This window comes from Juglans microcarpa x Juglans regia, chromosome 6D, assembly GCF_004785595.1.
Source record: "Juglans microcarpa x Juglans regia isolate MS1-56 chromosome 6D, Jm3101_v1.0, whole genome shotgun sequence".
In the NCBI taxonomy this organism is placed as follows: domain Eukaryota; kingdom Viridiplantae; phylum Streptophyta; class Magnoliopsida; order Fagales; family Juglandaceae; genus Juglans; species Juglans microcarpa x Juglans regia.
This window is the reverse complement of record NC_054604.1, coordinates 31,127,940-31,181,527: the sequence shown is the minus strand read 5'-3', so window position 1 is coordinate 31,181,527 and position 53,588 is coordinate 31,127,940. Positions and strand designations below refer to the sequence as shown.

At 34.5% G+C, this 53,588-nt stretch overlaps 6 protein-coding genes and 1 long non-coding RNA gene across 11 annotated transcripts; 4 read left to right on the top strand and 3 right to left on the bottom strand.

Moving 5' to 3' along the window:
- Positions 1-214: 214 nt before the first annotated feature.
- LOC121235996 lies at positions 215-2,792 on the top strand. 2 transcript variants are annotated; one of them, XM_041132476.1, is made up of 6 exons: positions 215-537; positions 1,057-1,123; positions 1,677-1,725; positions 2,213-2,257; positions 2,559-2,633; positions 2,762-2,792. In XM_041132476.1, exons 1-5 carry the CDS (start codon positions 271-273, stop codon positions 2,623-2,625), a joined length of 495 nt encoding a protein of 164 aa, XP_040988410.1. In that variant the 5' UTR covers positions 215-270; the 3' UTR covers positions 2,626-2,633; positions 2,762-2,792. The 2 variants fall into 2 exon arrangements, with proteins under 2 accessions (XP_040988410.1, XP_040988409.1); XM_041132475.1 differs by having other exon boundaries at positions 216-537; positions 2,559-2,792.
- A 9,789-nt stretch (positions 2,793-12,581) lies between these two features.
- Positions 12,582-17,328, top strand: LOC121235923 (transcription factor EGL1-like). The gene is made up of 8 exons (XM_041132364.1): positions 12,582-13,736; positions 14,390-14,644; positions 14,756-14,852; positions 15,005-15,019; positions 15,273-15,329; positions 15,443-16,304; positions 16,382-16,806; positions 17,114-17,328. Exons 1-8 carry the CDS (start codon positions 13,630-13,632, stop codon positions 17,183-17,185), a joined length of 1,890 nt encoding a protein of 629 aa, XP_040988298.1. The 5' UTR covers positions 12,582-13,629; the 3' UTR covers positions 17,186-17,328.
- A 4,421-nt stretch (positions 17,329-21,749) lies between these two features.
- On the bottom strand, positions 21,750-26,319 carry LOC121235292 (GMP synthase [glutamine-hydrolyzing]-like). The gene is made up of 6 exons (XM_041131625.1): positions 25,613-26,319; positions 24,500-24,750; positions 23,940-24,315; positions 23,701-23,832; positions 23,442-23,617; positions 21,750-22,351 (listed from the first exon to the last, which is right to left on the bottom strand). The coding sequence occupies exons 1-6, from the start codon at positions 26,168-26,170 to the stop codon at positions 22,228-22,230; spliced, it is 1,617 nt and encodes a 538-aa protein (XP_040987559.1). The 5' UTR covers positions 26,171-26,319; the 3' UTR covers positions 21,750-22,227.
- A 736-nt stretch (positions 26,320-27,055) lies between these two features.
- On the bottom strand, positions 27,056-30,589 carry LOC121234329. 2 transcript variants are annotated; one of them, XM_041130234.1, is made up of 7 exons: positions 29,908-30,589; positions 29,156-29,242; positions 28,816-29,019; positions 28,482-28,637; positions 27,907-27,957; positions 27,625-27,771; positions 27,056-27,535 (listed from the first exon to the last, which is right to left on the bottom strand). In XM_041130234.1, exons 1-7 carry the CDS (start codon positions 30,094-30,096, stop codon positions 27,158-27,160), a joined length of 1,212 nt encoding a protein of 403 aa, XP_040986168.1. In that variant the 5' UTR covers positions 30,097-30,589; the 3' UTR covers positions 27,056-27,157. The 2 variants fall into 2 exon arrangements, with proteins under 2 accessions (XP_040986168.1, XP_040986169.1); XM_041130235.1 differs by having other exon boundaries at positions 28,584-28,637.
- A 1,445-nt stretch (positions 30,590-32,034) lies between these two features.
- Positions 32,035-37,151, bottom strand: LOC121234326. The gene is made up of 6 exons (XM_041130229.1): positions 36,882-37,151; positions 35,751-35,814; positions 33,785-35,189; positions 33,541-33,662; positions 33,255-33,444; positions 32,035-33,161 (listed from the first exon to the last, which is right to left on the bottom strand). The coding sequence occupies exons 3-6, from the start codon at positions 35,127-35,129 to the stop codon at positions 32,569-32,571; spliced, it is 2,250 nt and encodes a 749-aa protein (XP_040986163.1). The 5' UTR covers positions 35,130-35,189; positions 35,751-35,814; positions 36,882-37,151; the 3' UTR covers positions 32,035-32,568.
- Positions 37,152-44,057: 6,906 nt separating this feature from the next.
- LOC121234333 lies at positions 44,058-45,107 on the top strand. Its single transcript, XR_005934369.1, has 2 exons — positions 44,058-44,398; positions 44,958-45,107. It is a non-coding gene; the product is annotated as an uncharacterized LOC121234333 (long non-coding RNA).
- Positions 45,108-48,844: 3,737 nt separating this feature from the next.
- Positions 48,845-52,542, top strand: LOC121234327. 3 transcript variants are annotated; one of them, XM_041130232.1, is made up of 2 exons: positions 48,845-49,166; positions 49,919-52,542. In XM_041130232.1, the coding sequence occupies exon 2, from the start codon at positions 50,096-50,098 to the stop codon at positions 51,899-51,901; it is 1,806 nt and encodes a 601-aa protein (XP_040986166.1). In that variant the 5' UTR covers positions 48,845-49,166; positions 49,919-50,095; the 3' UTR covers positions 51,902-52,542. The 3 variants fall into 3 exon arrangements, with proteins under 3 accessions (XP_040986166.1, XP_040986165.1, XP_040986164.1); XM_041130231.1 differs by having other exon boundaries at positions 49,868-52,542; XM_041130230.1 differs by having other exon boundaries at positions 49,864-52,542.
- The last annotated feature ends 1,046 nt before the right edge of the window (positions 52,543-53,588 follow it).

The following is a 53,588-nucleotide window of genomic DNA, read 5'->3' as shown; positions in this document are numbered from 1 at the left end:
AATTTTTAAAATATAATAAAACATTTTAAATCAAACCATTTTATTATGATATAAAAATTTTAAAATATTTTTAATATCCTAACGAGTCTTTAAATTTTCATTTTTCCCGGCTAAAATATGATTTACTCTTCTAATATGATTAGGCCTAAAAAGAACGGGCCGATTACTTTTACAAGCCCAATAACAAAATGAGAAAGGGCCTTCGTTCTTGAACCAGTTGCAGCGAATAGTAAACGTAGGGAGCGAAGCACCCGATCAAAACCGCGGGAAATGGAGGACCGCCCTGAAGGACGACAAGCTCAGACAGACGGTTATTCGGCCAACTCAGAAACCCTAATCTCAGAACCACCTATCGATCAATCATCCACATCTCCTCAAACCGCATCCGATCTTGCTGAGGATGACCGCGCCGAACCAGTACCTGCCCTCAACCAGACTGAGATCTTCAGAGCCCTCGAGGTCGTCGAGAGAGACTCTGTGGCCATGGCCGAGAGCTTCACTTCCCTCTTCGCTTCTCTTCGTTTAGCTCTCTCTGAGGTTAAAACTTTTACTCTGAATTTTTTTTGCCTTTAATTTCTGTTTGGTTGCTGAGAAAATGTGGAAAATTCATGAAGCCGTCTTGCTTTCTAAATAATTGGAGAAGTTCCTTTTATTAATTACGATTCTATCTGGTTTCGGAGAAAATCGAGGAAAAGAAATATTGATTGGGTTTTCATTTTGCCTTTGTTTCAAAATGATTATATGAGAATTTTAGCTGTGTGGGATCGAGTTCTGTTAATTTGATTTTGATTTTTTTTTTATTCCCATCCGATGCCCATGACGAGCCTTATAGATATATTAGCCTCAGCTGAATAAAAGCCCCTGTTTTCTGGTGTCCAAGAAATTATGATAAAATTCATTAGTGCGGGTGCCTTATATACTCTTTAATTTAAAGTTTCTCAGCAACCCAATGGAACATAGTCGATTTTCAATCTTTCTTAGTTCATATGTTGCATATACCAAAATGGCCCTTATTCTATGATCACTTTATCTGATGGAACAATGTGAACGTTGTAGGTTACTAGTGGCTCTGTTGATCACGTGCATTGCTTCAGTGATGCTGCAGGCCGTCTTCAAGAATCTGGTAAAAGTTAATTGAATGCATATAAAGCTAAATCATGATTGCCTTTCTGATGACTAATTTGTCCAACCGTTTGATCTGTTGTGTAATACTGTAATCAAATATTCAAGTCAAAAAAATGTGAAAAGAGTCAAAAGGCCCACTCCTTCCAGCAGATGGCTATCAATGAGACTTTTCTCTTTTTACTTCCCATACCATTTCTGGGTGGATGATCCACAAATTGCTGCAAATATTAGATGTGACTAGCACCACATGTATGGTCATGCATAAAGCCCTTGACCAACTATCTTTTCTATCAACTCTGACCATCAACTAAAATGTCATGGCACCTAGTAGGTCAGGAAGGATTTTTTAATATCTATGGTTGCACTTACACGAGACTCTTGAGTTGACTTTAAATTTTCTTGTACGTTCTTTATATGAGACACAATAGTCTTTAGAATCTTTGTAGATTGCCTGAGATGGCGTACTGAAATATCAAATCACCAAGTGTTTGGCTGTTTCACGGTCTTTCTGATATATGCTGCATCCTTCCTTCTATCCTTTTACCATGCAGTTCTTGATGCTGCAACAAAGGGTAATTGGTACATTAATTCATGTCTCAGGTATTTGACCTTCTCCATCTCTTGATTTAAAAGATATCACAGCTTAAATATAGCCATTTTGAAAGGCTCATGCTTATGAAGGAAATATATCTTTTAGTGTTTATGCCCATTCTTGAAGTTGATGTGAGGCTCTCTTAGGTTATTCTTTCAATTATCTGTCTTGTGATAAATCGTGTCTTAGTCAATGTTGCAATGACCTGGGAAAGTTCCTGATAGGAGCAGTGGAACTAAATTACACGTATTACTTCATAATTGCAGCTTTATTTTGGAAAAGATAATGAAACAACTGTTTTTTCCTACTTATTATTCCCAATTACTGTTATATACAAAAATTCATTTTAAAGAGAACTTGTTAATATTGTTAAGCTCAGCGACCTTCAGCGTATCCCCAGTACCAACTTGTAAGAGGAACAAAATTTTTAGATCAGTGTTTTTGCTTTTGCATGCTAAACATGGGAATTCTAAATTGATTTGGATATGCTTACAGATTAAATGAGGAGATGAAGGGCATCGACAGTCTAGCTACACAGCTGTATCCTTTACATTTGTTTCGTTGCTGTGTATACATGTTGCATAGATTAGGATCCCACGCTACACCTTGAACTTGCTCATTGAAGGACCCAACAACTCACCCTGCCTTTTTCTTGTAGAGGGGAGGTAATCAAATGGTGGTTTATGTAAACAGCACAGCAGCCCTTTCTGTCAGACACCATGTTTAGAATTAACCACATTTAAGAGATTTTGCCCTGCTATATAATTCCTTAATTTATCTTCTTGTTACTATTATTGTTATTCAACTTTGTATTCTTTTTGAAACCTTAACGCCTGTGAAGAAAAATCGTGAGGATAAACGTAGATGCTTTAGACACAGCTGTGAACAAGCTTCTCCGTCTTCCATGAAGTTTGAGGTGCTTAGCTCAATAGTTATACATTAACTTCATTGTCTTTTCCTTTCATTCCTTTTGTATTTATGTAATGTACGGGTACTTTTGCTTGGAATTTGAGAATATTATAACATTGAATCGTGATACTGCAGTGAATATGAAAACTCTCATGAACGTTTTTGACTTTGGGATATATATATTGACAAGTCGCCCCGGTCTGCACGGACCAACCAGGAGGTGTTTTACCTTTCGGCTGATTGTTGTAGAATCCAAAGCATATGTGGACTGCTGTTTACTTGGGTCAATCTTTGAATGGACTTTCCTGTTTTCCATTGCCCAAACGACTGATCTCTTTTTAATTTGCAATCCTTTTTGGAGTGCCTTTAACAAACAAGTAATACAGGACCTGTCCTGAAGGGTGCACTTTACTGTGCATTTTAGAGGACCCAAATTTTCTAAGAAATTTTTTTATTTACAAAATTGTTTATTGATACACCAAACACATTACTGATACGGAATCTTCACCATCTAGCATTAAAAAGTAATGGGTCTTACAGTAAGTGATGTTTTTACGCATTAATTCATAGGCAGCAAAACTCTCTAAATTTGTACTGACTGAAATTTCCCCAACAAGTTTTTGGGTGGAGTTTGGATGATGATGATGATGATGATGATGATCAACACTAGTCTCATCAGGGAGGAAGAAAAATTACATGATATGCTTGACTTTGAGGCTGAGGTGAGAGAGTTCATGCTTGAGTTAAATCGCATACACCCTCATCGCCCATTTCATTACAGTAAGCACATTTCCTTTTGACTCCAAACTCTTTTATGTGGGCCTCTATGTTTCAAAGACGACAAAGTGATGGCTTGTGTCATTAATAATGCTTGGTTTGACTATCTTGAAGAATGTTGGCTCCTAGCTAGCCACTCTTGTGTCGGTCGAGGACCACTAACTTCGACACAGGAGGGAGGGAAAATATAAAATCACCATGCATGGTTGAATAATTACCAATTTAATTTGCATCTTTAAGTTATTTTTTTCGTTTTCTTTTGAAGAATAATTCAATTAGATTTGGACCTGTGGATACTTGATTTTCTTGCGTTTCCCCTCAAGTCCTTTTCAGATGGTCATTCACGCCGATATTATTTTCAATTTAGATGGCTTTCTTTGAATCTCTTAACCCCATTTTTTTCTCTCAACTCGATGTATTGATTATTATAAACCAAAAAGTTTTGAAAAATAAGAAAGGAAACAACTTTAGTCGGACCAATTGGCCTCGTTGGAATCAACACCGTTCAGCCCCATGAATAAAGGATTGGCCGGTAGATCCCAATTTTTTTTTTAACATTAAAAAAAGAAGAAGAAAAAGAAGAAGCGCATATATGACGCTTATACAACTCATTACTATATCTAGATTATATATAGAAAAATGTTATATATCAGTTATTATTCACTTTCATACCTCACACTTAAAATTTTTTTAAAGAGTGTGAGAGTGTTTTTATAGGGTGTGAGAGTGTTTTTAATAAAGTGTGTGGTGTAGGGTGGTAAATAGTAGTTAATGAAAATAATTTTTCATATATATAGGGCACTGCTACATCCACATAGAGTGAGTATCGGGAAAAGCTATCGATAGTGTGAAATTTTTTCTAAACAATTTTTAAACTCTTTTAAAAATACAAACTCATTAAATATTTTTTTTTAACCATTAAGTAAAAAAAAATGCAATCGGTACATTTTTTCGATAGAGCTTATGGCTCTATTTTAAAATAAATATGTGACGCTTATATAGTCTATGACTATACCTAATATATCATATATATATATATATATATATATAAATATATATAATGTAAAGAAAAAGTTGGTTGGATAATATTTCCAAAAACCCAAATTGCATGGCTGATAATTTTCATGTACCCAATGCACCACTTAATTACATTTGTCGTGACTCAAATAAAGTGCGTGCCTACTCATGAGCCAATAATTCAGACCATTCACACTCTAATCTAGGCTACTCTCTGCATTCATCCAGTATAATTAAAGCCATTCAACCAACAAAATAAAAAAATAAAAAAAAATCTTACATTCAGTACCATGTTCGATCCTTTTACAATAAATATGTTCTCTGCTGTTTCTGCAACAAGAAATTTAGCGATAATTTATTTGATGATCATGTTCTTTGATCTCATTCACGGTTCAATATCATCACAGATATATAACTTGAGAAATCAACATGAGTTCGTGAAAATTGCTGAGATCGATCAAAGAGAGGTGGGGAAGATTAAACAAAACACAAACAAATCCAAGCACAGTGGCATGCATCATCGATCATTGCTGTATAGCTTTTATGCTTGTCAAGATATTTTTGCTACTTTTACTAAATCAGATCCATTGAGTGGGGAGATTTAACAAGAGGAGGCCACTTGGGATCGAGTCTCTTCTTTCATTTTCTATCTGCTGTCATGTAACAGCCCACAAACACTTTAATATATCGGCCGGGGAAAAAAAATAAAATAATAAAAGGTGATGAGGCAAAGGGATGGCTGTTTGAGGTTTGTAATTTTCTTGTTCTTGTAATTGATCATGGAGCTCTAATTAACTTAAAACTCAATTTTTAAGAACAAGCTGCATCCTTTCATGTGATAGGATGATGATCTGCCCATTAAACTCAGTACTCCTCTAGTGTTCATGAGTGTCACCAAAGCTTGCTCTCATCAGACTCAGTTACTACATTCACTGTACAACAGTCAAAAATCAGTATGTTATTGAACCAGAAAGCAAGCAATCAGTCCATCTGCGAGTAGGGGGCAAACGCAGCGACCTCATTAAAGATCATCTGCAACACAATCAATACGTTCTACAGAGTACAGACTGCAAAACTTAACTGCAGCTAGTTTTACCCTCTGCTTGGGTACTGGCTAGATTATTAGACTTATTATTATTTATTATTAAATTTTATTTAACTTTTAATATTATTTAATATTTTATTATTATTTTTTTACTATTATTTACAGAATATATGAGATTACCTCTCTACTCAAACCTGACCTTACCATCTACCTAATTAATATTGGCGACCGCCATGATTTTAAGACCCACAAGCTGTTTGGATGATCATGATATCTAATTAACAATTTTAATATAGTCATGATCACGATCATTATTAATTGGCAATATTTTGTGCACAGGGATTAATTTTAGTTTTTGTATCTGCTTGTTTAAGTAATATTTTATTATTATTTTATTATTACTATTTACAGAATATATGAGATTACCTCTCTACTCAAACTTGACCTTACTATCTACCTAATTAATATTGGCGACCGGCATGATTTTAAGACCCACAAGCTGTTTGGATGATCATGATATCTAATTAACAATTTTAATATAGTCATGATCACGATCATTATTAATTGGCAATATTTTGTGCACAGGGATTAATTGTAGTTTTTGTATCTGCTTGTTTAAGTAATATTTTATTATTATTTTTTTATTACTATTTACAGAATATATGAGATTACCTCTCTATTCAAACCTAACCTTACTATCTACCTAATTAATATTGGCGACCGGCGTGATTTTAAGACCCACAAGTTGTTTGGATGATCATGATATCTAATTAACAATTTTAATACAGTCATGGTCACGATCTTGATTAATTGGCAATATTTTGTGCACAGGGATTAATTGTAGTTTTTGTATCTGTTTGTTTAAGCAATATTGGACCACATAAATGATCTTTTTGGTAATAAGAATTAAATATTTTTAAAAAAGTGGACCATATATATCTTAAAATATATACCTAGCACGATCACTCTTCTGATAATGGTACTAGCTAGCAGTCATGATCATGGTGATGAGATTAATTTCTTTCGGAAAACACCTTAAAAAAGTTAAGATTTTGGCATAATCATGGGTGTGAATCAATCTTGCAACGTACAGACTCCGATCATTTCCCCCAAAAAGTTTCCACTGCCTCTTGTTTAATTTGATGGGACTTCGCTTGCTTTCCTATCAGAGTTGATTGAATTGGTCACGCAGATCACGAGTTATGTCATGCCAAGCTGATCCTCCTAATTAAAAGTAATTATATAATCGTGAATTTATATAATTACTGTGTAAGAATATAATTTATTATTAAAAAATTAATTTTTTTTTTTTAATGTAAGTTGCAGATTTTATTTTTTATTTTTCAAATAATTATGTAGTAGATAGAGTTTGTATAATTTACAATTGTAATATTACAAATAATTGTAAAGTATATAATTATTGTATAATCGTTTTAAAAAATAATAAAATTTATTATTAAAAAATTAAATTTTTTATATAAATTTTATATTTAATTTATTTTTTTTAAATAATTACGTTACAATTACATAATTTACGATTATAAATATTTATCGATAGATTGAAGTCATAATAAAATTAAAAGATAATGCTATTTCTGTAGTAAATATTTTCCACTCAGTTTACGTAGTCATGATCGTACGCGCTTTGGATGCTGCAGTACTATTTTTATATCTATATATTTAATTAATTGCCCTCGTTTTCAAAGCGAAATAATATATAATTTTATAGTTAAAACTTCAAAGCACTTTGCACATAGAATAACTAATTAAAAAAAAACTAATTCAAAGCTAACCGACACAACTATATTATTTATATATATATATATATATGTTTACTATTTTAATTTGTTTTTGGATTCCGAAGCTAGATCGGAAAATTAATCGAGGAAATACGTAGGAATTTATATGCGCTTATACAAATTGAGACCGCGTTCATGAGTTTTTATAAATTAATTAGCTTATTTAATATTAAATGAGCCTCAATTTTTGTTTAAATTATTTTAGTAATTAAATAAATAAATAGATCTCATCATGATGTAATCTAATATATAAATCATGCAGTCAAACTCAAAACTTTCATGAATTAAGTACAGTTTGATTCATATTTCATTCATTTACATTCCCTACACATGAGCAATGCATGACATGAATGTGTATATAGGAGGCAATTAAACCTGTTCAACTGCATGCCTATTTAGAGACTAGATAACGCTAGTTACATGATCGAGTAGTTGTCATGTCGATCGTACTCGATCGACCGGGCCTTTGCAATAAATATTGCATTTACATGAAAATTAAAGATCGAGCATGCAGCAGGCTGCATCTATAACGCCAAAACAAGAAACTGATCATGAAAACTACATGATCATCTCAATCACTCACTCCGTTGTAATTGTGATATTTCCATATATATATATATCAATATTGAATGATAGCTAGCTAGCTAGGGGTTCGGTCCCAATTATTAAAGCATGATCGATATATGAAACTTCTACGTACCTGCTGATCTAAACCAAATCGAGGTTGACGTATGGCCTAGTGCATGAAAAAATCAACCCCATCACATGTGACCCTGACCCCTCTCTCTCTCTCTCTCTCTCTCTCTCTGCTAGTTTATAGTACTAGCTAGTACGTGCATTCGCTGCCATGCATGCCATGATATATACTAATTAGTAATTAGCGAACGTACGCGGTACATTCACATGATGATGATCATTTATATCCAAACAAAAACAAATTGTACTATATATATAATATGTTTGTGATTAGCCCTAGCTAGATCAGGGGATACTCCCAATTAGATCATAGGGACCATTTTGTGGACAAGCCAATGAATTCGACGGCTGATCAGTTGTCTCAAGTGGCCTGTAGGAACTCCAAGCTCGATCAATCGGCCAATAAATTATTATTATGGGCTAGCTCTTGATCAGCTCGTTGCATTATGCCTTTGATGAAATATTCCGGCATTTTACTCTTTTATATGTGTGTGTGTATATATATATATATATATATGCTCGTGATGTATTTGTCATAAATGCTATCGACCCAATTAGGACCTCAAGTACACTGAAAGGTCTAGTGCACAATAATTCTTTAAAGAAAATTAGAATACTCCATGAAATGGTTGGCCAGTTTTGGGGCCATTCTTCCAAGATGTAGGCGGCAATTAATGTAGTCAGGTTGATTGGGCACGTCGTAGAGTTACACGCCAAAAAATGACAGAGAGCTAGCTATATAGGGTTCCGGGCATGCATGTACTTGCTCACAAATCCTGTTGATCTTCTGGCCTTCGGGCTCTAGTTTTCAGGTATAACAACAAAAGCCATTAATTCATGCGCTTAATTACTATTTTTTTTTTCTGTCTATAAAAATATTTCTTAGTTGTTATTATCAAAATGGAGGTGAAAGAGACAATAAAATAAGAAATCATATCTGATCGATCGATCGTGTCCTGGCAACTTAGAGATTATTGTCATGTTGTACGTGATTTGGATTTTCTTCCCAAAGTCTTAAGATGGATTCAGAATTAATTTGGGTTATTATTTTTCCTTCTCTTGGAGGGGAAGTTTCTGAAACACAACACACACACACAGAGACAGTAACACCGGCCGGGTGATCTGCAGATCGAGGTACTCTCGAAGCTGGAAATGGGATTAAATAATTATAATCCGAATTACCAGATATGCTTGTAAGATCTTTAGGAATTCAGATACCAATTAATTAGATCAGATCAAGCTTATTATATATATTATATATACATGAATTTATCACGAGGGAACCGTGTCAAGAGTATATCATTCAACCTGTCACTATACATATATATAAAATCTTGTGTGTGTGTATATATATATATATTTATATATAGCTCATGCATTTGTAGAACGTTACCACCCGCCATATATATATATGTATGTATATATATAAGTATAACGTACAGGGTACGTAAGGCATCATGCAGAAGTCAAGTCCGCGTGTCCAAGTGTTGGATGATTTCGATCGCGAGTTGCATGCAATAATATTAATTATTGCCGAAGATCAAACTTCGATCACCCTTAATTAATATTGTCTTAAAAGTATATATAATTAATTAATTAATGGCACACTGACTTGAAGATCGATCATAATTCAAAAAATAAGGACTGGCCTCCTTCAATTTAATTGTTTTAACTAGCTTTTAATTATTTTGTACAATATTAATTACTAAATGTTTTGATAAAGATGGGAAAAACAATCTTACAGATCAGACGGCCGGTACGTAATCGTAAAAGTTGTTTATAATCCAGTCTAATTGATCGCGAGCTGATCGAATATATAGATGATCAGAGCGTACGTGTTAGAGTTTATCTGGATTAATAATATATACATAATATAATATATATAGACAAAAATCATAAAACTATATATATTACAATTTTTATACAACTAATCTTCAAAAAAAGTATTATTATCTTTTTTTTAATCATTTAGTTTATTTTTGTTTGATTGTGCTGGGGTAATTTAAATTCAAAGAATTATAATATTTTATTAAATAATTGCGTAAAAATTATAAAATAATTGTGCTTGTATATATCATTTCCCTGATCTATATATAAAATAATTCGAACTTGAGTACTTGTCTAATTAATATATTAAATAAGTTAGAGTTTGGATAAACCAAATTATAAATGAGTTGATCAGTTGATCAAACTTTAACTCAAAATTGCTAATTTCATCATGTGGTCAGTTATTTTCTATGAAAACGATCATTTTCTATGATTAAAATGAGTTTATTCTCATCACAAATATTCATTCTCATTATAAATAACTTGTCATAAATGTTAATTAATATATATATATATATATATATATATATGTAGGACACACATATGCTTTTTATAAGCACTAATTAACACTATACGGCCATGACGTCACTATATATACAAATATACACATGATAAATACAATTATAAGATAACTAAATATATATCAAGATAAGAAATCAAACGTTACGTACACACGTACAAGACCAAAAAAAAAAAGAAGCCTGATATTGGATCGACATGTCTAGATCTAGATTAATTTTTCTCCAAATTAAACTGATAATTGGATGATCAGACATTAATTATAGTACTTTGAAGTTAATGTAGGGTATTATTCCATTCCAAATATATAATTAATATTGCACAAGACCACCACAAAGATCACCACCATTATTTATGTAATTATTCAAGCTGTTACAGTCCCAGCTAGAGATTAAAGAAAATGTTGTCGCCTGAGAAAACGTCTTTCTCAAATGTGAAAAAAATAAAGAAAGAAAAAGAAAATGCATGTAAATTAGTTGATCATGACATAGACACCTTTCGTCCGGCTTCATTGTTTTATGATGAGTACTGCTACAGGTCTCGAATTGGGGATCCAAAAAGTGTCCCGAATAATGTAATTTTTTTTCTTTTTTTTTTTTATATATTTTTTTAATCATATATTTTGGGATTATATATATATTCATTAATTCCAATTCTGTTTTTTTTTTTTTTTTTTTTGCCTCTTAAATTTGACTGGAGATTGAATTAATGTGATGTAGTAATATTTCATGCAATCTTAGTCCACTAACACCTGTAATTAAACAGACAATAAAATGGAGGAATATGCATCATGTATTGATCATTTGAACTTGTTTGATGCTTTTAATAAAGAGAGAGGCAAATGGAGGTGATTAGGTTATGTTTGGTTGTTAAAGTAATTTCAACCCATTTCAAATTAATCAATTATTGATGAAACTCATTATTTTTTTAATTTTTCATAAAAAATTAAATCCATCTCAATTTATTTCATACATTCAAACACATATATCAACTTATTTTACATTTAAATATATCTCAATAAAACTCACAAAATACTACTATTTATATATCAATTTATATTATTTGAGATAATCTCATCATTCAAAAATAGTCCATGCCAACAGAGACGAGAGAGAGGGAAAAAAATTTGTATTACATGAGATCAAGTGATTAGAGGTATCTTGTATTTTCTTAGCAACTAATTTTTTTTATTTTTAATCTTAGGTATCGTTTGGACAGTGAGTTTGATGGGAGATAAAAATTAAAAATTTAATAAAATATTATTAGAATATTTTTTAATATTATTATTATTTTAAAATTTGATAAAATTAAATTATTTATTATATTTGATATAAAAATTTTAAAAATTTATTATAAAGAGATGAGATGATAGAATTGATTTTGCTTTGATACTGACGAGTGACGACGACTGAGTGGGCACGCATGATGGGGGTAGACTCCGACCGCTTTAATTAATGTGGGGGCTTCCCAATTAATGCTCAGAAGCGGCTTAGCCGCTTAAGTGCTCATGTGCTATGTGCTGTGGGAGAGAGGTGCGTGTGCGTGTATGCATTGGCAGCAGCTCATGTTTTGTTGGATTAATTCTACTTCACTTTGATTGAGCTATGCTAATGGCTATGCTAGTATCTCATGGCTTCGGAGCTTTTTTTTTTTTTTTTTGGGGCCAGTTTTGGGCGGATTCAGAGGCCCATCATATCTAATCATTTTCTATTATTAAAAATAGGTTGATTTTCTTATCAAATTATCATCGTCGTTGCTGCATGATAATCCAATATTCATATTGTGGCAATGAAGTAGTAGTACTAGCAGTACCGCAACAATGCGTGAAGGAATGATGGTGAGTACTGCATGCATGCACCTAGCAAAAAAGATGGGTTCTTGAACAGTACTAGACAGTCTAGTATCCTTTCAATCGGGTGCGTTTGTGCGTGGTAATATTTTGGCGATCAATTTGCACAGATCTAAACCCCAAGCAAGCAGTTGATCTCTGGGAAAAATCAAACAAAATTATGCCAAGAAAAGAAGCCATTTGAAGTGTTAGAGAGAATATTCTGGATCTAACTACTCGAGGAAGGGCGCGCGGAGAAGAAAGAACAAGAGTAAACGAGAGGGGAGAGGACTGCTCGATCGGTTTTGACTGATATATATTCAGCCATATACGCATACGACGACCTAGCTAGCTTATATATATATATATACACTTTTCTTGGTTTCCATCTTTTTTTTTTTATTTTTTTCTTGCCAAATTTCACAATTAAAGCATATACGACGATCTTTAAATATTCATGTATCTCCCTACTGTCTTACCAGTTTACCACCACCACCACTCTCTCTCTCTCTCTCACTCTCATCTTAATTTCTACGCTACCTATATATTTTCCCTTGTGTATCTCGAGAATCCATGCAAGTATGTGAGAGAAAAGATTAATCCACATGTTTTGTGCAAGTATCATGCTTTTCTTTTACTAATATATATATCTGAACTCTCTTCACTTAAAAAAGCCACTTTACTGTTAAAAAGAATAAAAGGCTGGGTTTTCTGAGCTTGGACTTGGACGACTTGGTGGACGCATTTGCTGTTCATCTTCCGTGTTATGCGGTCAGAGAAACCTAGATCTTCAATTGCTTCTTAACTTGGTTTTATGTGTGTTTGTTTAATAGTAGAAAGTTACTGATGATGAGCTGGTTCTTGCCCCCGCTGCCCTTTCCCGGCACCATTAGAGGCACGGCATCGTCTTCGTTTTGGTTATCTGCGATAACAGCTTCTAGCTTTTATAGCAAATGCAAGTACCCCATCTATTAAATACAGCTGTTCTGTCTTGCGTTTGTTTCTCCTTTTCATGACAGTGAGTGTTCAGATTCTGTACCAAAGAGGAAAGTGATTACTACTGGCCAATGATGGCCATTCTAAATCAGTTCTTCCCTTCTAGTGATGATAAGTATCAACTGCTTTTCCCCTTCCATCTTCCTTCTACTAGTTTCTAGCTCCAAGTTGTCCCGCAAACGGCAATCTTGAGGTTTGGTTATGTGGATTTTTTAGCCTTTTTCTAGCCAGAACATGATGATTTTTAGCTATGGTTTGTTACTGTAAAAACCAGGAAAAACTCCCGAGAGAAACCTATCTGGGTTTTTTTGGGATATCAAGAATCAAGAATTTGAGGTAAACACGTGCTTTTGTTTGTATCTATGGAATATTCCACACGAAAAGGAACTAGATTTGGTTCTGGTGTTGGTGGATGAAGAATCCGGAACCCATTTTTATCTGATCAGATTGAGTAGTGCGGTGCTTTAATTTTTAGCTTCAGAGTTATAAGTTGGCTCCAATGGAGGAGAGGGTGCCGAAAAACTTGACGAAACAACTTGCTCTTGCTGTGAGAAGCATTCAGTGGAGCTACGCAATCTTCTGGTCTCTTTCAGCTAGACAACCAGGGTACTATGCATCTCCTTCTTTTCTTTTCTTTTCTTCTTTTATAGATACTTTTCTGCTTTATTTTCTGGGAAAGAAGATATCCAAAATGTTCTTTCGAATACAATCTTCCTGAATTTCTGCCATTGGGTCTGATGTAATTGGAAATTCGATATGGAATGGAAACTGACTAGATTTTAGGTGCGTGTTGGGCCTAAAAGCATGAAGTTTGTCTTTGCAGAGAATTCTGTTAATGTTCACTTATTTCCTTATGGTAGCTTTGGAGTTCAAAACAATTTTCTTAAATTCTTTGAAATCTTACGTGATGTGTATACCGCTGCTGAAACTGAGACGAACCGGTAATCTGCCTGTGTAGCTGCATAAGGGATTGCGATTGAGGTTCATCCCTTGCGTCACACTTTAGAAAAAAGCAGATTATTATCTCTTCACGTAACATCGTTTAGGCAACATCCCTGTCAAGACAAAGACAATTCACATATGTCAATTGCACAAGCATTTCAATATCTTTGATACTCTGCTATAGCATATTAGTCCTCGGTTGATTGCATTTTGCCTAATTTGGAAGGGGTTTCTTGACAAAAGTTACTAAAAAAATTTCAGGAAATGCCGACCCTCTTTATGAATCTAATACATTCTTCCTGCTCTTAATATCATAGGGTCTTGGAGTGGCGTGATGGATACTACAATGGAGATATTAAGACAAGGAAAACAATTCAAGCTATAGAACTCAATGCAGACCAACTGGGTTTGCAGAGGAGTGAACAATTGAGAGAACTATACGAGTCCCTCTCAGCTGGTGAGGCCAACCCCCAATCTAGAAGGCCTTCTGTAGCATTATCCCCCGAAGATCTCAGTGATACGGAGTGGTATTACTTGGTTTGCATGTCATTCGTGTTCAACATTGGACAGGGGTAATCTCTTTCCCCTTAGTTTTTTGTTTTTAATATGCTATTTATGATCTGAAGCATGCATCTAGTCACAAGTCTTTACTGTCATCAACTCTTGTTTCAAATTGTTCCTAGGCTACCTGGAAGAACGTTAACAAATGGCCAACCAATCTGGATGTGCAACGCCCACTTTGTAGATAGTAAGGCTTTCAGTCGCTCCCTGCTGGCGAGGGTAGGTTGCTGTTTCCTTTATTTCTAAATAAAATGTCATGCATGTCGACTAAACTATGGAATGCTCAAAAATTTGCAAGAAAACTGAAAACATTTTCTTTTTTCTGTTTGGTTTTGGTTTCATGATGGACTTGAAACAACCGTCTCTATCAGAGTGCATCTATTCAGGTACTTGCGTGCTCTTTTTGCCCTTAGTTATCTGCCTCTAAATTGACTTTGTTACTCTCAACCCTATGATTAATAACTTCCTATTAAAGAGGGAGAGCCATAAGAACTGATCTTTTCCAATTCAAAGATGAAAATTTTGACTGATGCTTGTGATGGACATGAAAACCTTGAAAATCTGATACGACTAAACCTTTAGTATAAAGATTCTAACTGCAGAGCTATATTACATAATATCTCCCCATTCAACTTTCAGACTCTGGTATGCTTTCCGTTTCTTGGAGGTGTAATCGAGCTAGGTGTGACTGAGCGGGTAACTTCTTGTCTCAGATTCCCACTTCGATAGAAAAAGCATTTTGAAATTTCTTTTTGCTCTGATACATGGGAATTAAGTCTTTGTTTCTGTTCCTAATTTGATTTTTGAAGGTATTAGAAGACCCTAGTCTCATTCAGCACATTAAAACTTCTTTCTTGGAGATTCCATATACTGCAATTATTTCCAAGAAATACACGGGAGCAGTACACACAAGAAATGGCAATAGTCCTGCTTGTGCTGTGTTTGATCAGGATATTCCAGAAAACAAACTAATTTCTCATGTAGGATGTGAAGAGTTCGGTATTGTTTCTCCCAATGACAGTTCAAATGGATTTGAGCCAAATCAACCAGAAGAGGGTTCATTTATGGTTGAAGGGATAAATGGGGGAGCTTCTCAAGTACAAAGCTGGCAGTTCATGGATGATGAGTTCAGTAATTGTGTCCTCCATTCCATGAATTCTAGTGATTGTATATCTCAAACTTTTGTGGAACCTGAAAAGGCGGTCTTCACTCCTAAGGGTGAACTGATGAAAGAAGATTTTTTGCAAGAATTTCAAGAATACAATCACACAAAAATGAACTCATTGGATCTTCAAAGCGATGATCTGCACTATCAGAGTGTTCTTTCATCTCTTTTAGAGAGTTCTCACCGGATGATTTTGGGACCATGTTTTCAAAAGTATCATCACGAGTCCAGTTTTGTCAGTTGGAATATAGGAGGTTTAGCAAATTTTCAGAATCCAGGAGGCCGAACCCCTCAAAATCTTCTGAAGAAGGTTTTGTTGGCAGTTCCTCATATGCATGTTGGTGGCTCACCCGAGTCTCCAGAAGATAATGGCAATAAAGATGGAGTTTGGAGACCAGGGGCTGATGATATAGGTGTGAACCATGCAGTAGCTGAGAGGAGGCGAAGGGAAAAACTAAATGAAAGATTTTTTATTCTAAGATCGATGGTTCCTTCGATTAACAAGGTAATTCAAACTCCATTCCCTGGTAATCGGCAATTGACTACAACTACTAATTGAAATATTCTTTCTTCTTGTTCATGCAGGACGAAGTTTCTATACTTGATGATGCCATAGAATATCTGAAGGAGCTTGAGAGAAGGGTTGAAGAGTTGACAGATGTGGAAGCAAGAACAAAGAGGAAATATCAAGATACTGTAGAGAGAACATCTGATAACTATGGCAACGACATAATTAATAATACCAAGAAGCCACTGATAAACAAGAGGAAGGTTTGTGATATTGATGAAACAGAGCCAGAGATAAATTATAATGTATCAAAAGAAAATTCAACTGATAATGTGACTGTCAGCATGATCAATAAAGAGGTACTAATAGAGATGAGATGTCCTTGGAAGGAAGGGGTGCTGCTAGAGATCATGGATGTAGTAAGCAATCTCCAATTAGATTGTCACTCGGTTCAATCATCTACCATTGAAGGGATTCTTTCACTCACATTTAAATCAAAGGTACGAACTCAAAATCACATAGAGAATGTGGCTTTCCCCTTTTGTTTTTGTTTCTTCCTTTCTTTTTGTCTTGAAAAGAGTACATTCTTCACCTTTTTCATCTACTATTGTATTGTCAAGAGTCCAGGTCCTGCTCAAACCGAAAGCATGAACTTTGGATATAATGTGACCATTTCTAATGAACCTATTTCCTAGTATCATACCAAACTTTTCAATTTTCAATACAACTTTTATTTCCTAGAATCTTTCGATGTTTTAATAATGTAACAAATGACTTTTAACCACATTAAATCATTGTTTTCTGCAGTTCAAGGGATCGGTTGTTGCATCAGCAGATATCATCAAACAAGCACTTCAGAGATTCACTAGGAAGTGTTGAAGCTTGTTTTCTCCTTAGAACTTGCGGCTGTTTTAGAATCCCCTGTTCAATTGCCGAATGATATGTACTGTGGAAAGGTTCTGTTACAAACACAATTTCTAGGGATATTCCTGCAAGTAGAGAATAAAGATTTAGTTCTGATATATAGTTTCTTCACTACCGGTTGTATTATACCTTAAAAAGATTGACACAATCTCATATTATGGAAGAGTAACATTTTCCCAAACAAGTACGTTTTTATTAAAAGTGAAATTTACTGAAACAAAAGCTGAAGGGAAATAGAAATTTCCTTCCAAATTCACTCCAGGAGTAAGCAGTGCCCAAGTATATACCATACTCCATATGTAAAGTGACTTATATGTTCAAATGTTTAAGACAAAAGCTAAAGATACTGTCCCCCACCAAAAGAGCTAATGAACAACATGGGTCTGCATTTTGTTGTGCAGACCCATGGCTGCTGTCCAAGACATTGAAAACACAATTGATGATATTGTATAGGACTAGGAGGCGCAAAAAGGGGGACAGGGAAAGGAAAAGAAAAGAAAAACAACTGTATTATAAAAGGTGATGGGTTGTTTTATTGAAGCCCTCGGCATAGAAACTAATATTTTACAGACTTGTATAGAGAGTCTGCATGTGCTTAAAATGACAAAATGATAAACCCCAGACAAAGCAGAATATTTAACTACAAGTTGTGATTTAAATGATTTTATAACTACACGTGCTTTAATCCCCAAACGAGTATATAGAAGACAAGATTAGGTTATTGTAAAAAGGATGAAGTTTCAGAACCAAATAAATAATATAGAACGCTGACACAATGCTTACATAGCGTTGCCATGAGAAAAATTCTTCTCATCGGTCACTATTCACTGCCTCACACCCTACACTCTATAAAAAATACCTTCATAGTCTAAAAAAAAGCTTTAAGTAAGGAGTGTGTAAATTAATAGTAATTGATACATAGAATTACTCGTCCCTCGATTATGTGTTGTGAGCCCATCAGTTTTTTTTCTATAGAGATGTAATTGTTCAGAGGATAAAATATTAAAAAAAACAAAATTATTTGAAGACTAATGTTTGAGAATTGAGAACTGTAACATGTAATTAATCTATAAATATAGAAGATTTTGATATGAATTGTAAAAATGAAGAAGTTAGTTGTGGTTTATTTTCAAAACCTTAATTATTTAATAAAACATGTTGATGCATGCGCATTTTCATTAGATCACTCTTTTCATCTCAAAAGCAGGACCAATCATTGATCTGATAACACCAAGCAAAGCCACAAAGGTGAATTATTATTATTCGGTGGCAAAAGATCATTGTCTGGAAAAAAAAAATTAAAAATTAAAAAAGGGTCTCCTACGGCTACCCTAACAATGAGTCAAAGACCTTAAAAAGAAGAGAAAAATAAGGTGAGAGCATCGATGAGTCCCTCTTTTGCTTGTTCGTCAAAAAAGAAAGTGGATTTTCAAAGTAGAAGAGGATTTGGCCTTGCTAAGCAATAATGTCCAAACACGCATGTAGGAGATTTAAGTTGTTTTGTTTTTTCAAACTTTAATTGATTTTCTTTCACATGCTTAGTCCTCATAAATCCCTTTGTAAATCATGGGAGTTGTCTCCATCACCTGAAATTCTATACAATTTATTAATAGAATTATTTTATTTTTAAGTTGATGTGTAGGACACATCATACACGTCACTTAACTTGTAAGATTAAGATTTTAAAATTTAAATTCTAAATTAAATTATATCATATTAGAGCATTAGTAATAACCTACGCATAATCAAAATTTAGTCAAGATTTTGCTAGCTTGCTTAAAATGCATCTGCATCAAGCTAGCCATATCTATAGTAATTTTAACTTTTACATTCTTGAATAGCTAAATATAGCCAACCCAAATCTCTAGCCAAATCATTTTTTCACATTAAAATATTTTTCTTCGGAGAAGCCATCTTATTTCTCGCACTCAGTCATCTTAGCTCTCCTTGTTGAAGATGAACTCAGACTAATGAATCCCTATGTAATATTTTGTGGTAGAAAAATATTGGGATTATGGAGGGGACGAAAAGAACAATGTTGGGTTTATAAGTTTGCAAAAAAAAAAAAAAAATTAAAGACCGTTAAAAAATCATATAAGTTGAAACAATATGAATGTTAGAAAATTAATGTGTATTTTGTTAATAACAAATAAATATTTCAATTACCATTAGAATTAAAATAAATGAAAAGACTAAAATCGACATTTTAATAGAATAATAATAGATTTAGAGAGTTTGTTATTCGGTGTTGTTGAAAAGTAACTAGCTAAATTAGAAAAAATGAATTTTCTAGTCAAGTTTTAACTAAAGAATGACTAGGTCACTACTAATGCTCTTGATATTTTACTGGGTATGCTCTACATACCGACTTGTGAATATAATTTTTCTTATTAACAACATTCATTATAACGTTTATTATGAATCATTTTGAATTTTGATTGTCCAACCAGATGTCTTGCTCCATGTAAGGATAAAGGAGACATGCATCTGAACCGGCATTCTGTCCAATGATAAACAAGAAGATCCTCGAGTTGCTCCCTTTCGTGCCATTATATTGAGTTTTCTTTCAACAAAATCATGTAAGCCGCAAAAGCTTCTAAAGTGAGTGTGGAAAGGGTAGGAAAAGATAATTGCCAAAGCTTCCCATTTTCAAAGCCATAATTATAGCAATGAAACAGAGACAAGAAAACAAGGGGAAAAAGAGATCCACTACATAACATTACCCACTCATCGAGAACAGTAGATGATGTCAGAACACACTGAACATAGTTGAATAATTTCGTCACTAAGAACCATATTTTGCATCAGCATAATCAGATATGAACATTCCTGCAATTCAACTGTTCTATATAATTGCTAAATCGATAGGAGCTAGCTTTACTTTACATATCAGTGCCAGTCAGTATCGCACTCAAGATTTTTATTTTATGACATTATACATGGCATTCCGCAGGTTTGTTTTTAGAGTGAGTGGTCGCAATGAGTGGTATTCTGCACACAACTCCATGCATGTTGGCACTATGTTTCATTCCATATAAATGGAATTGGATTTTCAGCCCCTCAATGTTCCTTACTATTGACCCATGTTTCTCTGCTCAAATGTACTTTCCTAGCCTTCTCTAGAATTTTCTTTTTTTATTTTTATGTCATGTAATCTCTCCAAGGCAGAGTACTTCAGACCCACTACTGCTGCAGGGTAAATCTCGATCCCGTGCATTGCACCCTCGAAAATTTTCCTACACAGAATTAGTTAAATCGCCAACTTTTCATTAAGAGATATGGTCTAAAATGATTGTTTGCACTTATGAGATTTTGAACCTTGAAGGGAGTGATTCTCCAAGACCAAAGCTTTCGTCACTTGGACCAACCTCGTGAGGTTGTTATGTAGAATTCAAATAAAACTGGAAACAATACAGTCGTAAATTCCCAAGCTGCCCCTTCCACTTTCTTATAATTGAGCCAAGTCGATTATTGAATACTAGAATTATTTTTGTTCAATTTTTATTTGAATACAAACCAAGTGTAAGCTTATTACCTACTTATATTTAATGTTCACGGTCGAGTTATTTATTTTTCAAATGAGTTAAAGTTTATTCATGAACTGTTATTGAATGAAAAAAATACTTTCATTATCAAAATCTTATCCATTTTCATAGATTATTATTGATAAATAATTACTTGATTATGTTAAGATTATATAATTGAAATTAGTTAGATCCATAACGTATTTCAATCCAATAATGAGTCTCATATCAAAAAATGAATGTTGCTTCTAGCAATTGGAGCTTGTGGAGAGATCAACTAGAACTGTTCATCCAGACCGAATTTTTTCACACACACATACCAAAACAATTACGCGACAGGCCGAACTATTCTATGGAGATACTCGTGCTCTTTTTCTACTTTGGGAAAAAAAGATCCAAACATGCATACTATCTCTGTCTAGAAGCAGTATTTTCACAATTGTGATTGATTAATTACATGTAAATTGAGTTCCTTTCATGACAAAAATGTTAAGGCTGCAAGGGGCGTGAAACAAACAAAAGAGAGAGACAGAGACAGAGAGGGAAAAAAATGGTTCCAAAACCCGTATTCACCTGGGTTCCGGCCCCGATCCGAATTTGAAACCCGGGTTCCAGTCCAGGTACCCAGGTTCTTGGGCAGGAACTAACACAAACAGTCATAAGATCAGCTACGTACCAAAGAAAGATTATAACTTTACTTCCAAACTTTGGAACCGATTTTGAGCTAATACAATATCCATATAGTTTATATATACATATGTTAAGTTAGAAGTAATATTATTACAATTGCCAAGATCTTTTGGATTAATCGACAACACCTTAATTTCTCACTAAAAGAACTAAGGATTGAATCCCCCTCCCCATGTATCAAAAAAAAAAGAAGTAATATTATTAAAAAGCTATATGAATTTATGCAAAACAAAAGAAAGGCAATTTTATATGAATTTGACACAAATAAATGAAACTAGTCTTAAAATCGGTTAAAAAGCCCAAGCTCTGGCAAACATATTTCATAATGTTATTATAAAGTTATAAAAAAATATATAGTAACCAACAAACAAAAACACACCCACATTGTGTTGGAAACCAAAAATGAGCATTTTATGTGCAAATTAAGCATAACAGTTGCATACCTTTCAAGGCAAACTAGATTTTCAGAAATCATTACAGCTGAAATGTAGAACAATAAGCTATCATTATGAAGTTTCCACAAAGAATGTTCATGGCGTTGTCCATTAAGAATCATTTACCTTATAGAGAACCAGGTAACATTCCTGCAAGCAGACTTCAATAATAAATCCATCGCACTGTAAATTTTGATCGACTCATATTCCTACTGGCCAACCTTTTTAAATGTGATGCAGTAAAGCGGCAACGGCAAGAACTGATCATACAAGTAAACAACCTAGATCCGTATACAACCACAGATTTTCTAACTCACTCCTCATCGTACTATAAGCTTTGGATATGGCATCATTCCCACTCAATTGTTGATGGAGGCTTTGATGTAATATCTTGAACAACTCGATTTACGCCGCGAACACTGTTGCAGATCTTCCGTACAACATCAACAAGGAACTTGTGCTCAAAATAGTACCTGATATTTCACAATTCGTAAGGGGAGAAAATGCATGACATATGAGAGTTTTTTGATAGGTAAGACATGAGAGTATCTAAAATTGCATTGATGATAATTGAGAGTAATCCTACATTAGTTTTTGAAAGATTGCAGCACGACAGTCAATACTCAATTCAACAGTGGAGAAGCCTCACTTAGAAAGTGAGGACATGTACAAGCTAACAAAAATATACTCATAAAAAAAACACTAAATAATTGTCCATCACGATGCTTCTTGGTGGTATACATATTCACAAGGATGGAGAGCAGAAGGATAACATTTTTGCAGAGAGAAAATGATATGCTAAATAAGAGGAGGTGACAAACTAATGCCCTCTTCATCACTCAAAAACATCTCCCACCATCTTGTTCACACTCCGTAAAGCTTGTGTTTGGGTGCTTGCTAGCAGGTTTTCACATCTTTTTTGGTCTTCACCTTATCCTAGGTAAGCTTCAGCTAAAAAAAGTCACGCTGCTATTACCTGTCTAGTGGCATGAGGGGAAAACATATGAATGCTAGACCTCAGTTCAGTACGTGTGCACGCCCGACAAGAATGTGTCTAGGATATACGGCTTAAGCACACATATGTCTAACTGCATAAACAGTCAAAGCTGCTCAATCTTGAGCTGTCTCAAACCCCAGCTCAAGTTTTTTGAATTCACAAAGCATTCCCAGTCTATGGTTCAAAAGAGTCACCAGAAGCTTTTTTTTTTTTTATAAGTGAAAAGAGTCACCAGAAGCTGAGGAGAAGTTATGAAGGAAATTCCGTATAAAACATATCCACGTAAAAAATAATGATAAAGAAACCTCTGTTATTGACAGAAATAAGGACACTTGTGTGCTATAAGCTCTTCCATAATAATATAATATACCTCTCGTGTACTTTCCATATGCATGCACAACCAACTGGTAGCAGGTTTGAGTAATATATTATTTATTTCACCAATGGCTGACATGACCATATTTTCCAGAACTTGCATGCCCAAATTACCCAGAAAAGGTCAATATAAGGTAAATAAAGTCATATGGCAGCAATGTATATAAAGAACAAATTGAAGAAAGTCTCACCAATCTGCAGTCATTCCATCTTGACTTGTAACAGCTCTCAGAGCAACAACATGAGAATGTGTTCTTTGATCACCTTGAACTCCAACCGACCTTACTGGTAAAAACACAGCAAAAGCTTGCCATATTGAATCATAAAGCCCAGCATCCTTGATGGACTGAATGAAAATCTCATCAACCTGAAAGAACATTCATAAGGGAGAAACATTAAAAGGTAAAACAAGAAAACCAACGAGTCCATCCAGGGATAAACACCACATACCTGCCGGAGGATATCTAAGGCGTTGCCTTCAGTTACATCACCTAATACTCGTACTGCAAGGCCAGGCCCAGGGAATGGATGGCGCTTCAGAAATTGCTCCGGAACATTCAAAATCTTTCCTAGTTGACGGACCTGCATATATGACAAAGCAACAACCAAAATAACATCACTGCATAATAACATTACTGCATGATACAAATCACACAGATAAGTAAATATAAGAAGGTTGAAATGGACACCTCATCCTTAAATAGAAGTTTGAGCGGTTCAATGAGTTTCAGTTTCATGTCCTTAGGAAGCCCTCCAACATTATGATGGCTCTTGATTGTATGGGAGTGGGTTCTTCCAGATCCAGGTGGCGGGCAAGATTCAATCACATCCGGATAGAGAGTCCCCTGGACCAAGTATGCCGGTTTCTTTCCTAGTTTGCCCTCCAACTCTTGGGCAAAGGCATCAAATATGGAAATAAATTCCTTCCCAATAATTTTCCTTTTAATTTCAGGATCTACCACACCTTTTAACTTGCTAAGAAACTGATCCTTTGCATCAACACAAGTAACAGGTAAATGGAGATCCCTTTTAAAGGTTTCCATCACACGTTCTCTCTCCTTGTACCTGTAGGAAACAGAAACCATTGAAAAAAATCCTGAGGAAGACACCAAGAGAATATTAAGGAAGCTTACAACATAAATAAATGTTACCCAAACATTATCCTGCCCTTCATTATTATATAAATGTTCAGCAAAACAAGTATGGAACTGAGTATTGTTTCCTCAGAAGAAGCTGCTGGCACTCTCACCTCAATAAACCATTGTCAACAAAAACACAATGAAGCCTATCTCCTATTGCCTTGTGCACAAGAGTAGCAGCAACTGTGGAATCCACACCACCAGATAAGGCACAGATCACATGATCTTCGATCCCTACCGTGCTTTTGATCACATTTATTTCTTCATCCATTAAATTTTCCATCTTCCATCCAGCGGCAACTCCACAAACCTCAAACAGAAAGTACTGCAATGTTTCCATTCCTTCAGGCGAATGTGTCACCTATACACAAACATGCGCAACGCTGCTCATCAGAAACAACTTTGATTTATGAGGGGAATGAGACAAACTCAACTTTCAATACATGCATTAACTGTGTTCCTTGTCTTTTTTTTTTTTTGTTTTTATCAGGTTTTACTTGACTGATGGCAGGCGGTAAAGATGGGGAAAAAATTTCATTGCTCACACTCATCTAGCTCCACATTAAACCATTTGCAAACCCAAGAAACTTATCAGTCCCATCTATTTTCCGTTTGGATTTGGAAAGTGTTTAATCTCATCTCATTTCATCATTACAATTTTCTTAAATTTTTACACAAAATATAATAAACAATTCAACTTTTTCAAATCTCAATTCAACATTTCAAATCCCAAAATAATAATAATAATATTAAAAAATAATATTCTAACAATATTTTTTTCAACTTTCATCTTTAATCTAAAACCATCTTATCTCATCTCTAAATCCAAACCAGCTATAAAACGTTCATATGATCTGAAACTCCACAAAGAAGAAAGATTTAGGTCCGTTACATAAACAGTTTTATCTCATCTCATTAGTATAATTTTTTTAAATTCTCACACAAAATATAATAAATAATTCAACTTTTTTAAATCACAAAACAATAATAATATTATAAAATAATATTCTAATAATATTTTATTCAACTTTTAATTTTCATCTAAAATTATCTTTCATTTCATCGCACTGTCCAAACGGGGCTAAACATGACCTACGTACTAAACAAAACACGCCAAAAGCAATTTCCAAAATAACTTCTTTTTACGCCAAAATATAACCAGAACCCACGCCCAAACCAAATTTCACTTCGATTACAAACGTGTTAAAGCAAAACACAATTACCTCCGGGTGATACTGGAGACCGTAAAACCTCTTAGCCCGGTTTTCGATGGCGGCCACCGCACCCTGCTGGCTACGCGCCACAACCTCGAACCCATCGGGTAGGGTAGCAACCTCATCGCCGTGGCTCATCCACACGGCCTGCCTATCCCCTACCATTTTCGACCCGAAGAGCCCCTGGGCGGCATTCCTCTCCACGTGGATCTCCATCCTCCCGTATTCCTGCTTCTCGCCGACCCTGACCTCGCCGCCGAGCCTCTGGACGATTAGCTGGAGGCCGTAGCAGATACCCAAAACGACGACGCCGTTGGACTGGGCCCACTCAGGGAACCCGGGTTGGAAGGAAGGAGAGTCGGGTGTGTGGACGGAGTGGGGCCCGCCAGAGAGTATGACAACCCGCGGGTTGAGTTCTGTGATGGCGGAGAGCGGAGAGGTCCCGGAGATGCAGAGTGAGAAGACAGAGAGGGAGCGAATTCGGCGGGTGATGAGGTGGGTGTACTGCGACCCGAAGTCCAGAATCAGGACCAGGTCCGATTTCACGGCCTTGGGGTCTACGGCCATGTTTCCTTGGTTTCGGAGTTGGCTGTGGTAGCTATGGCTGCTAGGGTTTAACACAACACAAACAAGCAAAGGTAGAATTTTTAAGGATTTTCCTAGTGGTAGGGTTTAGGGGGAGAGTGGCGGGAAGCGGGCCTGAAAAAATAAAAATAAAAATGTGGACCTTGTAAAAGCTACAGATAATAGTAAATACCATTTTTCTATTGGTCTCGACAATATTAATGAATTTGTTTTTTTTTTTAAAGAATATTAATGAATTTATATATTTCATATATAATAATATATATTTACACATATGATATTCTTAATAGCCAAAAATTCATATTCCTTTGGAAATTCCTTCTTTATCATTAATATATATTTACATGTATGATATCATTACATTCGCATCCAATTATTTTCAATTTTTCAAAAAGATATTTTGATAAAATAACTTATATATTTTGCAATATAAAAAAAATGTCATTTTATAAAAATATTTTTAATTTAAAACATAATTATATTAAAAATTATAAAAATAATTATACTACTATGCGAGAGCCTACCACATTAGAATTGAAAAATTATACTCATAATTTCTACATCACATACTACACATAATTTTTTATTTTTTTCTCTTATCAAATATGTGATATATAGATGATGTGTAGAAAAATTCAATTAATTTAACAGGTATAAAACAAAAAATAAAATAATAATAAATATGATGTGTGAGATGATGAGTGACAAAACTAATAAATACTTTTATGACTACATCATGGGCGCGGGAAACAGTTGGTAAAACTGAAGGAAGAAGACGGACAAGACGCAACTGTGTCCCACAATAACCGGTATGTTTTTACAGACCATATTCTTCAGAAATTTGGACAGGAGCATTCTCATGTGCAATTTATACAATGACATGTCCTCATATTTTATTAGCAGATTCATTCAGTACATTGTCATTGCCAAGCAGGAACAGGAAGGAAGAAACCTGCTGGTCTTCTTCACCTAACATGTGCAATTCCCATGCCCCCCAAAATAAACATGATGTCCCCACTCATTATCCTTGCGCACATTATGGATGGCATTGTAACAACATGGTTTGTCTGCATAAATTTTAGTATCACTGTCAAATGGATCGACGAACCCATTTATCTCTTTATTGATGACAACTTTGATCTGATTGATATATGCAGACTTCCCATAACCTTCTTCTGGGAAATGGCCGCTCCCCATTTCCGGGCTGCCTTCTTTCATGGGGCTGTAAACCTGACCTCCCCATGAAATGAAATCGGCACCCTCGGCCAAATTTGTGAAAATCGCCTTTGGCCAATAACCTACATACTTGTCTTGGAACATGAACCACCAATTCCCTGTAGTTTGATCCTACCATGAAAGTAGCAATTTCAGAAAAGATTCTGAAGTGTGTCGAGTTTTCTACACTGAAAATGGGAAAACAAAGGAAGGCAATTCACCTGGTATAAACTGATTAACATGTCATATTGAGGACCCTCGTATGTAGAAGTTGGTAGAAGTGAGAGGCCAAGGGTTATTTCGGAGCTAACTTGTACAAATCCGGGGCAAAGAATATTGAAGCAGCCACTCTTTTGGTAACCATCTGCCTGCGAGGTTTTATGGTAACATTTCAATGGAGAGAACAAAAATGGTAAGAGGACACTTGCTCAAGAAGTCTTGTATGACATGGATTGACATGGAAAGAAGCAAAGCAAGTAGGGAATATGAAGTTTAAAACTTACAGTCCAGAAAGTATATAGCCTGCTGTTGTTTGCATATAGAAATTGATTGACCTGCAAAGGTTTACGTAAATGCAAGAAAAGAGAAATAAGCATTAAGATATTAACCAGATGGTACAAATTCAAGGCAATTTAAATATCACAAAATTTAGTCAGCATGAGCTAAAGAAGTAAATCTACATTGCCATGGCCTTTCAAGGGTTGCAACAGTAGCAACCAAGTAGTCGCAGACCATATTTAATTTAAAAATTATATAAATAACTTTTAAAACATTTATTATTTTTAAATGTTTTAACTATGTATAAAATGTCTTAGATTCATTGTAGACCATATACTGCAAATATCAAGAAAAAATTAGAGGAACCCATCTTTGTGAACCCATTTTTTCATTGTACCATCAAATAATGAAGTTAGTCATATAATATATGACTAACCACACACATGCTATCGTGGGTTTGTATTTTTTTTCCCTCAGCAGGTGTGTGGTGTAGGGCTGCTAAGTAGAATTTTTCTATAATAAAATTTTCAGACTGAACAGTTACTGAAAAAATTGGTTTTGGTTTGCAGCTGTTACTTACTCCCCACCCAGCCTGTATACTGTTGGTTTCCTCTGCATGACCATTTACAATACACATTCTAGCCAAGCTAAATTGATCAGCCGTCACGGGAGGGTTCCATACATTTATGCGTGCTTTTCCTCCATAATTTGGGCTTTGGAATGTAAGGGCTGCAGACTAAATGCAGAAGAATGAAAGGATTAGAGAAATGAAAAATTACTAATACCTCTTAAATCAATGATTCACAAAAAAAAAAAAAACAACCTATATAAATCTTTGATGACCCCTTAGTTTCGTATGCACAAGTTTGCAATCAAGAGGGCTAGGATGTATTTTTAGTGCCAGATTTACTTACATGATGGCCACTTATGTCAATTGTGGAGGTGTACCAATGTTTGTAATTCATTCCCAAGGATTTTAAATAGTTTTCCATCAGCAGATCTTCCTTTGTACTCCTTCTGATGGGCACCGATCCATGTGGGCATGATATGTCGTTGGGCACATCATTTGAATGTGTATCAGCTCTTGAAGCTTCATCTGGAATGGTTTCAGGTTTCATCTGGCATACAATCATACAGCAATAGAGATTAACCTGATGTAATCCAAGATGTTTCTCAGAAACTAAGCGGATAAAGCAGACGTAATCCGAGATGTTTCAAGATGGAGAAAGACTAAAGAGAAGAAACATTGCTCACCTGAATTGTATGGTTTTTTAGCAAAGGATGATCAAATGCAAGTTGTTTATAGATATCAACACAATCTACAATATCTCCATATTCAGTCTGTTGATCAACCAAATAAATACATGTTAATTTTGAATTATTTGCATGCAGGTACCTCAAGGTGGTCAGATGGAAAACCTAGAACTCTACTTCCAAAACTTAGTGAAACAACCACAGCATTAATCTACCATTTCACGTAGGCTATGGCTGCATCAGAGTCCTAGTAACAAATTTAGTATTTATATTTTATGAGAAGTTATTAGTAAATTTTTGGCAGACTCCTACAGCTAAATAAATTAGTATGTGTTTTATGAGAAAGTAATTAGTAAATTTTTGGCAGAGTCCTACACCTACAGAAAAGCTCAATAATTTTAAAATCAATCAGAAAGTTCTCTGTATTCACCTCAGAAAATATTTAATATTGACAAGCAAGAGATCAAGGATGAATACGTCAAATTCATTTGAACACAAAAGAGAATTTGCATAAACATGTCGTTTTAGTAAAAAGAAAGCATTCAGGGTGACAAAACAAAGCCCTCGACAAATTTTAAATTTTTTAAATGTTTAAAAACATTACCCCTGTAAAACCAAAAAAAAAAAAAAAAACATTACCCCTGTTAGTAATGACAAATTAATAACAGAAAACATTTCTGCAAGTACAAAATAAATGTGACTTCCCCAATTCAAAAATAAAGATGGTCTAAACTAAAGAATCCTAAACATACCTGGAAACTCATTATTGCAGGTTTATTTAATAGTTTGAGCTGTCTATCCAGCTCCAAATCTTCTTCCTTTGACAATGCTCCCCATCCTTGGACTGCATCTGAGTCTAAAAGGAGAGCAAATATTGCCAGCAGTAAAACTGTTGTGTTCTTCAAATATTTAGCAGCCATTGTCCTGAATCCTGCATCCATTTTTCCTTCAATAACTATGAACAAAAAAAGAATGTGAGTTCTTTTAAGACAATGTAACTAGCTAAGAAAGATAACTTTTGACGATTTTTATTAGAGAGCCCCCAGTCTTGACAAATAGAGTCCAACTGATTATTAGCTGTCTTTGGCTGGCATTTGGCTCTTTGAAAGCAAATAAATTTCCATTCAAGCTCAATTCAGATAACCTGTTATTGTTTTTTGTTTGATAGACAATAAATGTGTCTCTTATATGGAAGGATTTTTATTTGACAAAACTCAATTTTAAGTAAGCACTTTCCTACAGGAGTTGTATTCAGCTTTGCACCAAAGGGCATAAATGATTTGACTGTTAGATTGGGCATGACAGATCATCCCTCTATACTAAATGCAGTTGGTGTCATAAACGAAATAGAGACCTCCATTCCAGAAGGGCCTAATAAGCATGTGTCCCCGAAAATTAAGTTAATAATGAATAATGTGCACAATAACTTTATTGTGTTGTCTTTTTTAAGAAGCAGAGGAAGTTTATAGAAAAGAAAATGGCACATACCTGTATATGGAAACTATACAAGAGAAAATCTGAAAATTCAATTCCTGATTTCCATTTCTATAGTTGGGAGATTCCCACCCTTTTTTCATAACTTTTTATGATATTTTCCATTTCAGAGTAGCAGGAATGAAACAAACCAGCAACATATGATGCGGGAGGATCAACCCTCTTCAATGGGATTGCTACGAGCTAGAGTATCAGATGCTTTTTCAGACAGATTTTCCAAGCAATCGACCCAACCATTGAAAGTAATATTCTCAGCTCCTAGAGCCTGAAATATCCCAAAAAAGGACCAAAATAAAATAGAAAATAAATAAACATAAAATAACTGGACTGGACACATCCAACTGAATAGAGAGGTTTTCACCAATTCCAGCTCCCCTTCCGTATTTCTCTGACATATCTCGGTTTCTAGGAAACTCTCTGAGCAGAACTTCCACAGGGGGTATCCTCGAGAATTCAAGTTGAGACTAGGAAAAAAAACTCGTAAAACCAAGCAAAAGCAGCAATACCTTCAGGCTTCATCCCCATGTGGAGTCTATCTGGTTGTAGAACATATCCCTATCACGGTCATGAATTACACAATTAGTACATTAAGATGCAACTAATAATGGTGAGTGTATATTCATATGAAAATGCTATATACTACATCCTTTGATCAACTCTTGTTTTGTCAAGAAAAAAAAAAACAACGGCTAAATGGCCAATGCCACAACAACATAATGGGATGGAAGGGGGATATGGGTGTAGTATATAGCATAACTCTTCAAGGGTACAATTTTATTTGGAACAAAAAAAAAAAAAAAAAATTTGAAATAAGAGTTTTATGAAGTGATAAAAAATCATGTTTGGAAAGCAATGTCATACATATCCATCTGGTTCATTACTAAGGATTAACCATGGGGCATAAGCTCAAATATAAAGATAATGGACTTAATATTGCGAAGACCCAAATCAGTATAAAGCAGAAGCATCTACCATCAATACTAATAAAAAGAGAAGCATCTGACACCAATCCTTGCATACTTACTGATGTACAGCTACACAGCAGCTCTGACAAGAAGCACCTGCAAGTAACCTAGTGCTAGTGCTTGCTAGGATATAATTTATATAAAGCAAAAGCCCTATAATTTTCTATATTACAACTAATGCTTTCATAGATGAAAAGAAAAATGCTAGGCAGATCAAGTGTCTGTACAATAACTTCAAAAATGAAATGTGAAAGAATTACTAAGAATTGGAAGGAGATTGCCAAACTGAAGTGTTTAGATTCCAAATTCAAAATTCTGTAGCCACGTATAAGCAGCTTCATCCAACAAACTAAATTAAAACCTTGAGAAAAGACTTTTCTTGCTCCCTACACACATACAAACTATGATGATCAAAAAAGATTTTTTTATAAGTAAAAGTAAAACTTTATTAATAGAAATAGGCATAGCCCAAGTACACATGAAATATACACAGAAAATGCCTAAGTACCACTAAGAACTAGTGAGGGATTCAAGCAAAAAGTCTCCCCAGTATTAGGAAAAATGGAAATAATTTTCGCACTAGTATATTCGTTAAAATATTACATCCAGTAAGGACTTTTTTAGAATGATAAATGGCAAAGATCAAGGAAACCCTACAGAACCCTATTATTGATAGCTTTTGGAGGCTGAGAGTAAATTCTACAATGTGCAGGAAGCTTGAACCATGAAACAGATTCAAAGTTGCTTCCACCGACCTCCTCTAAGTCAGAAAAAGGCTTCATTCTTATCCCTCTGAAACAATTTCCAAATAAGAAACACCACGTAATGATTACTGTGCATCAAGCAATGACTCCAAAGAGGCCGTTGAATTTTGGAAATCAAGTGAAAATCCAGCTGTGCTAACCCATCCAAGCTACCTAATTCTTCTGGTGCAATACACGAATCTATAATGCTTCAAATGTACAATTCAAGGATAATTTCCATCAGCAATTCTTCCAAGGCACCTTCTACCATTTCAATAGCAATATCTTCAGTTTCTTCTCCAATATGCAGCCATGTTCTAGATCTTGCCAAGTCCTGCTCAGCAAGCTGCTGTGGTGTTCGCGGTGGTGGCTGTGGAAGAAGGTACCAATCAACACATTTTCTCACCTCCTGAATCACAGTTTTATCCACGGTAAGTGGTTGAATTATTGGTTTGATACACAGCATCCAAGGAGAGGATCCAGAATTAGATTGACAAGCCTCTGGTAGGACTTCATTTATACAGTCAAAGAGGAGCATAAAATCACCACAGAATTGGTTATTTGACATCTTCAATTCATTAAATAAGGATTGATTGAGAAGTTGCTCCGATGAATGGCACTTTATTGACAGCTCATCCCAATTCAAGCCAGAAGCTTGTAATACTGCACTTATATACTCAGAGTAGGACACATCACCATTCATAGTAGTTGTTACATTGATTTTGGGGCCTAAAGGGTGCCTTTCTTCAGCACAAGGATAGTGGCCTTCAAACTTAACTTGTAGTGCTTCAACTGGTAACTCAGCTGCAGAAGGTCAACTTGATTATCTCAGATGCAGAATTAAGCACATAAGGACTACAAGTAATTTTAGCAATAGTTCCCGATATGAAAGCATACCGGGTTGGTATATGTTGCTTGACGGGCTAACGAGATTTTCTGTAAACACCTTCTCAAGAACAGATAGCTGACTCGGCTGCATCACTTGATCTTTCTGGTTTTCAGAATCTTCCACTCTCTGATAGCTTGAAGAGTTTGACACAGAAACTTCTGATAAAAAGTTTAATTGTTGATTCTTTGATGATGAATGCTGAAGGAGACCACAGCCCATTAAGCACGTTGATGGAAACTAATAAGAGTAAACAAAAAAGCAACAGACAATAGGCAATTAATGAGAGCAACTTACCAGTCTTGATGACTCCAAATGTCCAATTTTCTCACATGCGTAGAGTGTGCCAGTGCCATGATTAGGGCCAGCCTGGTATGTGCTATGTGATTCAGAGGGCACATCCAAAGCCTTGGTTTCACCTGGTCATATAAGATCGTTAGTTTTTAAACTCTTCATAGAACCTGCAGAAGTTCAATGATGATCTGTTCAAATCAGAGAGAACACACGACCAAATTCAATGTAAGAAGTTGGTAGTTCGTACACATTGGGCTCATATCATATTCTTTGACTTTGATATCAGCAAAATGATTCTCTGAGATATTTGGCTTTGTTTCAGGAACTTGCAATGGATCATTGGGTTTCATAGCATCATTGGGTTTTAAGCAACTGTGTTTCCTTTCTTTCTGAAACTCGCACTTGTTCTCATAGATCATTTGATGATTGCCATATGGGGAAAATCTCTTTTGCCCCAAAGAAAAGCCAATTTCCCAGTCCCTTCCAGGATTGAGTGTAGGCAAGAGGGCATGTTTTTGTGTCTTGTCTGTTTTCCTGACATCAAGAGAAGATTTCTCCATTCCACAAACGTCGACATCACTAGGCGACTTTATTCCAGCAACCTTAGTATTTAGTCTGTTGCCACCATCTTCTGAACCCTTGCAGTCGCACACAGATTTTTCTAATTTTTTCTTGATTGGCATCCAGTGCCGCTCTTTTCTGCTAACCCCCAACACGGCTTTCAACTTCCTTTTTATACGACCAAAGGAAAAAAGTGCGGGTCTAGCACTTTGTCCCCTAATTCTCAAGCTAAAAGGATATTGCAAGGAGAAGTAGGATTCGATTCTTTCAGAAGATTTTTGGATGCTTGTTGGACCAGGAGTTAAGACTACTATCCTGTCTGAGGGTATTGGATCCCCTTTTCTTTTAGGAAGGTATCTATCACAACATTTCAACCTTTCAGGACTGGCGGACTCTTCATGTTGTCTCATGTTACATATCTGATATTCAGACAATTCGGCCCCAGGAAAAAATTGAGTCTGCGATCCTTTTACCTGAGAATTCCGTAAGCCGTGTATATGTTTTACTAACAGTGAATTTGGGTCTTGAAGAAGTTCTATAAATAATTCTTTATTAGAATTTAAAATCTTCAGTGCATCCGATAATTGTTTAGACTCGTGGCCTGCCTCATCTCTGCTGAGATATTTTCTGTCAGCGAACTTATGATTTCTAGTTTCCTCTGCTTCATTAGTCTGCGCTGGCTGAAGATTAATGTCCTTCGTCCTGTCATAGTCTACGCAGCTGATACTTTTACAACCATAAGATCTTCTTTTTTTAGGATGTACCTCTTTGCATAATTCCTTTGTTGATTCTGATGGTATGAGCTTGTTTAAAGAGATATCCACAATTCTTTTATGAGAAGGCGGATAACGTTCTGTATTCACTACATCTTCCCAAACCGGAACAGGTATATCGCACAACCCTTGACAAGCTTTGTTTTCCGTTCCATGGTTTCTGAGTAAACTATTAACAGGTTTTGGTTGTGAGTGTCTCATTTTATCAGTGACAATTTTGTTATTTGTCTGTTTCTCGGACAGCTTCTCTTCTTCCATAAGCCTCTTTAAACTTGCCTCATCTGAATTAACTATTTGAGTTCTGTTGTCTATGCTATCCTGGACAAAATAAATGTTTCTAATCAGCAGCTCTCTATGTACTCTTCTACAAAATAGTAAGAAAACATCAATTTCAAAGATATTGACGACCAGACCAAATTGCACGAAAAAGGAAATATCTAAACTAGTGAGTCAATTATAGCTGAAGCCTAATTTCAAATTCGCCAAAATGTTCTTTTGTAAATGCATACTACTAATTAAGTTTGCTCTGCCCTATCACATTACTGTCTTGAAAATTTTGAACAAATGATCAAAAGAAAAAAAAAATGGTCAACAAACATTATAAATCACAAAATATCATACTAGCGTATAAGGTATTCATTATCAATAAAAATGAAAAATTTTTAGGTGGGTACTCCCAAAGTATGGATGATGTGGTATTCACATCCTATCACAAGATGTCATGTCATTAAATTTACTTCCATAAGCAGTATTTTTTTTAATGATATGGCATCTTCTAAGAGGATAGGATTACAAGGTGTCTGAATTTCAAGACTACCTAATAATTACTTATAAAAATATGGCACAGTCTACTAGAAATAGTAGGTTGGTGGAACTTACACCATTGCCTTGGCACTTATCCTTAAGTTTGGTGTGCAAATTAAGCTTCAAAAATTTACATCGCCTGAAGAATTAAAAGAACAAAAAAAATTATTGACTTGTCAAATATGGTTTTTGTTCAATGGGAAAACGTAATATTGAGCAATAAAAGTACTTAGGAGATGCAAACAATTGTCAAGGTGTATTCCTTCCATTACATTTCAGCATTCATAAAATGACTAATTAAAAATAGGATTAGTGCATCAGTAACTATTCCATCCATTTCTCAGTGTTGGAAAAATATAAATAACGTTCTCACGTATTTTGATTATCTATAAAAAAAAAAAAAAGTTTATTGACCTTGGCCTAAGAGGTATAAATCCTTCGAACACATACAGCCGGAATATTTTTCACATACAACTGGCACGGGGCTCTTTGGCGATCTTCTTGTCAAATGAGCAAATGGCATGCTTAGCTATATTACACTATAATTGTTGCCCAATTACACTACCAAACCAACACGACAGTATCAAATACCACGAGAATAAGAAGCAATAAAGAGAAACTGCATAATCAATTGCTGAAAAACATACAAATTGTGGCTAAGACAGTTCCTAAAATATAGAACACGAAGATGCGCAGGAGAGTGCACACACTAGCACCCGTGTATCATTGTAAATATAATTCTTCAACGAGGAAATACAAAGGAAACTTGTGATGTAATATTGTTGAAGGAAAAAAAACGATAAAAAAAGAATAGGTTGCCGTCAGCACAGGGCAAGATACTTCTGTTTAGCCGTCGAACGAGAAAGAATGGATAAGATCATCAAAATATCAAATTCGAAGCCACTTCGATACCTAACAATAAATAACAAAGAAACAACAAAAAAACATAGGAATTGAAAAACATAAACAACAGAAAAAAGAGAAGTAAAATCATCCTTCTGGGGAATGTGTTTGTCTTTTTTATTCACACACAGCGTGATTAAGGTACTAAAAAAAGTCGCCGAGTGACAGAGCTAAAATAGATTTAGCTTCCTAATCTTTCTATGAAGTCTCCCATTCCGTGAAAACAAAGTTCATTTGTTTCGACCCAAAAATTCTACCCGAAGATACCAAAAAATGTAACGTCACAGATGCGGATATTTTTACCTGAAATAGCCTAGAACCACCGAAGAAGAAGAAAAAGAAGGTGACCCTTTAGCAATAAGAACCTCGAGAGGACGGAGTACGAGTGCCCTCAGGGTTTCGGTCTATATACATTACCAGTATCGGATTTGCGGCAGTGAAGAGGCAAAGAAGTAAGGTGAACATGGAGAGAGGGAGAGAGAGCAAAATGGGATATAAAGGGAAGGTAAGAGAAGGCCAGAGAGAGAGAGTGAGAGAGAGGTAGGAAAATGGGAAGTGGAGGGAGTTAAATGTGACAATGACTGGTGACTAGCCAAGACAAGACTGCTAGCTTGATGAGAGAGCTTTCGAACGAAGCAACGACCCGTTGCTTTTCCCATTTTCCCTCCCTTTCACTCTCTCTCTCTCTCTCTCTCTCTCTCTCTTCCTGCCTCACCTTCCTCCATCGACACTTTTTGTCTCTCTGTGCGTTCGTAGTGCAGTTCAAAAACTTGAAAGCGGTGTCGTTTATCAGAACGCGACATGCGTCCATTTTTTCGGTTTAGATTTTTGCTCAAGACCATCATCATTACACTTCTAATAAGACACTGGATAAAGAGTGTGAAGAGGGGAATTCTGGGATTTTACCGAAACGTTGTCGTCACAGGTAATCTAAAACAGGGTCAAATGTCAATGTCCTATGCTGTACACTTTTGTTTGGATCATAAGATTTGAAAGGAACATTTGTCCTTGCTCTTGATTTTGGACCTCCATTCAAATTTTTTTAAATTTCTCTCCGTGCCAGCCTGGCACTATTTAATTTCATCGAGCCCGTCAGTCCGATCTAATTTTTTTTTAAATGAAATTTTTAATTTATAAATCAATGTAGATAATATATGTAATAAAATATTTATATAATTTAATTTAATTTTTAAAAAATATTAAATTTTGATATACACTGACTTAAAAATATAATAATTCTTTTAAAAATGCACAATGCTTGATACACGGTTATGTAAGTACTACTCACTCCTTTAAAAAAAGTAGGGTCTACCAATAATTTATAACCTGAAACAAACTCCCATGTTAGATCTTATTACAAAATTAATTTTTTATATAAGTCTTATATTTACTATTTTTTTAAAAAAATGTACAGTATTTATGCATTATATTTGTGTAAATATTATTTCATTTTAAAAAAATAACAAAGATTTAATGTGTTATGATAATTACACGGTTTTTTAAAGTAATTAATAAATAAAAATTCCCGGCTGGTCATATAATCTGATTGTCAAAACATTTAAAGCCTTGTTTGTTTTCGAAAAACATCTCATCTCATCTCACCTCATCATTACAACTTTCTCAAATCTCCACAAAAAATAAAATAAAAAATTCAACTTTTTCAAATCCCAAAACAAAAATAATATTAAAAAATATATTCTAACATTATTTTATTCAACTTTTTAACTTTAATCTCATCTCATCTCATCTCATCTCTGAAAACAAACGGGCCCTAAGCCTCATTTGAATAGTCAAATAAGATTAGATGAATAAATATGTAAATAATAGTAAAATAATTTGAGTTAAAATTTTTATTAAGTTTTAAGAAATGAGAGATAAAAAGTTAAATTAAAATATTATTATAATATAATTTTTGTTTTGAGATTTGAAAAAATTGAATTATTTTTTTATTTTATGTGAAAGTTTAGAAAAATTATCATTATTAAATGAAAATGTACGAGAAATAAATTAAAAACTGTTTGCATCTTAATAATGTTTAAATATTGAGATAGGATGAAATAAAACCAATTAACTATCCAAACAGGACTTTACTTTTGTTATAAATTTTAGAAAAGAAAATGCTAGACTGGCCTCGTTTGTTTTTAAAGATGAGTTCATATAAATTGATATTAAAGTTAAAAAGTTGAATAAAATATTGTTAGAATATATTTTTTAATATTATTTTTATTTTAAAATTTAAAAAATTTGAATTGTTTATTTTATTTTGTGTAAAAATTTAAAAAAAAATTATAATAATTAAATGAGAGATTTTCAAAAGTTTTAAAATTTAAAATTTTAGTCTTAGAAGCAAACCAGGCTACGTACGCATTCTAAAAACAGTCTAATGATCTTGAAAGGACACTTGAGTATGGCGCAAAATGGTTGAGTCTGGTTCAGTACGACGTATCTTAGGCCTCGTTTACTTTCAGAAAACATCTTATCTCATTTCATCTCATCTCATATAATCATTACAATTTTTTCAACTTTTAATACTAAATAAAATAAACAATTCAACTTTTTCAAATTTCAAAACAAAAATAATATTAAAAAATATATTATAATAATATTTTATTCAACTTTTTAACTTTAATCTCAACTCATCTCATCTCATCTCCGAAAACAAACAAGCCCTTAGGGCAGGTTTGGGGGATGGGATGAGACACAAAATTCTCATCTCATCTCATTTCATCATTACACCTTTTTCAAATCCTCATACAAAATATAATAAACAATTCAACTTTTTCAAATCTCAATTCACCTTTTTCAAATTCCAATACAATAATAATATTAAAACACAATATTTTAAACTCTCAAACAAAATACAAAATTCTCATCTCACCCCCCAAACTTGCCCTTAGACTCTAAAAGAGTATTTTGAATTATGAATAATGCTAGAACCACAATTAAGGGCTTTTGTTAGGCTCTAGTAGGTATATTTTTGTGTTTTTTAAGTTATTTTTTATATAGATTTTTTTAACAATTTTAAATATTTTTTTAGAAAAATTCACAATATCATAAAAAAATATTTTTATTTTACTTTGTTATTAAGGAAGTATTTTTTAATGATTTTTTTTAATTTTCTGATTAAAAAAATGTTTTTTAATGATAATCTAAATTTATTTATTTTTTAAATATTTAAAAGTGTTAAAAAATCTATGTAAAAAAATAACTTTAAAAAAAATACATGCTAGAGCCAACAAGAGTCCCAAGCGGCGGCTTTAGCATTGTCATTTGAATCATTTGTGAATAACAATAAAAGTTTGTGAATAATAGAGAAATCGTTTAAGGTGAGATTTAGATAGTGAAATGAGATGAGATGATATTAGATAAAAGTTAAAAGTTAATAAAATATTGTTATAATTTTTTTTAATATTATTATTATTATTTTAGGATTTGAAAAAGTTGAATTGTTTATTATATTTTATATGGAAATCTGTAAAAATTGTAATGATGAAATGAAACGAAATAGATTGAGATGGTTTTGGTATCCAAACTGAGCCTAAGAATGTATGAGAACAATTGTGTTCCCAAACAGAACTTAGTGCTCACAAAATAGGCATTTACATTTTCTTTTTGCTAGAATAAAAAGGGAAAAGTCGTGCATCGTAGTATCTAAATTTGATCCAGTATCACTAGACTCTATTCGGATGTTAAAAATATCTCAAATTATCTATGAATAACAGTGAAATAATTTATAAATAGTAGAAAAAATAATAATAAATAATTCCTAAACAATAGTAAATTATTTGTAAGTAGTAAACTATTTGTAAATAATAATAAAATAGTTTGATAACAGTTGTGTTCTCGAACGCACCTTAAAGTATAAGCAGAAAATAGAGCTCAAATTTGGAGAGAGAGAGAGAGAGAGAGAGAGCAATGGCATTCACGAGGGCCCAAATACGAGTTTCTTTCAAAAGTCATGGTCACTACTCTTGAGTATGTTTGGGAACAAAACTATTATAGATATTCTCATATTATATCACTATTATTTACAAACAGTTAACTATTCACAAATTATTCACTGCTGTTTCAGACATATTCTGTACGTATCAAAATGACTCCTCAGACAACTTGGAGGTGGATCAAGAGACTTGCAAATATACAAATAAAAAAGAGAGCTCGGTGGTCAGGGGACCCTCTGATGCTTAAGTTAATTTTGATTTTTAGGCCATATTTTTCTTGCCCGTAAATTTCATGAGTTTGATCATACTTTGAGTGGACTTTTATACTAGGTAATTTGGAATGTTGTTGCTTTCATCCCAAGGGGTTGTCCTATTGTGCCTCGTGCACATGAATCAATTTGGCGGCGTGATATCCTAAGGAAAATAATTAATGCGGCGTTGAGCTTTGACTCGCGTCTTGATGCCCTCTTAGTCAGGTCAGATGAGTCCCTCTCTCTTTGCGGAAAGAGTCATGGTTGTTCTTTCAGCACACACTCCCATGGTTACTGCTTCACGACCATCATTTCGGTTGTCTCTCATCTTGCTGCGGCAGCGCCCACCTTTCCTTCATTGGGGTAGGAGTTATGGTTGCCTCTCTCACATGCTTCCTAGCAGTTGTTTTCTAGGGATTTGAGGAGTTTACACCTTCTTAGCCTGTCCTGGCGGGCCCATCTTCATTTTTCCAAATGAATAATGGTTATACCTTCTCCCACATGTTTCTTAGTAGCCACGTGTTGGTGATGATTCAAGGCGGCTGACAGGTCGGCGTATGTCACCCCTGGCAACCTTTGTCAGCATCTCATTATTCTTGAGTCAGACCAAACATGCCTCTCACCTGGTGGGACAAGACCACCAAAGGTCATTATCTTCACTTTGCCAGACCGATGAGCCTCATTTAGATCGTGGAATCTTAGACTTTTGGTCTAGACCTTTTTACCCTTTTAATTATTCCACTAATTCTCATTGAACTGGTTTTGCTCGTGTCAATACCTGCTCGTTCTTGGCTTCCTCTTCTTGCAAGAGTGACTTGGGGGGACAGAGGATGGCGACCTTTCCTTCAACCGTGAGCTCTATCGCATGAATGCCCATCTTAATGGGTTTCAGCTCTTGCATGTAGCATTCATTAGCCATCACCTGTTAACCTCTGACCTCTCCTATGCCCCGTGATCGTTGGGAATTTCATCTTTAAATGATAGGTCGACGTCACAACTCTTAATCTATTTAATACAGGGCGCCTCAAGATGACGTTGTAGGATGAGAGGGACTTCACTACTTAAAAATCTACCATGATTGAAGAAATGTGGGGGTGTTCTCCCGCCAATATTGGTAGGGTGATGACCCCCATAGGCTGGACGACGTCTCCTGTTAAACCCTTAAGAATCGATACAGATTAATTCATCATCGAAATTGAAACTTTCGATTTTTTCAGTTCAATTTTGGTCCGATCCAATTTTCCAGTTTACAGTTTACACATGTGTCACCATATAAGTTTAATATTATAGTTTTTTAAATACTAAACTTATAATTTATTATTTATTATTAACAATTACTAATTCTTTAATGTAATTAGTATCTAACTTATTAGTGAGATAAATAAACTTAAATAATAAGACTAAAATGTCCGTATAAAAAAAATACGTACATGTAACATTACTTGAGAATAAAAGAAAAATGATAAATACACTCACTTTTTACAATACATTACACAATTATGTTTTAAAATAAATAATATTTTATAAAATTTTATAAAAAGTAACATTATTTTATAAAAATACTCACATTTTAAAATATGTATTATAAAATATGTTGCGTGTATCATTAAAAAAAAAAAAAAAAAAAAAGTTGCCTCTGTCGATGCTATTTATTCTGTCGGGGAAGGTAGCAATTAATAAATCTAAAAACAATAGGGTTTAAAAGTCGGACATGGATCCTCTTTTAAATTAAATGGGACAAGAATGCAAACGAAGTCCCATTTTATTTAAGCATCAATATTAATGGTAATTGAATTTCATTTCTTTTTATCCAGCAATCATTTGGTGATTTTTTTTTTCTTTTGGAAAATATAAATTATTCAAAAACAATTAAGGTGCATGTCGCAAAGGAAAGTTTCTTATTTTTAAGAAGTGACAGACGTGGCATTATTTATAAATTATTAGAGTAATTCTTAATTTTTAAAATAATAAATTTAATGATTGATTATAGTGCGCATCGGTAAATTTGTTACTGTTGATAAAAAAAAAATCTACGGTATTGATGTTCGCTTGAGGCTTAAAAACAAAAGCTAAATTATTTTTTAGAATAATGATAGATATAGTATTGAGATTTTAAGATGATGCATAAATATCTCACTCTTTTTTTTTTAAAAAAAACTAATATTTATTATTAACAAATAAAATTTTCATATAATTATTAAATTTATCTATTTTTTTAAATACATAAAATATGTACAACTTAAAATTACAAATATCATTTAAAATAGTAAAAAAGGAAAATAATTCATAAAAAAAGTTATTATCTCAGTCACTATTTATCACCTCACATCCTACTTTTTATAAAAAAAATTATAGATTTAAAATGTGAAAATAAATAATAACTGATATATAATATTATTCTTCTTAAAATTTTTAAGTTAAGATTGCCCTAAAAGCTCAAAAACATATTTTGTTGAAAAAAAAAAAAAAAAAAAAAAAAAAAAAGAAGCTCAGAAGCATATATTTTGTTGAAATATTTTTGAGATGATTGGAGCCGGAAGTAATTTTTGTAGTCGAAGGTCTTATTTTAGTGATTGACAGTTGGGCGTAACTGCTTCCATCGTCTGCAAAAGTCGGAGTTTAGACACGCATAGACCCGCCAATCACAGTCTTTCCCTCCAATTCTGAACACACACACACACCCCCCCCCCCCCCCTCCGGGCGGCGCTCTCTCCCTCCCTCTCTCTCTGTGACGGCCTTCAATTTCCTCTTTATCCCACACTCGCCGTGTCCTCCGCCATCCCACTTCTTTTCCATCAAACCGCGTATTTCCTCCTTCAAATTCAACCCTCTTTCTCTCCATTTCTCACTCTCCGACCGCCCGCCGCGATCGGAACCTCAGACGATGACCCACCGGAAGTCGCCGAGGAATCCACGCACGGAGTATCCAAGTCCCAGCAAATCTACCGCCAGGAATCTCGAAGAGGGTGACTTTAGGGTGTAAGGCATTGGTGATTGTGGAGGACACCGCGCGATTCTTCCAGCATTGGCCTCTTCTTTCTATAGGTATCCATCGAAGAGACAACCACTGCCTATTTGATAAAAGGCATGCATGAAGCCATGGGACGTTGAGCACGGTTGCTTAAACTCCTGGAAGCATAATTTATTTGCCTGGATGTTTGATCTTCATTAGTGGACACTTTGGATGATACGCTGGCTGGCGTAGGATGACAATGCATGATTACCTGAATTTTGGTGAGAATGATCACTACCCACCTCTTCCAAATGGTCATAGGCTTTTCCTGCATGATATTAGACGAGTGGCTGTACGTTGTGCTGTTGCCATGGGCGAGGAGGGTGATATGGTGGTTACAAGTTCCTGAATCTCCATTTTTTTTCTTTTATAATTTATGCATAAATATCACAAAGTGGGAAGGAAAAAAGTCTCTTCAATCTAAAGGCACATTCGACATAGTCCAAGAAATGAGTAAGCGCTTTCAGGTGATTTGCTTGATCAAACTTTAAGAACTTATTCACAGATCCTCTTCAATTTCTTAAGACACCGTGAGAACATGTAGTGGTTTTGGTCACATTATGCATGCTATTTGTTGAAGCCAATGACTGGCGCTCCTTGCTTGAAAAGAGCACGGTAAGAATACAGTAACGAATCATTGGTGTGTGAAGCTAATGAATTTTATTGAATGATTTGATCGTTTAGATCTCTGGGATATGTAAGTTTGAAAAGGTTGAATAGTTGAATAGAGTATGGGGAATGGAAAGGAAAAAGTGAGAAATAGGAAAAACAGAGCGAAAGGGGCACTGCAGACTGCAATGGAAGAATCCAAGTTCATCCAAAATTCCAAATAATCTTGTACCGCACGAATTTAAGAGAAACCCTACGCGGCCGATTGAAACTTTGTTTAGTTAGATAGCACCATATGGTTAAAAAGTAAGGTTTCTTCCACTAAAAGGGGCATTGCCCTTATATCTGTAACATGAGATAATAAAAGCTTTAGTGGACACAACAATACCAAGTAGATGAAAGTAGTGAAATGAGCTGTAGTAATCTGCCTGTTTGAATACACTTCTAGTAATTTAAGTGATGGCGTACTGTTACCTCGCCTCGTAGCTGATTTTGAAAGCTTGTTCTCTGAGGGCAGGGGGAAAAACCCATGACTTGTACTTGTTTTCTTTTCTTTGCACTCAAGGTTGGACCGTTGGTTGATCGATGTGGTGCTGACAAAGGATTTGTTTAGCTGATTGCTGTAGCTTTAGCCATGTAATGTTGGTTGCTGAGTTCTGATGTGAGTAGCTAATGCTTAATAATAGCAGAGGTGGTTGATGCCCGATTGATCTTTTAGTGATGCTTTACTGAGGTTTTCTATTAAGTGAAACTCTACTTACAACTGCTATTGCGGAACTCCGTGCAACCGGCACTACTTGCACTACTTTTCATGAAAAATTTTATTTTTTAAGTCTTTATCATTTCGTTCTCTCTCTTTCTCTATCAATTTTTTTTTACCTTCTTCTTCCTCCCTCTACATTTCTCTCCTCTGCGTCATGTTTTTGTTTCATGCACAACTTGTTCATCTTAGACGCTCTTTGTCTCCTCTTTTGCAGTAGCATTGAAGAAGAAGAAGATGCAGAGGATCTTCCAAAGCACACTATCTCAAATAAATTTCTGGCTGCGGCGGCCTCGCTGCCTCTCCCAGCTAGCCCATAACCATACTCAAAACACACACGAAGAAGAAGATGATTTTCTCGTGCCCAAAATACCCCATTTCGACTACATTCCTCCCCCTTACACTGGCCCATCTGCATCTGAGATGTTGGAGAAGCGCAAGGAGTACCTCAGCCCTTCTATATTGCACTTATACAAGAACCCGGCAAGTTTTTTATATAGACAAATATCTCGACACCTCATTCATTCATTTCTATATTCTTTTAGCTTTATCGGATATGTAGAAACCAATGCAAAATCTTACCTTTTTTCGAGTCTTAAACAAATGGGTGATCTTGAGTGCGAATGATACTTGGTAGTGAAAAAGTTTGTATCTTGTTTTACAGTTAAATTATTTGATAGATGGGAAAATGCAGTATTTGTATGATGAAAATGGCCGTAGATATTTGGATGCCTTCGGTGGGATAGCCACTGTCTGTTGCAGGCACTGTCACCCAAATGTGGTGGAAGCAATTGTTAACCAGACAAGGAGCTTGCAGCACTCTACAGTTCTGTATGTGCATCATGCCATTGCAGACTTTGCGGAGGCTTTGGCAGCTAAGCTGCCCGGAGATCTCGAGCCATTGCAGACTTTGGAGTTCGGATGACCATTCAGGTTGTTTTCTTCTTCATCGGGAGGAAGAAGAAGCTAAAAAAAATTGATAGAAAAAGAGAGAGGGAACGAAATGATAAGGACTTAACAAAATAAAATTTTTCATGAAAAGTAGCGCCGGTTGCTCAGGTTCTGCAAGGGAGATTGTAAGTAGAGTTTCTCGTTATGAAAAGCATTCTTGGATGGATATGATGTTAGCTTTAATTCCTCTGCAGCTGCGGGATCTTTGTGATTCTTTAAACACCATGGAAACTCAAAAACTTTGGTTGAATGTAAAATTTTGTAGCAGGTGTTTGTACCATGTAGCATACTGTTGCACAAAGGCTTCTTACTCCATTTTTTTTTTAAATAATTCACAAAGAAAGGAGTACACCCCTCCCTTTCATCCTATTTTTTTTTTTTCCCCTTATTTTACTGCTATTATTTTATATATGGAAAGTGTTATAATATGATGTATCACATCAAGTCACGTTAGTTTATAAATTTATTTTTATGAAATCTCTTTGTGACTAGATAATTTCTCTTTTTATATATATATATTATTTCTAAATGCTTTCATTGATTTTTAAACTGATGTAACAAGTTTTTTTTTTTTTTTTGGGTTTTTTTCTTAGTTGATTGGTTGAGGATTTATACTCCCATTGAGTGTCACGTTACAAAGATACCGTTAATCCATTTGATGTAGTACGATGAAAGGATCTCATTCATAATTTTTATTACATCCATAAAATATAATTAGAAAGTTTAAAAAGTAAGAAGTCTTTTTGGTAAAAACGTGAAAATCATAACTCAAAAAATAACGCACTGAGCTGTGCATGATAATAAATACAGATATAGATGGAAAAGACACCTGTATACATGTATCCTAATTTTAGTAACCAAAAATGGAGATTATTCCTCTTGCTTGGATAGATATAAATATAATATGAATATATATAGAGTAATTTTACGTACAATCATGAAATGTATAAACGTCGCGTAATCGTTTTGAAAAAGAGTGTAGTCTACTATTAAAAAATTAATTTTTTTATGTAGATATCATGTTTTATTCACTTTTTTCAAAATAATTACGCGACAGTTACACAATTCATAGTTATAAATATATTTTCTCATATATATATATATAAATATTTATATTGATTTCCGATTAGTAAAAATTAAATAAATCAATTTCCATTTAGGAAGTTTGGTATTATAAAGTGGAACGTTACCGCAATATCAAATATTAGTTATGTTTCACCAACGTTTTTGGGCATTTTTCTCCCATTTTGCAAGCATCAAGCCCGAAAAAGGAGTTCTTTTGATCATATTATCAATCTGTTCGTGCCCAATTCCCAAAAAAAAAAAAAAAAATATGACTTAAAGGGCAGATTTGGGATGGAATGAGACATAAAATTTTCATCTCGTCTCATCATTACACCTTTTTCAAATCCTCATACAAAATATAATAAACAATTTAACTTTTTTAAATCTCAATTCACATTTTTCAAATCTCAAAATAATAATAATATTAAAATATAATATTTTAAACTCTCAAATAAAACATAAAATTCTCATCTCATCCCTCAACCTGCCTTTAGTTTTAGCCACTGGATTGGCCTTACACATATAGGGTAAAAACAAAAAGAAAAAGTTGATTGATATGGTCAATAAGACATGCATAAAGAAATTAAATAAAAATAATTTTATAAATTAACATGATTTTATCTCATTTATTAGATCTATTTTATAATAAAATTAATTTTATAATTTGATAAATCACATCAAAATATATCAATTTATAAAATTATTTTTATATAATCATTTTGTAACCAGAGTATTTCTCACAACAAAGTGCATTTTATACACCTCAATCCATATTATTTCTTTGATAATTTCTATGATCACGATGTGAGCGTGAGTGTCAAATGATGTAAATTATTAAAAAAAAAAAAAAAAGAAAATGTTAAATGTACTCATAAAAAACTTACCTATCCACGTTACTTTTCACAATTTTTTTCTTATATATTTTTTAATAAAGTGATGTACAGATGAGAAAGCCACGTAGATATATAACTTTTATGTGAATGCATTTAGCATTGCCCAAAAACAAATGACAGATTAGGTATAGATTAATAATTTTAGTAATTTGGAATGTAATTCTAAGTGATAACTTAATGCATAAATCTATTTTCCCATAATGTCTAATTAGCTATGCTATTCAATTTTTCATAAAGAAGGCAATGATACCTTTTAATTGTATCCTAAAGCGGTTTTTGATTTGCAGTAATTCAGACCTGAGGAAAACGGAACCAATATGGAAGTAGAAATTTATGGCAATATTGTTGAAAATAGAAAATTATTATATATATTTAATTATGCACGGCGTGTGTTTTTATTATTAGAATTTTAATATAAATACTAATTTACTAATAATATAGTTCTATTATATATAATCATTTTTACATAATCTTTACGCACTTCACTAATATGATTGATCAAAATAATTATTTTATATTAAAAAAATAATACAATTAATTACATTAATAAAGTATACAAAAAAATATATAAAAATAATTTCATAGAAATAATTTTTGAGCAGCAGAGATTCGAACAAGGGAAGGCAACGCGATGTATGGCAAAGGCAAACTTTATTTTCCTGCATGATAGTACTGAGATTTGGTGGGAACAGATAAAAGGAGTTGGGGTTGAGAATTTGAGTGTAAAAAATAAAAAATAAAACTTTTTGGACGAAGAATAATTAAAAAAGCCATTGATGATTAACTTAGCAATCATTCACCAGACCAACTTATTGGAAAGAGAGAAATCTCCATAACTCTCTCTGCCACTCTCCACCCAACTCACTGACTCTCCAAATACGGCAATTCATTCTGCAAACATGGAAACAACATTTACACAGACAGCACAAAATGCATTGTTTTTACCTTTTGGAGAGGCCTAGCTTGATAAATAAATAAGTTCAGAAAGTAAAAAAAAAAAAAAAAAAGAGTTCTCCACTGAGAAATAGAGGTTTTGGCCATGACTCGTGAGGATGGCTGGATGGGAATTTCTTGCTTCGCACCGAATTTCATCCGCTGATAAATGGTTAGAAAAATATGAATCCCCAAAACTGATCCTCGTGAACTTTTTGCTTATTAGATGTTCTTTTTCTTGCTTATTCGATGCTGTCTTTTGATCAAAGTTTCTGGTTATGTGAGATAATATTTGAAATTTTCTTCTGCTTAGAGCTTAGTGCCTGTTTATTACGTTTTGTTATATCCTCGTTGAGTTTTTCTTTTTAAGAGTAATGTTCTTTCTGAATTGAACTAATTGGGTTGATGCTCTTCCTATGGTTCTTGTGATATGTTATTGGTTTCTGAACGTTGTTGTTGAGAAGCTTTGACATTTGAGAGTTCACTATTTGGATTCTTTTCTGGTCATGATTGTTTGCTTTGTGGCTAAGCGTAATATTGGCCTTATGAACTTGTAAGAGTTAGGTGTCATTGCTTTTACATCTGGGTTTTCTTTGAATGCTGTTAATTCTAGGTGCTGATCTGGTCTGGACAGTTGTAAAAATAAAATTGGTTTTCTTCCCTATGTTTGGCTTTGTGAAACCTTTTTTTCTTCTTGCTCTATGATCCAAAAATACAATTTTGAAGTGAAATCTTGTCTTGCTCCAAGTCCCCCCGCCCCGGGGGTTGGTTTATAGGTTATAATGCTTTTCAGTGAGGAACTTTTGATGTTTGCTATGTTCCTATCCCCTCCAATCATTCTAATTTATCTGTGGCTGTTCCTTTGCAAGATAGAAGAAAATTTTGATTTCCTTGGGGCCAATTCGCTGAAATTTTGTTCACAAGGTGTGGTACTACGTCATTGATTTGACCGTGAAATGAGTTTGAGCTCCAATTTGGGAGGAAATAGTTCTGTTTAACAGCTTTCGTGCTTCAAGAAACCAATTGAAGCATTTTAAGCTGGAGCTTCTCTAGAAATCCATCCTGTAGTAGCAGTTCCAACTCTGTAAAGCTCTGATTTTAATGATGCCCCCTAGCTCTAATATTGGAGACGCACTGAAATTTCAGCAGAGGTGGGAGGTTAGGAGAGACAATGAGCTTGATTCTTCAAGTGAAGAGTCCAAATCAAGTTCAAGTGGCCAGCCGGTTCTGAAGAAGCATAAACTAGTCTCCAGCTTTACTTCTCACGAAAATGATGAGTCCACAGATACCAGTAGATTTCAGCTGAAGGGGAAGAACGTTGCTGGCACTGGGGTGCAGATTAAAAATGGGAAATCTGAAAAAACGCATAGTGGAAGGAATAGAAAGGAAAATTTGGTTAGTGATGCAATGAGGAGGGATTCTCATGAAGAACTTAAAAGAAAAAAGAATGAAACTAGTGCTTCTGACCTGGATGCACTGGGTGATGTTAAAATCTTCATGGAGTCCTTACTAGAGGATCTTAAAGATTCAAGAGAAAATTTGTTTAGATGGATGAGGGAAGAAATGCAAAAATTGGTGGCAGATGATACTGTTTCAAAACCAAAACGTAAAAAAGGCAGTTATGGAAGGGAGAACATCCAAGGGCAGCATGTAAACAACTTGGAGAACAACCGAATACAGCTTCAAAACAAATTTGAGGATAATATCCAAGTGCATCACAACTTTGAGGAGACCCTCCAAGTGCAACATCAAAACAACTTCAGGAAGTCCATTGAAGTGCAGCGTCAAAACAACTTCAAGGAAAAAACCCAAGCGCATTCAAACAACTTCAAGGAGAACATCCAAGTGCAGCATCAAAACAACTATGAGAAAAATTATATGCAGAGTAAAAAAGATTTGAAGTCTGGAATGAGAGATCAAAATTGCAATCATGGATCAGCAGAGAGGTCTGGTGATATCAATGAGGCAGCTGGTTATGTAAATCACTATCAGTCATCTGAAGATCGAGCTAATTGTCGCAAAACTATTGGACCTATGGCTCCAAGAGTCAAGGAAAATGGAGAAACAAGATTGGTGTCATCTGTCATGCCAAAATTTCAGTCTGGTCCGTCCGTCCAAGTGCAACATCAGAAGAGTGTAGTGTTAGGCTTAAGAGCTCCAAACTGCAATGATGGCTCTTCAGAGAGATCCGTAAAAGGCAGACGGGTGGCTGATTCTAATAATTGCTCAAAAGCACTTGAAGATCAAGTCGGTTATGTCCAAGCCGCTGGATTTCTGCCATCAACTGAAAAGGCCAAAGGAGAAAGGTTGGGATTACCTGATAACCAGAAATTCCCATCGGATTCCTCTGATAAGGTAGCTTCTTCTATGTATTTGACATTACCGGCTATCCTAAGAGAGCCCTGTGCTGAGAATTACAGGCTTGATACTTCTTCATGCGATTATGTTAACCCAATAACTGCTGGGAATTGGAGGGCTTTGAATTTAGAAAACGCAAATCTGATGATTGATTCAAGTACTTATCGTGACTACTTTCCTGACATGCAGCAAGAAGAAAGACTTGGAAGCTTTGCTCAAACAGGTTCTAGTATTATAGAATGTCTCAACCAAAACAGCACTCCAACCTCAAGCATGGGAACTGGATTCCCAGTTCCACTTGTTCAGGGTATGGATGGTGGCTTTAACACCCCAAGTCAACTTGGTTTGAAAAGTGTACCCCAAGAAAACTACGATCTATTGGGTCTAAGGATGGATGGAGGAGCAATAAGATTCTCTGGGGGAAACTTTGCATTATCCGAGCAATATGTTGCCAACAACTTCAACGGGCATTCCAGTTATACAGCAGATGGTGGACTTATGGGGTTTCAAACGCCTGGCCTTAAAGAGGGTCGTTTATTTTCGAAGTAGTTTGAAGGGGACAGATCCTAAACAAAACCCTTTGCAAATCTTCACTTTAAAAAAAAAAGACCCCTTGATGCCTTTGTCTAATCATTCTTTCCCATACCCTGTTGTCTCAAATAGCCCCCATATGAAATATCTTATTCCTTGATTTGCATAGTCCAGATTGAGGCTTCTCTATCGATGTTTTTTTCCAGTGATCCCATACTTCTACCAGCTGAAAGAGAGAAAAGTGGAACTTCCACCAATTCTTATTTTCAGGAGGGAGTGTAAAAAGGAGGCTATTCTGTATGCAGAAAGCTGGCTATGAATTCTCTCTTTAGATCATGATAAGATTGTATAAAGAATGGGATGTTTGAGAGGTGGAATGTTCATTCAATTATCTAGCATCTGCTTTAATCTGTTGTGGAGTTGGGGTATATGAATCTATATTTTGATGGCCTGAATACCTCCCCATTCAAGCCCACCTGAGATTGTAACTAAAAATCCTTTTCACATGTCTGTCTAGAACTGCACAAGAAGAGATCATTCTCAGCTGGCTATATGCTTCAGCTGTGTTGCAGAAATGTGGGAATATATTGATTCATTAGAGTCAGTAATCTCGAGTGCCAATAACATGTATGCTTTTGAAAGTGAATGGAGTTCAGTCTTGGTGTTTTCCATTGAAGTTTTTTATTATATTATTTTATGCGTATATTGGGAAAAAAATAAAAAAGAAAAAAGAAAAAGAAAGGAAAAGAGAATGATCTGATTATTCTCCATAAAGCGAAATATCATTTTCCTGCCACTAGCGAGTCTTTGCATAATTATTATATGAAATACCTTTAAATAGTTCGACTATACAAATAGATTTGAAAATAGATTTTCTCGTTAAAAAATGAATGGACTAGATCTATTTATATATATTCATCAGGATTCACATTCAATTCTATCCGTTCATTTATTCAATACGACACATGTAGTTATTTTTGGACTAGACGTAAGCAATAATTAGAAAAACAAGAGAATTTGTTTTGAGTCAATATAAGGTTTTTTTTTTTTTTTTTGGTCAATTCAGGACTGACACTCATATTTGGGTTATCGGCACGTGGTTTGGTCCAACAATAGACGACACACGGTATCCGTCTTATATATATATATATATATATATATATATATATATATATATATTTCTAGTACTTTTCCATCATACATTATTTTTTAAATGGTATGCACCAACTTCTTACCTCCTAAATTTATATCAACGTTACTCTTTTCTTACTCGTCTACAATATCTAGAAATTCTTATGATTGGTTTAAGTGGTAAACGTGGTCTTGAGAATTCTCTTGATGGAATTAATCTCTAGGAGTTATAGAATTGAAATATTTTTTATTTAAATTATCGGAAATGCACTTATACAAAACTCTTAATAAAAAGTTTGTGTATTATCTGGATTAGTCTAGACTCTATTCTTGGACTACCAGTACTAATAAAAAAGAAAAATCTACAATATCTAGAATATTAACGATATCGTTTCGAGAGGATTTGCGGAAACGAATCTATCTTCACTTCTCTTCTTTGCCAAATGCCAATTCTAAGAGTGAGAGAGTGTTGACAGTGAGCTGTGACTGACGACTGATGTAGCTACAAGTGCCTCAGCGACGTTCGCGGCGATGACGGTAATGCCAACAATTAAGGAATCTCATTCTCTCCCTC

What these genes read in the sequence shown, in the direction of transcription:
- LOC121234329 (XM_041130234.1), bottom strand. Translation starts at nt 30,096, where the DNA reads ATGGATGCAGGATTCAGGACAATGGCTGCTAAATATTTGAAGAACACA. An exon ending in TTGACATAAGTGGCCATCAT is followed by an intron (nt 28,638 to 28,815) that starts GTAAGTAAATCT and finishes TTCTGCATTTAG; the next exon opens with TCTGCAGCCCTTACATTCCA. An exon ending in GTATACAGGCTGGGTGGGGA is followed by an intron (nt 27,958 to 28,481) that starts GTAAGTAACAGC and finishes AAACCTTTGCAG; the next exon opens with GTCAATCAATTTCTATATGC.
- LOC121235923 (XM_041132364.1), top strand. Translation starts at nt 13,630, where the DNA reads ATGGAGGAGAGGGTGCCGAAAAACTTGACGAAACAACTTGCTCTTGCT. An exon ending in CTTTCAGCTAGACAACCAGG is followed by an intron (nt 13,737 to 14,389) that starts GTACTATGCATC and finishes TTAATATCATAG; the next exon opens with GGTCTTGGAGTGGCGTGATG. An exon ending in AGCTAGGTGTGACTGAGCGG is followed by an intron (nt 15,330 to 15,442) that starts GTAACTTCTTGT and finishes TGATTTTTGAAG; the next exon opens with GTATTAGAAGACCCTAGTCT.
- LOC121234326 (XM_041130229.1), bottom strand. Translation starts at nt 35,129, where the DNA reads ATGGAAGAAGAGAAGCTGTCCGAGAAACAGACAAATAACAAAATTGTC. An exon ending in ATATGATATGAGCCCAATGT is followed by an intron (nt 33,663 to 33,784) that starts GTACGAACTACC and finishes TTATATGACCAG; the next exon opens with GTGAAACCAAGGCTTTGGAT. An exon ending in AAGCAACATATACCAACCCG is followed by an intron (nt 33,162 to 33,254) that starts GTATGCTTTCAT and finishes GACCTTCTGCAG; the next exon opens with CTGAGTTACCAGTTGAAGCA.
- LOC121235996 (XM_041132476.1), top strand. Translation starts at nt 271, where the DNA reads ATGGAGGACCGCCCTGAAGGACGACAAGCTCAGACAGACGGTTATTCG. An exon ending in TTCGTTTAGCTCTCTCTGAG is followed by an intron (nt 538 to 1,056) that starts GTTAAAACTTTT and finishes TGAACGTTGTAG; the next exon opens with GTTACTAGTGGCTCTGTTGA. An exon ending in AGGCCGTCTTCAAGAATCTG is followed by an intron (nt 1,124 to 1,676) that starts GTAAAAGTTAAT and finishes TTTACCATGCAG; the next exon opens with TTCTTGATGCTGCAACAAAG.
- LOC121234327 (XM_041130232.1), top strand. Translation starts at nt 50,096, where the DNA reads ATGATGCCCCCTAGCTCTAATATTGGAGACGCACTGAAATTTCAGCAG.
- LOC121235292 (XM_041131625.1), bottom strand. Translation starts at nt 26,170, where the DNA reads ATGGCCGTAGACCCCAAGGCCGTGAAATCGGACCTGGTCCTGATTCTG. An exon ending in GTCTCCAGTATCACCCGGAG is followed by an intron (nt 24,751 to 25,612) that starts GTAATTGTGTTT and finishes GTTTGTGTATAG; the next exon opens with GTGACACATTCGCCTGAAGG. An exon ending in GTTGACAATGGTTTATTGAG is followed by an intron (nt 24,316 to 24,499) that starts GTGAGAGTGCCA and finishes TGTTTCCTACAG; the next exon opens with GTACAAGGAGAGAGAACGTG.